This window comes from Tasmannia lanceolata, unplaced genomic scaffold, assembly GCF_043159265.1.
Source record: "Tasmannia lanceolata isolate RefF3 unplaced genomic scaffold, GAP_Taslan_0.1 ptg000007l, whole genome shotgun sequence".
NCBI classification, from domain to species: Eukaryota; Viridiplantae; Streptophyta; class Magnoliopsida; order Canellales; family Winteraceae; genus Tasmannia; species Tasmannia lanceolata.
The window spans coordinates 6,138,046-6,190,994 of NW_027518684.1; the positions used below are offsets into that span (position 1 = coordinate 6,138,046).

At 38.1% G+C, this 52,949-nt stretch overlaps 3 protein-coding genes across 5 annotated transcripts; 2 read left to right on the plus strand and 1 right to left on the minus strand.

Moving 5' to 3' along the window:
- The first annotated feature begins 19,878 nt into the window (after nucleotides 1-19,878).
- On the plus strand, nucleotides 19,879-21,510 carry LOC143880862 (hydroxyproline-rich glycoprotein family protein). The gene is made up of 2 exons (XM_077383837.1): nucleotides 19,879-21,123; nucleotides 21,318-21,510. The coding sequence occupies exons 1-2, from the start codon at nucleotides 20,057-20,059 to the stop codon at nucleotides 21,364-21,366; spliced, it is 1,116 nt and encodes a 371-aa protein (XP_077239952.1). The 5' UTR covers nucleotides 19,879-20,056; the 3' UTR covers nucleotides 21,367-21,510.
- A 2,027-nt stretch (nucleotides 21,511-23,537) lies between these two features.
- LOC143881610 (isocitrate dehydrogenase [NAD] regulatory subunit 1, mitochondrial-like) lies at nucleotides 23,538-30,603 on the minus strand. Of its 2 annotated transcripts, none has more exons than XM_077384795.1 (4): nucleotides 29,813-30,603; nucleotides 28,292-28,519; nucleotides 24,534-24,612; nucleotides 23,538-24,087 (listed from the first exon to the last, which is right to left on the minus strand). In XM_077384795.1, the coding sequence occupies exons 1-4, from the start codon at nucleotides 30,365-30,367 to the stop codon at nucleotides 23,813-23,815; spliced, it is 1,137 nt and encodes a 378-aa protein (XP_077240910.1). In that variant the 5' UTR covers nucleotides 30,368-30,603; the 3' UTR covers nucleotides 23,538-23,812. The 2 variants fall into 2 exon arrangements, with proteins under 2 accessions (XP_077240910.1, XP_077240909.1); XM_077384794.1 differs by having other exon boundaries at nucleotides 28,292-28,531; nucleotides 29,813-30,600.
- Nucleotides 30,604-32,669: 2,066 nt separating this feature from the next.
- Nucleotides 32,670-50,803, plus strand: LOC143881611 (UDP-sugar pyrophospharylase-like). Of its 2 annotated transcripts, none has more exons than XM_077384796.1 (18): nucleotides 32,670-32,807; nucleotides 32,925-33,061; nucleotides 34,632-34,736; nucleotides 35,278-35,394; nucleotides 37,548-37,688; nucleotides 37,772-37,871; nucleotides 39,660-39,787; nucleotides 39,889-39,960; nucleotides 40,104-40,168; nucleotides 40,457-40,517; nucleotides 40,657-40,774; nucleotides 42,250-42,374; nucleotides 44,083-44,159; nucleotides 46,738-46,843; nucleotides 48,495-48,554; nucleotides 49,091-49,171; nucleotides 49,718-49,957; nucleotides 50,393-50,803. In XM_077384796.1, the coding sequence occupies exons 2-18, from the start codon at nucleotides 32,933-32,935 to the stop codon at nucleotides 50,558-50,560; spliced, it is 1,893 nt and encodes a 630-aa protein (XP_077240911.1). In that variant the 5' UTR covers nucleotides 32,670-32,807; nucleotides 32,925-32,932; the 3' UTR covers nucleotides 50,561-50,803. The 2 variants fall into 2 exon arrangements, with proteins under 2 accessions (XP_077240911.1, XP_077240912.1); XM_077384797.1 differs by having other exon boundaries at nucleotides 32,686-32,839.
- The last annotated feature ends 2,146 nt before the right edge of the window (nucleotides 50,804-52,949 follow it).

Sequence of the window (52,949 nt, forward strand, 5' to 3'; positions counted from 1 at the left end):
GATAATTTCTAAAAAAAAACTTAACCAAAAACATCATTATGGACTGAAAACTTTAAACGGGCATAACTCTCTCGTCTTTTGGCCAAATTTGGGCCGCCATATGTCGAACTGACCGGCTCGACGAGATCTACAAGATTGAGAAGTTTGTTTTTGGTGATTTCAAGCTTTAGAAATCCAAAAATAGAAAACAAAGGGCTGGAATGCAAGCATGTACAGTTTTTTTTTTTTTTTTTAAACCTATCATCCAAGGCTTCCATGAGCTACTGATTCCATAAAACGAAATAGTAAACATATATTTGAGTGGAAAATATTGATCAAATTGTATTTAAAACATAATGATGAGAAACAACATCAAGGTGTGCAAGAGCTTCCATTAGTTGAAACTCAAACATCTCTATCATTCTCACATGTCAATCAAAAGAATGGAAGGGAAAGAGGAGAGTATGAATCATCAAAATGAAATGTGGTTATACAGATATTCCAAAGTAGGGGCTAAAACGGGGGCTGAACCTATGTAAAACAGGGCTGAAATGAGGGCTAAACTTATTACAACAAGGCGAAGGCTGCACATGTTAAAGCAAGGTGGGGCTGCGCATGCCAAAACAAGGTGGGGGCTGCACATGCTAAACAAGGTGGGGCTGCCATTGTAAAGGGCCATAGGCTGTTAGCACCAAGAGTGTAAGTGCTGTCATTACCAAAATGAAGAAGTGGCTGCTATGGATATCATCATGCTCAGCCAACAAAATGAGGGCTGAATTGGTGGACAGAATTGTGCCAAACAGAAGACAGATTTGGTGGACAGAATTTGCGTTGACAGAGGACAGATTTGGTGGACAGATTTTATGCATCAATTGTGCTGAAATGTGGACATAATGTGCACCAAAATAAGGGTGGAATGCATGGACAAAACTAGGCCAAAACAGGGGTTGATTATGGACAGATTCGCTGAAACAAGAGCTGAATCTGTGGACAGATTTGTGCCGAAACAAGGCAGATTTATGGGCAGAAATCTGTACAGAAAATTAGCCAAACCCAAAACATGGCAGATTTATGGGCAGATTCATGAGCAGAATTTATGCCCAAACAGGGGCTGAAGTGGGGCTAAAAACTGGGCTCAAACAGGGGTTACAGTGAGTAAAATCTGTGTGAGTCTGTGTTGAAACAGGGGCAGCAGTGGGCTGAATTGTGAGCAGAAATGTATTGGATAAAAAAAACTGAAATACAAAATACATTGGTCTGAGGTAAGCTACGAACCATACATATAAAAACACAACCATATCTACAGACACACACACACACACACACACACACACACACACACACACACGTTCAAACGCATACGGCATATGCACAACTCAGATTCTAACAAAATGAAAAAAAAGAATAAGCATTAGAACTTGTTCTAGTACAAAACAAAAATACAAGGCAAACATATGCCTTGAGTACTAAACTAGCAAACAGTACCCTCATACTTGAAACCATTCTACCTCTTATTTGAACATTCTAGTAATGGTAATTATAAAAAATAAAAAAATGAATGCTTTATCTTGCATTATTCTGAACTTAGTGAACTTTGAAAACCATGTCAAACAAACATAATAGCCCCAGTTGGTTCGAACATGCTGAGCATGTCAAAAACCCTCTTCTTCTTTTTTTTCTTTTTTTCTTTTTTTTTTTAAATCAGTACTACTACCGATAAAACACCATGTATTTATTACTATCCATACTATAAAAAAAAATCTTGAGTTCATATGCCCTGTAACATTGTTCAAAATATCCAACACCTCAAGATGTAGCAGCAACATATAAATATGGGCATCTAAACAATAAAACATGTCAATTCGATATGCCTTCCAAAAACAAAGTGAAGCTCATATTATCAATAGGGAGAATATGTACAACTGTCAAAACCAAGAAACCTCGACATTCAGAGCCTAAACGAAGAACACCGATAAGATGACTACTAATTAGAAATCTGGATCATGTTTTATTTACATTAAGATCACAACTTCTTATATGTACACATTTTACACTAGCCAATATCTATGCAACATTAAAAGGTCAATAATGAGGTACTACAGATTTTCCACAAGTCTTCAAACAAGATCAGAGCCACATATCATCGAGCACATATTCAGAGAGAATTAATATGAATTATGAAAAATCTACCATTGATTCTCAACAACACACAATCACATATATTTAGGCTTAATTGCAACAGGTGTAAAAGCTTCACTGGATCTTGGATACTTTTTTTTTTACTTTTTTTTTTAGAACACAAATGAACCAACCAAAAAAATGAAGATAACTATATAAACACTAAAGCAGCAAAACTGAAAATTAGAAGAAATCGAGAAAGGGCGATAAAAAAAAAAAAAAAAAAAAAAAAAAAAAAAAAAAAAACTACTTGCACATCGAAATTTATAACAAATTGACGACTATCAAGAGACTATTACGGAATACAAATATACAAACTAGCTCTAATCCCACACATAGAGAGGAATAGTAAAAAATAAAAAATAAAAATAAGTAAAAAATTGTATAATTGAGCTACCTGATCGAAATTGTAGCTACAGCTATTAGCAAAAACTTCTGATCCACAGATTCTTAGATCTTCATTTACCCCTCTTTCTTTACAACACACTTTAAATCTCCAAATTTCAGAGGATCTTTACCTTTTCGCCTTTCTTCAACTGCTATTCTTTAAAACTCCTCAAAAAATTTCTTAATATTTCACAATCGAAGAGTTTAGTACGAACTTTGTAAAATTGTAGAGATTTCAAGAGAATTCAAATGACAAGAAAGAATGAAGCTTAGATCTATAGCTTTGAAACAAAAACAAAAATTCGAACTTAATAGAAAGCTAGGGTTTCAAAGCGAAATTAAAAGATTTGAGGTTAATGAATGTAAGGATCTGAGATTTAACAAGTGAAACAACAGAAATTGAAATAGATCTATAACTTCTAGCTGCAAGACGAAACCTTGGGGTTTGATTAAGATCAAAACAAATTTTGCTATACTAAAACAGATCTATTGCTAGGAACATAGCGTTTGAACCAGAGAGCAGCCAGCCGGAACTCCGGTGAAATGCTCAGAGAAGAAGATCGGAGAATGGAATTAGGGTTTCAAGGAAGAAGAAAAGGGAAATGGGTTTCTCTTTTATGAGCTCTGCTAGGGTTTGTGAAAGAAACCTAGATCCTTTACAAATGAGAGCCTAAGCTCTCTTTTATAGAAAATCTAAAAATTTTTACCCCCCCCATTATGTTATGGGACAACCCCCATTAGTAGATTTAGCTTTGGTTTTGGCTGTATAGGGTGGCCCACAGAAAAAATGTTAAATGAAAAATTAATGAATAAATTCGTGCTTCTCTGGTTACCCAGGGACACCCTCCTGCAGCAAATTACCCACGCTTTATTCCCACCAGGTCACCTCCTGGTCAGGATAATGCACACCCCTTCTGCGACACTAAATTTATACAACACTATTTACCCTTCTCGTTTGCTATATAAATCGCGACGGATTTTTCTGAAATTTTAGAGGGACCTAAATGGGACTTTGACCTACGCTAGGACTGATTTTGGAACATCAAATTCACCTATTTAGAGGATTTTTTAACAAAAACAACGGTTTAGGGTTCGGTCAAAATGGGGTGTCTACAATTGATAATCGAATTTGGAGAGAATATCTGCAGCTTTGTTTGCCTCTCTCCATGAGTGAGATATATCCCAAGAGTCAAAATGCTGAAGGATCGAGGTGAGTGAATCCATAGTCCCTAAGCTCCTTCACGGACATTTTTGGATGCCTTTAGCAACACGCACAGCATGAACGGAATCAGATTCAATCCATATATGTCTAGTGTTGAGCACCGTGGCCAGTTTTACTCCATGAAGAACGTCCTCAATTTCTAGCTCGTGAATGGCAGCAGGTGGGATACAAAGAGAGTAGCATTCCAGGGGATCCACTGAACTGTTTCGTATAATGCCCCCCACGGATCCTCCATCGGAGCTTAGAGACGCATCACAATTCAGCTTCTGATGGAGCCCATTCGGCGGAATCCATCTGCAGAATTTGGTGGGCTTTTGTTTATGAAAAAGAGGGAGGTTAAAATGTGATGCAATCTTGATCGCAAGGTCACTCGAACTATCTTGAAGCTTCAGGTGCAGCACTTTGATACGCGTGGACAGAAGAATGCTACTGAGAATATCTTGCTTGTGGGAGGCCTTACCTTCAAACACTCTTTGGTTTCTTTCAAGCCAAATAAAGTAGATGGTAGCAGAGAATGCAATTTTTGTAATGGTAGCAGCTTGAGTGTTTCCTTTAAATTTCTTCCGTATCCACTCCTCTTGTGCAATGAGGGAGGTGAATTGCTTTTTTCTATTAGAAATCCCCCGAAGGAGGGAACGCCATACCCATGCCGAGAAAGAACAAGAGAAAAAAAGGTGATCCCTCGTTTCCCGGTCAGATTTACAGAGAAGGACAGCAGGAATCAGCAGAGGAAGAAAGAAAATGAAGTCTATCTTTTGTTGACAGCTTGTTCTGGATCGCTTGCCATGAAATGAATATGTGCCTAGGAATGTTGCCTGGAAACCAGATTGAAGAGAACCATTCAACCTTTGGGAGATGAGGGCGAAGAGAATTCCAGGCACTTTTTACTGTAAAGATCCCATCATTTGTTTCTTTCCAAATCAGCTTATCTGAACTATTTGGGGTGAGAATTGCAGATGAGAGTTTGTCCTTCATCTCTTTTAAATGTGGTTTGTTTTGGATATCTACCCAGTAACCTCTTTGAATCACCTCCATAACAGTAGCGTTGTTTGGGATACGGTTTCTGATGGTCCCAATGGACGAGGATGGGCATATAATTCTCGATGGGAGCCATGGTTGGTGCCATAAGTTAACATTTGCTCCATCCCCAATGGCATAGCAAATGAAATTTTTAAGGGATTCTCGGGCTTTAAACATGCTTCTCACTGCCCACGAAGGTTTGCTTGGCATTTTTATTAACCAGAAGTTTCTGTTTCTTACGTTTTTGGCGAGAAACCAGTGGTTCTAGGGAGTGTCTCTGTTTTGAAGAAGGTTCCACACATGCTTCATTTGGAAGGCACGATTGACATCCGCGAGTTTACGAATACCAATACCCCCTCAATCTTTGGGTGACAAAGAGAGTGCCAAGCAATAGGATGGTATCTGCACTTAAGACTGCAACCTGACCATATAAAATCTCTTAAAATTCTCTCTACATCATTCAAGGTCTCAGCAGGGATGTGGAAGGCCGATGACCAGTACAGCTGGAAGGAGTTTAGCACTGAGTTCACCAATTCAACTCTTCCGATCCGAGATAAGTATTTGGTGGACCAGTCGCTAATCTTTTTTCTGACTCTCTCAGTAAGGGGCTTGCAGTCTGCTGAAGTGAGCCTCGTTGTAACAAGAGGAAAACCCAAATATCTGATTGGAAAAGACCCCTCCTCAATATTTAGGTTGCTGATAATCTCCCTTTTTTGCTCATCAGAAGTTCCAGTAAAGAATATCTCTGATTTTGAGAGGTTTACATCTAGGCCCGAGCAAGATTTGAAAGTTTTGATGCAAGAGAGTAAACATCCGGCAGCGACCATTGAAGCATCGACAAAGAACATTACATCATCTGCAAAAAACAAGTGAGTAATAGAAATATTTGCTCTTTTAAAAGGGGTAGGAAGGTTTCCCTTAGCAATTTCGGAATTTATGATGCATGAGAGCATCTCCATAACGAAACAGAAAAGCAGGGGAGATAGTGGATCTCCCTGTCTGAGCCCATTAGAGGAGTTGAAGAAGCCTCTAGGGGAACTGTTTAAGAGAATGGAGAAAGAAGGAGTAGATATACATTGGTATACCCATCGACACCAAATATCGTTGAACCCCATTCTTGCCATGAATTCAATGAGGGAGTCCCATTTTACACTGTCAAAAGCCTTTCTAAGATCCATCTTAATACACATGGCTTTGAGATTTGAATTTTTGTGAAAATTGTGACAGAGATCATGGGAAAGAAGGATGTTGTCCTGAATGAGTCTTCCTTTGATGAAAGCAGATTGGGTTGGGCTAATGATTTTGTCCATTAGAGGTTTTAAACGGTTAGCCAACAGTTTCGTGATTGTTTTGTAGAGGAAATTACATAAAGAAATGGGGCGAAACTTATCAGGGGAACAGGCATCAGGGCTTTTGGGGATCAAGGCAATGAAGGTAGTGTTTACCTCAGGGAGAAGTTTGCCTAACTTGAAGAAATGCTGAATGGCTTTTTCAGTATCTTTGCCTATAAGATACCAATTTTTTTTTAAAAACTCTCCATTGAATCTGTCGGGGCCAGGAGCTTTGTTACCATTCTAAGCGAAGACCGCAGTCTTAATTTCATCAGAGGTAAAGGGTCTTGAAAGGTGGGAAGAGTCCTCTAAACTTATCTTATATCTTGGGCTAGGAATTTGATCATTTGATGTAACAATATTGGCATGGGAGTTCAGCAGGGACTGGAAGAACTCCACCAGAATGGCAGAAATTCTGTTTTGGTCAGTAGAGATCTCCCCATCCACATCTTGCAGCCCTTGAATGGTATTCTGGTTACGCCTGGAGTTGAGAGCAGAGTGAAAGAATTTAGTGTTAGAGTCACCCAGATTCAGCCACTGGATTCTCGATTTTTGTTTGTACAGAGCCTCCTCCTTTAGAGCCATAGAAGCGTAGGCAAACGACGCTACGACGCTATTACGCTACACTGCGATGCTATTACGCCATGCTACACTACGACGCTATTACCCTATGCTACACTACGACGCTATTACGCTCGTTTGCTAGGGAAACGCTCATGGATTCAGACGAAAATTCAGAGGGACCTAAATGAGACCCTAACCTATTCTAAAAACAAATTTGGGACTCTAAGACACTAGTCTAATAAGGTTTCTAATCGAACCAAGCTATTTGAGGTTCGGTCAAAATGAGGTGTCTACACACCCCTAGTTAAAAAGAGCAACAACTTCAAGGAGGATGTGTTAAAAGAAGAAAATAACATCGTATCTTTCTAAATTGGCTGGGCTTGGGTTGATATCCTTTCTCAATCATTGAAAAACTAAGCTATGAAGTTGGAGCAGCCCTAATGACTTTCATAAATTCTAATCCTGTCAAACTACCGAGCCACATTGACCTAGATCATCCATATTGAAGCCCACTCCAGTCCCTCTCTATGTATCTAAGCCCATACTTAAGGGCTACAAACAGGTGATCTAACTTGGTTAGGGCCGAATTTTGGCCAATCTTGTGTAGCCCGCCCAGCCCAGCCAAACCCATTTCTAGGTACATAGTTGAAACAGGCCAATATTAAGGGCAGGCTAGCCCATATCAAAGGAACCAAGTTCTTTAGGCCCATCATAGATTAAGATATAAAGCGTAGGCTAGCCCATATGATCACCAGAACCAAGGTCTCTTGGCCCACCATGTTGGGCCTACTTTACAAACTTTCAACAAATGGGTCAGCCTTGAATAATATACCAGCAAAACTTTCTACTCTTTGTGCTACTATAGATGGTGTGTATTTATAGTCCAACCATGCTTAACGCCCCCACAATCTTCATCAAGTGGTGAAACACTTGCAATGTATTCAGTGGAGACACCAAGCCGCACACATCTATGCGGTAATGGGACACTTTAAAAGGGCCCTGACCCAAAATTTGTCATAATCGGGCTATCTTAGCCACTCATGCGCCATGATTGAGCAATCTTAGCAACTCAATCAATGGACCCCATTCCAAGTACAAAAATACACAGATTTGATGGTTAAGATCTCCCGTTCATATCCTCTCTCTTGAAGCTACAACAAAGCCTTGAGACTGTCTCCTCCTATTTTTTGTTCCTTTTTTCGTTGATTTTATTTTTCTATCAATTTTACCGAGGTTCAATTCAATCTCCTTATTACTTGTTTCTCTTCCGCAAGAGGATGACTTTTCCTATTCAACTTTTTATATGGAGATATATGATTAATTTGTTACCCTATTTAGCTCAAGTGGGAATTGCAGACTGGCATGTGTGCACTTGTTGGGTCATGGGTTCATGTCCAATAATGCTGCATAATGTTCATAGATTATTGGTTGATGGAGTGCAAAGTTACTTACAAATTATTGAATAATCTTTTAGGAGAGATATTATTGATTAATAAGATAAACTTTTCATCCAAAAGGCCTGGTTGGTGGAAGCCACGAAACCCCTTTCATTGTGGGGTTGGTGACTTGCATATAATATGTCATCGCAGGGTAGAGACACCTACGAGGAATGCTAAATTGAAGGGTGCCCTTGCAAAACCCAGCTATAAGGCCGGCCACATTGGACCATCTCCCCAAAATGCATTTATAATGACACATAGAAATATAAAATTAAATGAGTGATAGATGCAATTTGGTGAGATGGTCGAAAGGGCCGGGCGTCCTTGAAGCTGGTTTTTCCAGTGTTTCAAAGGCGTATGCAGGTCAAAATATGGCCAAAGCAAATCCTAGTCGACTCAGCCAGACAAGGTTGAGAAATCAGTTAATGCGACTTTACATGGTGGAGTACTCCACCGAGGTAAAGGAGTTTTGATTGACTTTATAGGCCAAAATGCAGACTCAGACCAGAACACAAAGATGACCGAAAGAGTTTTGAAACTATGGATTTTTTGCAAGGGCGCCCTTCAGTCTAGCATTCATCATGTCATTCTCACAACCTTTTTGTAGAATAAAGATTTTACACCAATAAGGGTGGAACCAAGTCCACACGTTGCAGTTCAATGTCCAACAAAAAGGCCACTTGAGCATTTAGACTCACATTGATACAATGATACAGTTAGGGTTTTGATGAACATTTGTGCACAAATTCAACTTTGAAATCACAATTAAGGTACAAATAATTGTGAAAAATATGAAATCTATGGACTCACAACACTTGATATCATCTAAGGGCTCCTCTAATATTCTGACCGCCCACCAGAAGAACCCGATCCATTCTGTCATTGCTTGTCCCCAATAGATCATAAATCATTACTAAGGTGTTCCTAGTGGAGAATCCCTACAAAACCGAGTAAATGGAGAATGGTTGTTGCATGAGAGAGCAGCCACATGGGCTCACTTTTCAACAGATTGTCTTATTCATTTAATTCGTCTGAGGTGGCTGCTCTTTCATGCAACAGCCAATCCGCAAAATGCTTTCTGCGATGGGCCCTAGCTATTCCCACTGATGGTTGGTTTAGAGTTTCAAAGAAGGGTTTGAATTTGTCATAGGAGTGAAGTGAGAAGATTGAGAAACAGATAGAGCAAACATGTGTGACTCACACATGTGCAAGCTGCCAAGCTAGGGCAACAAAATGACCAAAATGCCCTTTGACACAAAATTATAATTTTGTCATCACTACATCTCTCAAAAATAAAAAGTAAAATAAAGTAAACTAAACAAATAAGTTTCCAAAAATACTCTTTAAATTTAACTCCGTAATTTAAAGACGATTACGGTGAAGGGCCGTCAGGTGAAGGGCCTTAGCTTGGCTTAGTCTAAGTGGGGGGAAAGTCTAGAAAAGTTTTTCTTTTCCAAACTTTTCAAAAAATTCGTGCAATCCAAAGAGAGCCTTGGAGCAATCTTTCACCAACTCTAGTGGGCATCTACTTTTGCTCTTCCTAAAGGCATCCTTCATCTGCTGGATCGAATATTCAGAGACTTTATTTGGGGTGGATCTGAAGGAGCCAGAAGGTTTCACTCTGTCAGTTGGTCCGAATTTTGCAAGCCGAAAGCAGAGGGGGGAGTTGGGATCAGAAAATTTGAAGATATAAACAAAGCTCTTCAGATTAAACTTCTTTGGAATATCCTTCTGAAGAGAAATTCTCTCTGGATAGATTGGATTTATCAGAAATATGTAAAAAATAACAACATCTGGACCATCCAAATGCCTTCCAGACCATCATGGGGCCTGAGATATATTTTAAAAGCTAGCGAATTTGCAAAACCCTTCACTTGCTACAAAATTGGTTGCGAAGAGGAAATAGACTTATGGAATCAACCTTGGCTACCCGCCGGTCCTTTTCACTCCATGTTCTCCAGTGTTGCACACTGACTATTCCCTCAGTTCATTATCAAGACTCTCTGATGTTCATAAGAATGGGAGTTGGCATACTATTCTGGATAATCCATCTTTGAGGGAGGAAAAATCAGCTCTTTTAGAGGAAATTCTGAGTCCTGGGGAAAAGAACCTTCCCATTTGGAAGCCATCCACAAATGGGACCTACTCAACCAAGATAGGTTGGAATACTTTCCGGGAAAAATTTGAAAAGGTACCTTGGGCCAAATCTATCTGGTTTCCTGGCCATCTCCCCAGACATGCACTTACTGCCTGGAAAGCTATGAAAAATAAGTTGCCCACCAAAGACAGAATTAATGCTATTCTCCCTGAGGTTGATCCCATTTGTGTTTTGTGCAAAGCCAACTTGGAAACAAGAGATCATTTATTCTCCCGTTGCTGCTATTCCTCCTGGCTATGGAGACAGCTGCTGTGGAGGGCGGGTTTCCGCAGAAGAGTTTTTCCTTCTTTGATAGCTGAAGAAGAATGGTTAAGGTCTCACACCACGCGTGGAGGCCAGGCAGCTACAGTTCTTAAGCTCTGTTTCATCTCCCTGATTCATTGCATCTGGCATGAACAAAATCAAAGAATTTTTTATAACTCACGGAAGCACAAGAGGCTGATTCTGAATTTTATCCTTTCGGAGATTAGCGTAAAGATGAATGGCCTTAAGATCAGGGACAAGATTACTAATGGCAATATTTTCTCAGCTGAAAAGTTCAGATACAAATTGATGCTTGCCCCTATCACTACCAAGTTTTGTTACTGGATACATCCTCAAGGTAATGAACTCAAACTCAATACGGATGCATCTCTCGACTCTGATGGAGGAGGTCTAGAGGGTATAGTTCGAGATTCAGATGGAATGATGATATCCATGTTCTCAGAAAATGTCAGAATCGAAGAAATTTACGAACTGGAATTGTTGGCCATTAACAATGGAATCATCCTATCCATGTCTTTGGGCATACAAGGCTTCTCCCCTACTCCTTGGAAGAAGACCCCCCTGTTAATTCAAATAAGACAGAACTTGGCCACTTTTAGTGCGTGGAGGATCTCTCACATTTGGAGAGAGGGAAATGCGCCTACTGACCTTTTATCCAAAAGAAGTTATCCCTGGAAAGGATATCCCATCCCTGGAAAGGATATCTCATCCCTATTCCCCTTGCCCACCCATCCTTGCTCCAGGCTATCAAGGATGATAGAGATGGCATCTCATTTCAAAGGCAGTAACCTGTCCCCTTCTGCTCTTTCTTTTATTTATCTCCTGTAGTTCCTTTTTCCTGTTTTTCAGTTTAATCCACTGGGAAGCCTGTTCCCCCTTGGCCGGCGCTCATGCCCCCTTCTTCTATTCAATTGCTTTTTTCTTTAATGAAATTTGGTAGGGGTCTACTAACCCTAGCTTACCCATCAAAAAAAAAAAAAAAACCCCCAAACCCATGTTGTTTTACCTGTTAGCTCGGTTAAAGTTCCCCATATGAAAAGTAGACTTTGCAAGCAAGAAAATTGTCATGACCATTTGAAATTTTGCCAACATATGACACATCATTCTCTCCTCGTTCATTTCATCACAAAAAAGTAAAGAAGAAAGCGAAGGGAAACATCCAACCTAATGATGACAAATATTATTTTCAAGTTTGAAAATGAAATGGTAAGCATCTTTGAGTGCACATGCCTTGTGCACCTAAGGTAATGCAATGCTTACCCCACCAAAGGATTACTCTTCTATGTTTTTCATTGGTTGCAACTTGTTCCTCACAACCAAGCAAAGTTAAGGACCTTATGGCTCATCTCTCTCTCTCTCTCTCTCTCTCTCTCTCTCTCTCTCTCTCTCTCTCTCTCTCTCTCTCTCTCTCTCTCTCTCTCTCCTAGGCATTTATTTGTCTTTGGAAAAATGGTATTTACACTCCCTTGCTTGATAACGGCATCCTCACCGTATAGACAATTGATCTGTTGTTATACATAATTAACATTAGTTGAAATGTGTAAAGTAAATATTGAATTATCACTATTGTCACCTCTTCTGTTTGTCCTTTTCCTAAAAGTGACTGCATTTCCACTTCCTTATGCTTGTCTTTCCTCCGAAAAATGAAGTCAATTGCAGAAAAAAGCAAACAACAGGAGGTGAAATGCTGGCAAAGGAAGTATATCCTTCTAAAACTTTCCTCACTTCTTTTTAAATAACAATGATCACAGCGAAAAACTCTATAAGACTAATTTCTTATGTTATATGCTAGTTCTTGATTATGATTTTCACTTTAAGGAGAAGTACCGAGTGTCACATCTTTTTTCATCTCAGAATTATGCACTCTATTATGTTATGCTTGGAACATGTTTAAGTGTAAAACGAACTGTTCTTTAGTTGGACTCCATTTGGATTGCTAAGATTGCTATCCAATGTGAATTGTGAGCTATATATGTTAGCTTCAAAACTCTCCCGCATCATCGTCGAGTCATCTGGGTCAACTCCTTTTACCTTAACTGTGTCCTATGAGTCAACTCTTTTTTACTTACCTGTGTTCTTGACTGAGTCCACGTTTCTTCCTATCAGGTCAATCAAAACTCATTAACCGAGTATAAGATTGCACGAGTTTTTATATGGTGGCCGACCGTCACAAGTACCGTCAAAATGGTACCCCCCTTGATATTTGATCCAACAACTACTCCCTTTTTAAGAGGTTGCTGTTGGATCAAATATCAAGAGTGGTACTTTTGAAGTACTACCATCACGTGACTTGACGGACCGGCATCATATAATTTCTCAAGATTGCACTACCCTTAGTTGACTAGGATTTTTTTAGCTCTGTTTTGACCGGCATCCCATTTTGAATTAGGCTAGCGATATTGGCACCACCATGTTTTAATAATTGAGCAAACTCAGCTTATCCTTTGTTTTTAAATTGGCTTGAGAGCTTTTTGGGAACTGGAATGACACTTGAAACATTTAAAAAAGAAAGAAAAGGCAAGCTGGGTTTGTGCAATTATTAAAACATGGTAGTGCCCAAATCAAAGGAGGAAAGGGGTGAGAATACTGCCATTATATTCTTGCTACCATGATTGAATTCATGTTAAAGACGTAGCTGTGACATTAAAACCCTGATGGCCCACCACCACCATCGACCGTTATAACGAAAGAGACCACACACAATTTCATAGAGTAGGTGAGAAGAAGGCCTGCACGGCTGCACGTCTGAAAAATAAAAAACACTTCAATTAATGAGGAATAAATACCTAAGTTATTTAAAATTGTAAGTAGTAATTTCCTTAATTGCCCCCGTATAACCTCTTCATTGTTCCTTTCTCCCGGTTCCCACGTGGCAGGTGAGTTTTGATTGGTGCCCGTAATAGTGGCCACGTGGCATTCAGTGCTTGAGTTGAGGGTTACAGTAAAAACAACTATTGATTGTGACTAGTCATCTCAACTCCGTCAGGACATGCGGTCCTACCCTTCAGTAAAAAATAAATTATTTAATACTGTTTTATTGACTTGGATTTAGAATGACATAAACACCCTTACTCGAGTTGAGAAATTACTCACGGACGACTGAAATACCCTTCTCTTTGTATGGTGTATGCCCAGTATTTTCAGAAAGTGCAGTACCTATTTGACGGGCCGACGTCAATGAGTTGTGTCCAAAAACTCATTTCGGCATAGGATGATCCTAGCCCTACAATCTATTGAAGAAATGCATATAGTGGAAACCTCTATAGATCTAAGTGTTGGGATCATCCTATGGAAATGATTTTTGGGGCACAACCTATTTGCACTGTCATGATTAGATTTAGCCAATTTGAACCGGGTAGATTCTTTCACCTTCTTCCTGATTTTTTTTTTTGAAGGATTCATTAGCCGACCCCAACTAGTTTGGGACAAAGGCTTAGTTGAGTTGAGAGCCTATTTGCATTTTGCCCCATCAAATGGACGGTTTGGATCATCCTACGGTGTAAGCCGTACATTACGTTTTGCATATTCTTTTACCTTCTTTATGAAAATTTTCTAAATGATTCATTAGCCGACCCCAACTAGTTTGGGACAAAGGCTTAGTTGAGTTGAGTTGAGAACCTATTTGCATTTTGCCCCACCAAATGGACTGTTAGGATCATCCTACGGTGTAAGCCGTACAATACTTTTTTGTAAAATACTGGACTATACGGGCTTACACCATATAAAAACTCTAAATAAAGATGTGAAGCCAAGTGGGCAATGAGTTACAATTCCTCTAATTCTGCACCCTCTTGATTTGATAACGGCACTCAGTTATTTATTTTACACTACTGAGGAACGCAGATGCTCAATTAAATAGCACAAAATAAATTGGAGCATCATTGTCAAAACAAAGAACTGGAAACAAAACGCCCTGGTAAGAATTCCTATAATTACATCATCCTCAAGGGGTTGATCAATGGGTTCTCTGAAACAACCAGTTACTCCAAAAGCTTAAGCTGTTAGAGCTTGTGTTATATATAAGCACACTCATCTTCGTTCCTGGCCTTTTTTCCTTACAAATGGCATAGGTAGCCATTGTTTTGAATTGGCTATACACGCAAATTTTTAATATCAAGGAGTTATTCGATTTTGAACCTAGAACCTGCCTCCTGCTGTGAGGCACTAGCTAAGATACAATCTGAAACAACCCATAGATCTGATACCATGTGAAACAACCAACTACTCTAAAAGCTTAAGCTGTTAAAGTTGGTGTTATTTAATCACAGGATCATGTGACCACAATGCAATAAGGGGCAATGAGTTGAACCAGGAATGACCCAGATCAGCCGAACCGGTGAGTTGAAACAGACTAAAGCAGTATCATGTTATTTCAAGAAATCTTTAGGAGAATTTTGTCATTGTACAACATTCAGAATAGCATTATCCAGATTATTAAATGAGTACCGTTATATTATCACATTTAATGACGTTATAAATAAGAAAGGGCAGTGTAACTATTCATGCCTGATTTACGACGTGCCCTGCCCAGAAAAATGTATTGAACCACAATTAAACTGCCCAATAAAATATAAAAAAGTGGTCGCAGAAATAAAGGGTAGGATGTTACAGAAGAGAGCGAAAGAGAGAGAGAGAGAGAGAGAGAGAGAGAAAACGGTAGCAGACTTCAGATTGCAGGCCTGTATGCTCAGAGACTGAAACAGACAGCTCGAATCTATTTCACACCACACTCCTCTCTCCCTCTCTTTATATTTCTTTTTTGCGAAAGATAAAAAAGACCAAGACATTTGTTAGGAGAGATGAGAATTCAAGGGAGAGAGAAAGGGAGGATTTTTTACGGTTTTGGTGGGCGAATGCCATTCGTCAAAGCCTTCTTTTTCGCAGGCTTCTGTTCGTGAAGGGATTGGTGGAATCAGTTTCTTTCAGAAGGGAGCCATGCAAACCCCCCATTTGTTATTATCCTTTTAGATTGGATTTTCTTTTTCTTTTTCATTTTTTCTTAACTTGGAATGACCATTATTTTATTTTATCTTATTTCATTTACCAGATGTAGTTCTGACGAAAATGGTAATGTCTCTACGTAAGATTGGATGGGTTTTCTTCATTTATTTTACGGTAGTTTTGTAAACTTATCAAATGCATGCAAATCCTTTGAAGTGTTTATTATATGTATGTACATATAGCTATGAGATAGGATGGTGGCAAAACTAAAAATATGGGTAATGTAATTTGCATTATGTTTTTTCAAAATATTAGTGTTGAAATTGTTTGAGTGGCCAAGCCATGAAACTCGATCGGAGATCTGTAATGACCTGATCACGACCATTCGTGAAGATCATCTCACGATCTCCAGACACATGCACACACCCACATGCATGGATTTTCAAATTATATCTATATTTATTGTTTTGCATAAGAATCATCTCCAACTGGATGTCTTCATAAAACTAATTATCATTAGGGACTTAGGGAGAGGATGGGTTTACAGCATCGGTTTATGAATCAGCATGGGTCATGTTTGAGATGAAAAGCCTCTTCAATTTGGAGATGAAAAGTCTTTCCATGAAATTATCTTGGCCCTTTATCCGATAATGAATGATCCTAAAAGATGGGCATGTTGAAAGTGAAAAGTTTCTCCTGGCTGGAATGGAAAAATCTCTCCATTCATAACCAATGCCGGAGTATGCTTTAGAAATTCGAATAAGGATATATGAACAATGTCCAAAAATAGGGCCCACATGCTTCAGAAATTCATCTTGTGTACCCCACCATGGAGATGCCACTAGGAATCTAGGATCATATAATGACTTCATCTGCAAAGTTGGGTCCCACACGATGAACAGTTCACATCATGCAGCGACCACATGGGTCAATGTCAGGTGCGTCGGATTCACACCTCTACGTTAGTTTTTACAAAGTTTTTATTATATTTTAGATTCAGATTAGACTTTTTAAATGAGAGAGTAAATATTAGTCAGTTTTTTTCTATCACTATATGAGATGGATTTCATTGTATTTGATTTTCTTCTCTCTGTTTTGGATCTAGTGATAAATTTGCTCCCCATTTATACTGCATTTGTCAGATAGCATCTATGAATAGAGAAATTTAAAGGGGCATTTATATTTGCAGGCTCCTTATAATTGCACTGCCATGCTTTTATAATTGTACTAATTCATCTTGTCTTCTATTATTTAAATAGCTCTCAAAGGTTATTACAGTTCCCAAAGCTCTCAGAAGCCAATTAAAAAAGAAAAGACAAGCAGGGTTTGTGCAATTATTAAGACATGGTAGTACCAATATCAGTACCTTAATTGTAATTTATGAATTTGTTGCAGAAAGAAATAGTAGTTACCAACACTGCAGCAGTAACTTCCGCAACTCTAGGCTTTATTACACTGTTGCTCCCTGTAAACTCTGTCAAAAACCACAAGGCCATGCCTCTGCCACTTCCAATTAGAGTGAAAAAGAGGAGAGGGTGGAAAATGGTAAAAATGAAAGCAGAAGAAAAGGAAAAGAAAGTGAAGGTATGGAGCATTTCTGGCTTTTAACATGTTGTGGAATGCCTTTATAAAAGGTCCAACTTCTCTGTTTACAAACAGTGGAACAGACCCAAATCATGTTGGCTGTATTTTATTTATTTAAAAGAAGAAAAAAGGGAAGAAAATAGAAAAGGAAGGTCATAACTCATGACAGTAATGGAGATTCTTCTGTCAGTCTAGAGCCTTTGCTGAAGTTTTAGAGAGTCTGGTCCATAGTACAACCTTGCAGAACAGGTAACGGGAAGGGTTAATTATCAGTACTCGTTAAGTTACAAAAATACCCACCTTTTGCTGAGAAACACACTATATAACTAAATGTCTCCGTGGTCCTTTTAATCATGGTTTAAAATTTTGGTTTCGGTGCCGGTTTCGGACCCCTGAAATTTCGAAATTTCGGTGGTAATAATTTAAAAAGCTTATTTAATTCATTTCGGCGAACTTTCGGACCGAAATTCCGAAATTTCGGCCAAAATTTAGTAACATTTGTTTAAAAAAAAATTCATTTTCTTGAAATTTCGGACCGAAATTCTCGAAATTCTGAAATTTGATAAAGGCCAAATTTCGGTTCCGGTCCCCACCGAACTCTTAAGAAATTTTGGATTTCGGCCGAAATTTAAAACCATGCTTGTAATCACCAAACTACCCCTGTAGGTCCATGTCTTCATTGTGGGACCTAAGTGCCCAAAAATGAGCAAATCATCCTATGAGACTCTTTAGTATTATTATCCAATGGGAAGTGATATATTCGCCCCCGTTTCTAGTTTTCTTACTTGGGGCAATCCCCTCTAGCGTATTTATGATGACTAATCTTTTACACTAGAGGGAGCTGTCCGAAGTTTAAAAAAAGGTGACTTAGACAGTCTTATATGTAGTTTGAAGAAATGTAGTTTGAAGAAATTTACTTAATGTGATTCGATGGATCAATACGGGCTCTCTTACCCCTTAAAGATGTATTGACTAGGGCTGCAACTTGGGTTGGGTTTTATCCCAACCCGCATCGACTTGACCTGAAAATAGCTTGGGTTGAGTTCATGTTTCTAGGGTTTCGGGTCGAGCCGCGTCTAAGATCCAAAAGCCCGTATGAATCTCGGGTTGAGCCGGGTTTGAAGGGGCCAGACCCGAGTTACTTAAGTTCTGTATTTTTTTTTTCTAAAACTTTGTTACTTTAAAAGTGAAAACTTAAAAGTAAAACTCACGCACGCATGCAATCACAGGGGCTCTTTCCATCTTATGTTCGTTTCCCCGATTTAGCTCTAGGGTTTCAAGTTTCAACTAAATAGTTAATGCACTAAATAGTTTGTTGTTTATCTCATATGAGTATAATCATTTACATTTGGTAATGTATCAATTTATTCTCTTTGGACTAGTTATTAGTTAATGCACTAAAGAGTTTGACATGCTTGAATTTTTCTACTTCTATGAGTTGAGTTGCCTTGCCAAACTAGAGTTTTCCTTAAAAAATTGCGTCAACGTAAAAAAAAAACCCGACCCGACCCGAGATTTATCACGGGAAGGGCCGGGTTTGGGAATCGTGGGTATCATGGGTTTTCCAGGAAAAAACCCGACCCGACTAGAGATGTTTCTCAGGTAGGGTTAGGTTCTTCAAAACCCGACCCGAGTTGCAGCCCTAGTACTGACACAAAAGAAGTGCTAGATCAGATTGAAGACTACCCGGTTACTTTCTAGTAAGTGTGAATTTGGTTGATTGTATTTTTCTTTTGCTATTTCCTTTTTTCGTGTTTGGCTTGTATGACCATCTCGGTTGCCTTTGGGCTTGCTTCTCATTTAATAAAATTAATGGCGCCATTCAGAAGATGTGAATGATTAGGTAGACAATTATCAATGCTATAAGGATCAATTCTTGGGTTCCATGTGCAATAAAGACTGTTGATCTTATAGAATATGATAAGCCAGCAGCTACATGTTCTTGATCTCATGCTGAATGGATATCCCATATGCAGGATAACGGACATGATGGAATTAGCTTTTCTTGGCTGATGGATCAAAGCCTTATGATCATCTAATCAAGGTCATCTAATTTGCATTTTAATTACCTAAATTGTGGTTGCCGATCGAATCAACAGATCCAATGACATAGGCATGGCAAAAGGAGGGTCCGAAAAGTGTCTATTTTAGAAATTTTAAACTTTAATTTATGTCACACGAAGAACATATATACATACACAGGAGAAATTATATGATGAAAGGCAGTATAATTGTATAAACACGTAAAGTTGGTTCTTACCACTCTCGATATTTGATCCAACAAAAGGCGAGCTGCTGTTGGATCAAATATCAAGGATGGGATGATGAGTACATATCTATACGGGCTTTTATCATATAGTTTCTCCTATACAGATACTTCTAGTAGGGAAAAATACGAGTCCAATTAGTACGGCACCCGTAGAATACATCAAACAACTGATGACCCAGATATACATTATGATTTATGGAGGCTAAGATGTTCATAGAGATACAATGTATGAACAAGTAAGGAGATAGGCTGTAAATTTCCTTGTACTCTTATATTTCAATGCTCATGCCCAAATGTTGTTTTGGTCTTGTGTTTCACATGCCCTTCTTCAATGTCGGTGAGCTGAGTAGGACAGGATTTAGGGGCTTTTCAGTCAATTCACAAGTGGGGGTGAATGTTGGGTTCTCAAACAAAGTGGCCTTTTCTGTAATATTCTACGAAACAAAGGGTATTTATTCTTTACACCCTTCCAAGTTCCAACTACGCAGTAAATCCGGAATTAAACACTAACATCCTCATCTTTGCCAAAACCGGTAAAAGGGGAGTCCTAGAATGTCCTGAGCTATTTATAACACCCATGAGAGAGTCCCCTCGAGCAGCCCTGCCGAGGTGTGTACTTTGAATCCTAAGAAAAGGAAAACCATGATTCTCCCCACCCACCCTCCTTCCACATTCCTTTCTATTTTCTTCTAAGAGAGATAAAAAAAACAAGAGAGAAAGATGAGGAACAGATCCTCCAAGCATTGCAAGGAAACAGAAAAACTTAAGCTCAAAGAAGAGCCTCATCTCTCTGGTGCTTATATCCGAAGCCTTGTCAAACAGCTCACCTCTTCAAGAACCAAAGAACCCATGAACCCAAAGGCCTCAGATGGTCAAGATGGAGATGGGTCTCCCCAAAACTTGGCTAATTTTAGTGAAACACAAACCCAACCCCAACCTCAACCTCCACAACCCAAGAAGCAAGTTAGGAGGAGGCTCCACACTAGTAGGCCTTACCAAGAGAGGCTACTAAATATGGCTGAGGCAAGGAGAGAGATAGTCACTGCACTGAAATTTCATAGGGCTGCAATGAAACAAGCAAATGAGCAACAACAGCAAAAACAAGCAAACCCACAACCCCCTACATCTTTAGACCCAAATGAAAGTATCAAACCTAGGAAAAACCCTAGAATATACCCATCAAATATAACCTTCTCTAACTACCACAATAACCCCCACTTCTCATCTTTCTCTCCACCCCCTCGTTCTTTCTCTTGGCCTTCCCCCCCTATTTCACCAAAACCCATTACTGAAACTCTCAATCTCACCCTCCCAAACCAACCCTTGGGCCTTAATCTCAACTTCCATGACTTCACCGACATAAACACTGACTTCTACCACAACAACAGTGAAAGCCCATCAATCCACTCAGCATCTTCTTCATCTTCTCCTACTCTTTCATTAACCGAAATTCCTTCGGCCGCAAACGGAGCCTTACATCAAGCGATGGACGATGTGGAAATGGCGGAGATTAGATCCTTAGGACAGCAACATGAGATGGAATGGAATGATACTTTGAATTTGGTTACATCTGCTTGGTGGTTTAAGTTCCTTAAGACTATGGAGTTTAGCCCTGAGAGAAATAAAGAGATGGGAAATGATGATGGTTTTCACCTGTTTGATGAGGTGATGGACATTCCCGCTTGGTTGAATGACGGTGTTGTGGGGAATGCTAATGAGAGCTGCTTCTTACAACAGCATTTGGATGAATCTTATTCTGAGTGGTTGCAAGATGCTAACTTGCCTTGGTAAGAAAAAAAAAGGACTAACATTTTTTGGATTCTTTGATTTGGTTTTTGTTATGTTTTATCAAATTTAAGGACTAATCATGGCAGTGATGAGGAAATTAGGTTATTATTATCATCTTAACATTAGGGTTCTGATTCACTTGATTTTTTATATATTATTGTTTTTTTTTTTTTTTTTTTTTTTTTTTTTGCAGCTTGGATATTGGAGAAATTGAAGGGATGGATGGTGAGTGGTTAGCTTAGTCAGATTGATTATTTTTGTCCTCTGATCTTTGTTTTTCATGTAGCTAATAAAGCTTGCTGCGAAATGGCAAGTGAATCAAGGAAATAATGTAGTGATTGAGGAGTTTTGAATCTCCTATGGAATATTAAAGCCAATGACTCTCTACAGTCTGCATCTCTCTCTCTCTCTCTCTCTCTCTCAATTTCTACTCTGGATCATTTTTCTGGAAAATTATTATTGATAATAAGGAAAACAAAAACAAATACAAATACAAATACCAAAAAAAAAAAAAAAAAAAAAATTGTTAATACGGGGAATGAAGGTAGCATGAGCTTCTAATTTGGTGTGTCATCCAAATCCCCACCCAAGCTCTGCTTTCTACAATGCATGGCAACCATTCCTCTTGTGGGCTCGTCATCAATTGGGCTAACTGTTTGAATAACCTTAATCGTTCAATCAATAATTATTTGCAGATTAAATCTGAATGATTCGTCTTAACCTTCCGTTTGTGAGCCATCACGGTAGACAGTTTATCATATTACAATGGCCCAAGTGTGAAACTACCAGTTACTCCAAAAGCTTACTCCAAAAGCTGTTAGCTTAAAAGCGTTTGGAGAAAGGCGTTTTTAATCTTTTATACTTTTAACACTCCCCTCCCGTGTGGCCCCTCTTTCTTGGGTTGGCCTACACGTGGCACATGTGGTTCCTCGCTTTGGGTTTAGCTATTGCATGTGGAATTTGCTATCCGGGAGGTTTGAATTCTGCACCTTAACTCTGATACCATGTAGAACTACCAATTACTCCAAAAGCTTAGAAAAGCGTTTTTAATCTTTTATACTTTAACATTGAGGATGAACAAAAACCAATTAGAAAAGAAGATAAAATCTTTGGATGCCACTCAAATTGACCCTTGTTAGTGAATAAGATTATTTAATTTAATTTTATACTAAGGAGTTGACTATTTACCCAATGATAGAGCAGCCACGAAATGCCTTTCTGCTAAAGTCCCTAGCAAATCCCATATCTTATACATGTAATTTCTTCTATAACGATTAAAATGTCCTACAATGTAAATTTTTTTGACTATTTAATTTCCTAATAATATATCATTTACCTTTCTTATTATATATCCATTATAGATGAGTTCTTATATGGTCGTCCTGTCTTCATGCAGGGTGTAGAAAAAACCAGTAGGGTCCACATATTTGAATGATCTAAACCATTCATTTGTTGTGCCTTGACTTAGATTGATTCTGCCCTAGAAACCTTCTCCATAGGATGATTCCAACCCTCCTATCTGGTGACGTTAAAAATGGAGGGCACACTATACAAACCTCCATATGTTAAGATCATCCTATGAACAGATTTTTTAGGACACAGCCAATCTGTCAGAACTCAAAAATGAAGGGTTTTGATAAACCAACTGTGTGGGATCCACTGTTTCTTTTATTGGCTACACTCTGCATGAACTTGAGCTCACCGTATACACTCTAGCATACCATAGCAGGCATATGCGTTTGAACTCAAATATGATTCGGTGCAAATAATGGCTTAAGGCAGGTTTGGATACCCACAAGATTTAGATTTGGGTTTCTCACATTTGCAGTTGAGATTTGGAACTGGATCAGATCCTTAGATTTCCAAATCAGCTACGACAGTGAAAAAAAAATCCCATTTTCAAATCTGCTCTGCAAGACATTATTTGGAAATCAATATTTGTGGCAATTACCTTCACCCTCGCTGCTCCTCGACCTTGCTGCAGCATCAGTATCTTGTATCCAAAACTCAAATCTAAATCCAAATACAAAAACATGAGGTATCCAAACGTAGCCTAATAGTTTTAGTAATGATATGGTTAACGGCTTCCAAGGCTTTAATGGCCAATTTCAAATAAGACCCAACGATTAAATCAAAATTATCTTCTAAATGAGTGCCAATATTTCCTGGCTTCCGTCTAGGCCCTCAAAATTTCCGGTCAATCTCACTGCAACCGTAACTATATCCTGATCAATCAATCTCTTCCTCCGCTCCCATGTCTGCTGTCTTCTTCCCGGTAATGGGCAACTTAGCTAACTTCCCTCGCCAGAGAAAACGAGATCATCCAGAGTTTGGTTTTCTGAGCCCCCCACTGGCAGTGTTCTACGCAGAAAATCTAGCCAAAAAAAGGGTAAAAAAAAGGCAAAAGCAGATAAGAGGCCTAATGTTACCATCCATTCCTCCTGTAAATGAAGCCAACATCATAAGATCTCATGTAAGGAGCACAAAACATATGGACTGGCTTGACCTTATTTAGACACTTGGAACTTTTGACTTCAAGAACATTCAGTTTTTCTGAAGCAAAAAAATAATGATTTCCCATTAGGACCACAGCCTAAGAACCCAACAATAATGTAGAACAAAAAGAAGATAATCAAACCCTGAGAGCCTGATGGTTTACTGTATTATTCTTCGGACAAGAGAATGCAACTAGTCCAAAACTGCTATGATGGCGTCCACAACTTCTTGGGTCGTGCTTGTTCCTCCAAGATCTTTGGTCCGGTACTTGCCTTCTGCTATCACACGCTTGACAGCAGTTTCTAATCGATCGGCAAATGAAGGGAACTGCAAATGCCTCAACATCATTGCAGATGATAGGAGCAAGGCAACTGGGTTTGCCTTCTTCTCTTCCATTAGTTCCTCATTCCCTACATTGCCTGCCGAAGCACCTTGCTCGAATATAGCATGGTTGGCGCCGACATTGCCTGCAAATGGTGAAACCCATGAATAATTTGACGTGAGGATTGGGGATTTTTACAGATCATGTAAGAAACAATGTAGGGATGTCAATTTGCCTTTATGACCGCGTGGCGAGCCCGCGCGTCAATGAAGAGTACTGTAGTTACAGTAACGGATGGATAGATATTTATGCATTACGTGTTTACGAGTCTGTGTCTCAAAGAATAAGTCAGCATGTGGTTCATGATTTTCTTATATTCCAATCCATAGGTAAAAATTCTTTCAACACAAACTGGTGAGATGATGTTTTTCATTTAAAGTCTGATCACCCACAACCAATGACACTGCTGGTAATTAGTTAATGTAGCCTTCAAAAAAATAAAAAACTAATGATACTCTGACTTATATTAAATAAACAGATGGAAGTAGAGAAAGGAATTGAAAATGTTGGGGGTATCTTGGTGATAAGTACCTCCGGGCATGACACCGGTGCCTCCAGCGATACCAGCTGCTGTGTTTGCCACTAGGTTGCCATACAGATTTGGTGTCACCTGAAAATTTGAATAAGACGGAATTAACTCCAAAAGATGATCAAATGTAAACGGCTGGGTAGTAGAAATAGTAGTGAAGCACACCCAACATGCCAAAACATTTGCACAATTATGGGGTAAACTGTAAGACATGTTACTACATAGAAACTAGTTCTTTAAGTAAAGGATACAGAACATCTGAAAAATTGAAATGCATTCAAACCAAGATTCCAAAGCCGAATATTATTGCAGATAGTAAGGTTTTCTTTTCTTTTCCAAATTTAAGAAAAAATAAGATATACTAACATTCAGTGAAAACATAAGGAATGGCAGACTCAACTATATTCACAAAATCCACATCAACTTCTAGTGAAATTGTAGCATTCCATGGCATATATGTACTAAACTATATAGTCCATCCAGCACCCTTCAGTTCATAAGACAAACATATTATAACATCTGAATATCATGAAATCGGACATCTTTCAGGAAATCATATGACTAAGATTTGTTACACATGTTCAAGTTGCATAGCAGATCATTTTCATGGGGTTCAAATCAAATCATCGGATCTGAATCATAAATTATTCATTAAAACTACAGAGAGCAGCCGGAAGACACGCTGGTGTCAGGGAGTGTCCTTGTAATGGGGGTATATGACTTGACTGTAGCCTATACATCAAGAAAAGGGCACAGTTCTGAGAAAGGAGAATGTATTACGGGTGACGGTTCGCTGGGATTGTATCGACCAGCCCCGAACCCAATCTGATTCAGGTTTGACATTCCAACCTATCAGGCTGAAATTTCACACGCCCAAAAAAATTGGGTTGGGTTTAGCCTATAAGACCCACTCCAACCACAACCCGTTCACTCAACAAGCAACACACATACAGAGACACAAACAAACAAGCTCTCTTTTATCTGTAACTCCCTCTCCCTAAGATTCTCAAAAGACTAAAACTTCACTTCTAAAGCAGGCATTTCCCCCTCTAGTTATCCTGTTTCTTTGGCATCAGTTTTTGTTTGACCCATTTCTTTTGCAATCCCTAACATGCAAACGTAACTCTCCATTGCAGCTATCCTACTATCTAAGCCATGACATGTGAAGGGAAAACCCCAGGCAGAGGAGAAAATGATACATTCAAAAGTCTGTTGACAACAAATCAATTATATCCTTTGTCACAGGTTCAAATAGATGTTACTTCTGCTAACATGTGGGAGTCCTTCAAGGCTTTTGGGTCATTGTCAGGTTTGTTCCCTGACAAATTGTTTCAATAGAAATTCAAGAACAAATTGTGTGTGCGCTTGCATCAACGTTACTTAAAATTAGGTGTGTATTAGTACCTCTCTCCTCCAAACATACCTCTCTCCTCCAAACATCCAAGCACACGAATTTTGTCCCTAAACCTACAAATTTTTCAAAACAAAAATGCTCTTTTCTTCTCAGCTCCCCTAATTCAAACCATACAAACTTTTTCCTTTGGGTTCTTCATCAATTTATCTTTCACTTAAGCCCATTTTTTCATCTCTTTCTCCACCCATGTTCCAACCCTATATTTTCCTATTCATCTCTCATATGTCATCAACTAGGTTTGTTAAGTCTACAACATTATTCGCTCACTCCTAGCTCAATTGCCTCCATACGCCTTATTCCAACTTCACCCCCATCTTGCAATTGTCAAATCCGTGGCAGACAATCATACAGTTGTGGACTGATATATTGCTACAATCCACAGTCATTGCTATGATCTGCAGTCTTCTTATGCCTCTCTTGAATTGGCACATCATATGGGAGACCTAGCACTCACCTCACGCTCCCAACGCTTCATGGATTTTGCATACGAATGCCTTTCACCCCATTACAGATGATGATACAGGTAACATGAGTTCCTCGCACATTCTGATTCCTTTCACATTACAAAGTGTGATGACGCTCACATTAATGGGGTGTCTGTTTCATCGCCTTTTGGCTTATTTTATGGACGTGGAAGCTCCTTGCTAGAGGTACCATACGGGCAACCTATTTGATATTCTTAGATGTTTGTGGCAGATGCAGTAGTGTTAACTTACAGGGCAATCTTTGTTTCTTCCACAAAAATAATCTGCCCGGGAACCGGAAATATTTCTTCCCCTTGCTTAAAATATTAAAATCCTATTTTTTCTTCTTGTTTTACCCATCACATCTCACCCTAAACCCTGTGTCCATTAATCTTGCCAAAACCTACGTCTGCAGTTTTCCAACATACGTCTGCACCCCTCCAAACCTACCCTAAACCTAGTAAAAATATCTTTTCAATCTAATCACATATTTTAGGATCCAAAGACCTATTTTCGCCCATCCTTTTCACCCCTATTCTCTACTACAACAATCTACTCTTGCTAGTAAATTCAGATCCCTATAGGCTGCTCAGCCTATTTCCTTTACCCATACCTTAATGCTTTTCCTAGTAGACTCAGTTTGGTATCAGAGCAACATATCCATATCTAGAGCTTTCCCTCCATAGATCATCATACATCAAGATGTTAGCTATCCAAAAAAGTGAGGAGTCAGTTCATCGCATTTTTATTCATCGTCCGCTAGTATCATGTGTTTGCAGTTTTGTTTTGCAATGGTTTGGGGTTTAGTGGGACTTCCCTTGCTCATTGAAGGAACAGTTTCAGATCAGGTGGAAGTTTCACCTTAAAGAGAAGGGCGCTTTCCTTTGGGTTGTTGTTCCTTTGCAATCTTATGTTCATTGTGGAAAGCTAGAAACCGGTGCATTTCAATGCCATGGAGAGTTTTTTTTTTTTTCTGTTCTTTTCTTTTCATTTCATTTTTTTTATTTGTGGGGGGGGGGGGGGTCCCATACATTGATGTTTTTAGGAGAAGGAAGAAAATTTTAGCATGTCAGTTGGCAGGGTCCCATATATTGATGTTTTTAGGAGAAGGAAGAAAATTTTAGCATGTCAGTTGGCCAAAAGAAAAGGAATGCTGGTTGGAATCCTCTGCCCCATGGATCCATTGAACTAAATTTTGATGGATGCTTGTGGGGAGATCCCAATCCGGCACGAATAGCAATGGTCTTTAGAGACAACAATCGTGAGATAGCGTGGGCATTCTGTGGTCCTATTGGAATTGCAGACCCTAAGGAGGCTAGGGTGAAGGCGCTACTTACAGGTCTCTGCATCTTCTTCGACAATTTCTGGGGCAGTCTTATAGTGGAAGGGGACTCTTAAAGAAGAAGTGACTTGACAATCACATAAAAGTAGTGGACCTTGGAAGATAGATTATATAATGAACGATATTGGCAACCTAACTAGCGAGAGGAAAGTTCCCTTTAGCCATGTCATAAAAGAGGCTGATGATTCCACTGATTCCTTGGCCAAGGAGGTTAGTAGGATTCTTTAGTGGAGGGGCAGCCTCTGCCCCTTCTTTAATTGTAGCTACCATTATCTATTTGAGTTCTTTAATAAAGTTGTTATCCTTTTCCAAAAAAAAAAAATGATTAACTCAGATAAATATGATGCAACAAAAAGTATATAAAATAAACCTACATTATGATATCAACTCATTATAACAGAAATTAGCAATAAAGTTTCCATATTATAGTCAAATCCATATAAACAACCAGTTTGAGGCCTTCAGATACATCAAAACATATAAACCCATCAAGCAAGTGGACATATGAACTAGAAGAGTGTCAATAGTATAGTAACATACCATGACATCAAATTGCTCAGGTTTTGAAACAAGTTGCATGCAGCAGTTGTCCACAATAATCTCGTTGTACTTTATCCCAGGGTACTTTGTAGCAACCTCCCGACAAGATTCTAAGAAGAGGCCATCTGCTAGTTTCATAATGTTGGCTTTGTGTACAGCTGTCACTTTCTTTCTGTTGTTGAGGTACGCATACTCAAAAGCATACTGTGCAATACGCTCCGAACAGAACTTTGTTATCACCTAGCAAATCCGCTAAATGAGAAACAAACACATTTCTAGAAACAGCATCTCGAAAAGGATAAAAAAGAAAAGGAAAAGAAAGGATAAAAACTAATGAGAAACAAGACATTTTTGGGGGAAGCTAGAGATGACAAGAAGATGTCACGGGCTTATTGCGGTAAGCTTCATGTATTACATGGAACCCATGTCATAAAATGAATATAAGTGCACCAACATGAAATTGACAATTTGGCAACGGAAAGCAACCAATAAGCACTTATGGAACATAAATATGCATTACCAAAATGACTTAACCATCTTCTACCAAACCATTCTGTAATTTGATGAGAGTGGAGATGGGGTTCTATTTGGAAGGGAGTGTGGGTATGAACCCTAACCATAATGAAAAGGAGGAGAAGGGTCTGGGGTTGGACTTACTGTTGGAGCCGAGACAACTGTTAAGAAAGTAGACGGATTGGAAAAGGAGGACCAATTTCATTAGGCCCTGTTCGTTTAAGATTATGACAACAGATTGTGAGTCCGAAACCAATTATTGAACTCAAAATTACATTTGATATTGTGTCCGATAATTGGCTTCGGGCTCACAATAGTTTTTCATAATCTTAAACGAACATGCCAAAACAAACAGGGCCTTAGTTGATCATTGAGGGAGACTCCCTCAATGTAGTCGAGAGGCCAAGAATGGGATCGAGCTACCCGTGGAGATTCGCAAATAGTTCTGAAGAGATTTGGGATGCTCTTGAGGGGATGAACACAGAGATTAGACATGTATGGAACTCGACAAACTCAGAGGCAGACTCGTTAGCATGTGCGTGGGTTGGTAGAGATGGGCTACAGCTATTCGACTTTCCTCCACCTTGAGGGACCTTAGGGGGTTTGCTTCTGGGGTATATTTTTGGCTTTAATCCTTGTATCTTTCTATTTTTTATTTCTTGAGTGATCTTGCTAGTGACCTCCTATGTCATCCGGCTTCTTATTAATAAAATAACCATTCAAAAAATAGTAAAAGGTAGCAATCACCACAATTCTTCTCATTAATAAAATAACCATTAAAAAAAATAGTAGAAGGTAGCAATCGCCACAATACCCTCTTAGCACCGTTACTTGTTCTTCCTCAGATAGTAATTTCTCCCTAAGTTCATTTACTAAGATACCATTGCCACAGTAACACTAGGTAAAATTCTAGACCCTAACTCCCCCTCAAAACACCATCCATCTCAAATTTCAACAGGCAAACCCATAGAAAACCCAAAAAGAAAAAAGAAAATGACGAATTAATACCTTAAGGCTCTCAACTACACCAGGAACAACCTCATGTTCAAGTCCCGCATACTCCCCCTCAGTATTCTCCCTAATCACAACAATATCAACATTCTCGTGGCGAGTCGGGAGCCCTTCGAGATTAAAACAATTAACAAGCGAAGCATAGAGATCAAGCTCCTTCCTGAACTGAACATTGAGCGAGCTAACACCACCTCCGACCGGAGTCGCGAGCCCGCCCTTCAAACAAACCTTGTTCTTCTTGATCGAATCCATAACCTCCGGCGGGACCTTCGTCATATCGCCGTGAACATCATACGTCTCAAAATAGACCGGAGCGTGCATTGCCTCCATCACCTGCTCTACGGCGCCGGTCACCAGAGGCCCGATCCCGTCTCCCGGAATTAGGGTTACTGGTCTCGGAGACCCGTCTCCCGGCCGAGGCATGTAGGTCACAGATCTCCTGCTTTCGAACCCTAACCCTAACCCTAACCCTAGATGGGGAGGATCTAGGGGGGAAGAGATTGATTTTCGAAGAAGCTGATTCAAGAATGGTAGGGTTCTTCTCGTTGCCATGGGGATTTTTAGGGTTTTTTTTTTTTTTCAGATGGGAGTCGAAGAACGAATGCAGTGTTTGCTTGGAACTGAGACGGCGATTTCTCGATCGGATATTCTGGTCAAATTGATGCGAAAAGTAGTATAATTCATCTCCATGCACCAAAGCAGTACAGACGAGATTTCTCCTTACCTGGTGCACTTGCGGCAATAGAATACAGGACCCGTGAGTAACGATATACAGGCCGTTCATCTATCTACCTAGACCCGTGAAGGATTAACTCAAATGGGCTACTGATAAGTGTTTGGATAATTACGCTAAATTATCTTGTCTCTTACTGTTTAACCATCTGTCAAAGCCTCAAAGGCAACCCCAAACTCTAAATTGTCAGAGTGAACCCGACCCGAACCAACTCTACTCTCATCCAATGAAGGCTAACCAAGGTTTTAAATTTCGGAATTTCGGTGAGGACCCAAACTCCTAAACCGAAATTGCTGAAATTTACGAAATTTCCGCAATATTTAAGGTAAAATATTAATTTTTTATTCCTTTACATAATTCCGGCCCAAAAAATGACATTTCAAGCGCCTGTTACCGAATTTTGGGATTTCGGCTAAAATTTCAGTTTCGGATAGGACCAAAATTACCTCCGAAACTGAAATTTAAAACTATGAGGCTAACACGACCTAACCCGAAAATTTAATATCTCAACCGGAAACCTAAATCCGAATCCGAACCGACTTGACTCTCAACCCGATGAAGGCTAATCCGACCCAACCCGAAAATTTAATATCTCAATCCAAACCTGACCCGGCCCAATTTCCCAATTTGGGTAGGGTCGAGTCGGGTTGACCCAATTATGGCGATATCTTTCCCTTTCAAGTCCACATTTTAAAAATACAAAACAAAAATGGTAAATTTTTTTTTTCAAATGTCGGGCGGGTTGGGTCAACCCGACACCTCAACCTGACTCGGGTTCAACTTCCCCAACCCGTACACAAACACAATCTGACCCGAGTTGCACCCATTAGGGTTGGGGCTAAGGCTCAATTGGTTGAGACTTTGTACCTCAACCTATCAAGGTTGAATCCCAGCTTTCCCCGTGAGTAAGAAAAAGAAAAAGTTATCACAAACCAGCTGTGAAAAGGATAAAACAAAGTTATCACAAACCAGCTGTGAAAAGGATAAAACATGGGAAATGATTTCAGCGCTCCAATATTTTGATAAACATGCGCTCCCCATGTTTGTCGTGTAGAATTTATAAAGACTATAAGAGCTTTTTGAGAACCGTAATATTTCTCCGACAACCCTTTAAATACTACACGACAAAAAATAAAGGCATGTTTATCAAAACACTGGAGCGCAGAAATCATTTCCCAAAAAGACAAAAGCTGCCAAATTAAAAGTGAAAGACAAGGTGAGTTAGTGCAATTATCAAAACATGCTAATGAATGGCTGAGATAGTTTTTCAATGAGACTAATCTCAGCCAAGCACAGGGTTAATGAAATAGGAGATATGCATGTGATTATAGGGCTGCAACTCGGGTCGGGCGGGTCGGGTTTTGGAGAACCCAACCCTACCCGAGAAATATCTCGGGTCGGGTCGGGTTGGGTTTTTTTTCGGAAAACCCACGATTCCCAAACCCGGCCCTACCCATGATAAATCTCGGGTCGGGTTTTTTCACGTTGACGCAATTTTTTAAGGAAAACTCTTGTTTGGCAAAGCAACTCAACTCATAGAAGCAGAAATTACACTCACATTACACTTGAATCAAACAATGATGTAATTACACTCACATTACACTTGAATCAAACAATGCTGTAATCAAACAATGTTATAATTACAATCAAACAATGCTGAATCAAACACTTGAATCAGCTCAACTCATAGAAGCAGAAGTTACACTCACATACTATAACAGTGGGTGCGTGGGTTTTCACTTTTAACTTTTAACTAACAATAGAAAAAAAAGAGTACATACTATAACTTATGTAACTCGGGTCGGGTCGGGCTCCTTCAAACCTGGCTCGACCCGAGATTAATGCGGGCTTTTGGATGCTCAACCCGGCTCGACCCGAAACCCATGAAACCTGAACCCAACCCAGGTTATTTTCGGGTCGGGTCGATGCGGGTCGGGTTTTACCCGGCTCGAGTTGCAGCCGATGTGAACAAACAAATTAACTTTGCCGTTTCATTTAACGCCAAACAGTCTCAAATTTATCTTGTTCTTAAAGAAAGAACGGCAGAAGTATATTATTCAGTTATTCCCTCCCTTTTCTCTTATTACTCTCTCTCGCTCTCTCTCTCTCTCGCTCTCTCTCTCTCTCTCTCTCACCCTGCCTTTCAATTGAGATAGCTGCGTTTCTCGTTGGATCCAATCGACGGGCGATATATCTTAAATTAATTCATCATACGATCAGAGAATTTCCTTCAAGTTCTTCGTCCCATCTTCTCATCGAGTACGTGATCGCGTCTACGTTTAAAACCCTAGGTTAGAACATTTAGTATCAGATCTTTTTTTTTCTTGGTTAGATTCAACAACACATTTCATCTTTGTTTTTTGGATCTGAAATTAGGTTTTAGGATGGCGTTGGCTAGAGCAATTGCGGAGAACCTTTCGAATTTGAGCATCAACAACGAATCTCCAAAAGGTGATTGGGCTGCTTCTGCTCCCAATCTTCAGAAGAATCTCTGCATTCTTTCGGCGGAGCAGGTGAATTCTTTCCAAATAAGCATTTATTCTGTCCTCTTCAAATTCAAATCGTCTTCTGTTTTTTTTCTAAATAGATTTTATGATTTTGATGTATGAGGCAAAAGACATTGGGCAGAGTTTGTTCTTCATAATTAGAAAGAGGCTCGACTGATTTTTTTTATTTTATGATTGCTTGGATTTACATTACTTCCATGTTTTACAACTGTTGCAAGAAATCCATGTATTCTAGACTGAAACATGAGGGCACTGAAGTATCTTTTGGTTCCTCACCTATTTCACATGTATCATTTGAGTTAGGTTGTGCTTGTGGATTTGTTTCTTCTATCTCATATATTGGACATTGCTTTTCTGTCTTCAAGTTCTGTATTCAATAGAAGCTTTGCAACAATTTTAATTCCTTTTAGAACAATTTGTGGTAAAAATTCGCGACTTTTTTAGACTTCAGCAACTCTTATTATCCTCAAACCATTGGTCAAATGGATGTGGTGAACTGTACATTGGGAACTATATTGAGATCTCAAGTGGAAGTGATGGAGAATTGGGATCATGTACTTTTGAACATGGAATTTTACTTTAATTGTTCAAAAAATTGAACTATGAGTTTCTCTCCATTTTAATTTGCTTTTGGTTGTAATTCGCGAAGGCCACTTGATCTTATCCCTACTCCTAATCTTGGGAGGCGGATTTAGAAAGTGGACGAGATTATACCTGATTTGGTGCCTGTTCATGAACAAGTGTGAGCTAATATTGAAGCTAGCTATGCAAAGTATAAGGAGAATGACAATCGCCATCGTAGCAAGCTTACTTTTGGAGTTTCTAATGAAGTATGGGTGCATCTTTCAAAACAAAGGTATCCTACTAGTGAACTTTCTAGTAAGGAAACATACAAAATAGATCCACATTGCCTCAACTGTCCCACTTTGATGTGGGCCCCACCTGCATCCAAATTGCATCAAACTAGGTCCACATTGCTTCAAACTGTCCCACTTTGAAGTGGGCCCCACCTGCATCTAAATTTCCCTCACAAACAATAGAACCTTCTCTCTGCTTTGGCTCATGCTTTTGGAAAGAACTTGCCCTCGAGTTCTCACTTTCATGCTCCTCATAAAATGGAGAAACGTTCTTGACATTGAAGGTGTCACTGTGTCACTAATGTGCAAATCCAAAGGAACTTCACTTCATAAGCAATGTTGTTAATCGTCTACTGAACCTCAAATGGACCGATCTTTTTTGATTTTTTATCATTGTTAATTTGTTACTGCTATGTATTTACTCGTATATTAAAAGCTTAACTGCATTTTATTCATGAATAATGTTGCAGAAGCTGCTCACACCATTGTTAATTTGTTACTGCTACTTATTTATTCATATAATATCCACTAATCAAGAAATCTATTGTCGTCCAAATGATTTATGCATCATTTATAATGAACAGTGCTATACAGACTCATTTCTATGGTAGTGTTCTACTTTGATTTTTATTTATTTTTGAATGGTCAAAGATTTCATTAATGGGACCAAGTTCTGCGTTGATATGTTGATGATTATCATTGTGACTTTTGATTAACAGATTGAGCTTGCAAAAATGTTGTTACAAGAGGGACAAAGTCATCTTTTTGTGCATTGGCCAGAGCCAGGTGTTGAGGACCAAGAAAAAAAAAGCTTCTTCGATCAGGTTGATTTTCATGACGTTGTTCATACAAGAATCTTCTTATGCTCTTAAATAAATCAATTTAGCGGTATACATATCTCAATAACTCTATACCATGCCACACATTCACGCTACATCATGTTCCTTGTTACATGTTCCAATGTGGCTTGTTTACTTATTGATTTTTGAATGTCCATAAGAGAATGTTGCAACCAATGTTAACTCTTACCCAATCCTCTATGTGGGTTGGCTTGGTTGGTCAATATAGGGCTCAATGAATAAGTGTATGTAGAACATTAAAACAGTTTGAAGAAATCTGAAATATCAAGGATATTATGGAAATTACAAAAATAAAAAAGAAGTTAATGAGATCTGGGATTCTAGTATAGGGTCATAAGAAAGTAGAGAATTAAAGAGGGAGGAGATATGTATATGCATATATGTATGTGTGTGTGTGTGTTTCATTACTTGCTTTCAACTATTAAATTATTGTTTTCCTTGCTGAAAATTTGCTCATGCTATTTCATCTCCGTCTTGTTGATGTCAAGCATCTGTTTTCTTTCAGGTAGCTCGGCTTGATTCAAGCTATCCTGGGGGTTTGGTGTCATATGTTCGAAATGCTAGAAATCTTTTAGCAGATTCAAAAGCGGGAAAGAACCCATTTGAAGGATTTACCCCTTCTGTAAGTGAATACATTCTTGTTTTGAAGCCCTTGTTTCCATACATGTTTGCCAGTTGTTTTCTTGAAGTTACTACTACTTTTTGTTTATCTTCAAGCTTTACTTGGCATCTGAATATACATTTAGTTCATATGTGAATTACTTATGTTAAAATGTAATTGTAGAAGGGTTGCAGCATTTTATTATGAAGCTTTGCACTCTGTTTAGGTTTGAGTATTTTTGGCGAACCCATAAGGAGTTCAAACTATTAATTGTCAACTGGTGGAAAACTGACCACTTCAGTGACAAATCCGTGGCTAGGCTGTTCCATACATTGAGAGCTTTAAATGCAGTGATAAGAAAATGGAACACAGAGCACTTTACCAGTCGCCCGGCCAGAAAAAATGAGATTAAGTTGGCAATTCAAAAGTTAAATAGGAAAGAGGAGGAGTCCCCTTGTTCTATGGAAGACTAGGTCACTTGTAAAAATCTAAAAAATGAATGGATAAAAATCCATGAAGAGATTCTTTTGGCACCAAAGATGCAGGGCACTCTGACTGTTGTAGAGTGACCAAAGTACCAAACCTTTGAATTTTCCACTGAAATGCCACAATTAGAGGGGATAGGAAGTTGATTCGCAATTTAAAAGTAAATGGTGAAACCTTAGAAGCTAGGAATGGCCGAATGGTCGTGAAGAGGCCATTATCCACTACTTTTCCTCTATTTGCAAGTTTGATTCGATTAACGACCCTTTGATCTATGGGAGATGGCTACTCTTACAGTTTTACTCTCAATGAGGCAGATTATCTTGAGCTAAAATTCACTAAAGAGGAGATTAGGAAAGTTGTCTTTACCCTCGACAAAGAGAAAGCTTCTGGGCCTAATGGCTTTTCATTATGTTTCTTTCAGGACTTCTGCAAGCTCATCGAAACAAATTCGATGAAGGTGGAAGATAAATTCTATTTGTCATAATTTCAACGGGGGTTTAATTTGACTAGCAGTTTTAGAAGGTCATCTTAAATGTTGATCATTTGCATGTATTTCCAAGCATCTCTTATTTGATTTATATGCGACTGTAGTATAGAATCTATCTCAATTTTTACTTTTCTTTCTTGATCTAACATACATTTTTCATTCCTTCTTTTGATAAGACTCCAATCCATGGAATTCAATTAACTCATTCATGATTGGTTCCTTTTGTATTGTTCTGATCGCTTTTATGTTGTCTTTTCCTCGTATATGGAATCGGAACAACTCTATAGGTACCTTTAACCTTAGCTAGTTAGCTGCACACCATTTCTTCAGAGGTTTGCCAACTGGTTTTGGGTGCTTAGGTCCTATAGTCTTCCTCGGCATTTGTGCATTCAGATGGATGGCAAAACTCTTTGATTTTCTACGTTATAGTTTGAGTTGTATGCCTTTCATCTTAGCTGTGTCACTGCGTGCAATACCATTCAGACCATAGTTGTAAATTTCGTTTTGGTGGCCATTTCGTTTTGGCCACTGAAACGAAAATTCAGAAATTTTCGGACAATTTCGTTTGAAATTTTTCGGTAAATTTCAGTAAATTCTGGTCAATTTCAGTTGAATTTCGGTCAATTTCGGCCGAAATCCAGAACGCAACGAAATTTTCGTCATTTCGTTCCGGTTTTCAGCCGAAACTGAAACGTTTTGTCCATTTCGGATGAAGCGAAACGAAATTTACAACGATGATTCAGACTGACAATGTATATGACTTTTTTTTATACCATATGATGTGCTTGGATCTTACCTCATGAAGTAGTGGTGGGTGTTTCTAAGTTATTCATTACTCTATGCTTCGCATAGATGCAGCTGTAGTGTGTTGATATTTGGAATTCTTATGTTCCACCATAATTCTCATAGATATCTTGAATCCATTATTTTTAAGAAAAATGATATGAGGAAAGGCCTGAATGGCCACTCCCTCGGCACCCTGCATGTGGGCCACTCCTCGCAGGTGTCTGCCACATTCAGGATGCCCAGGGAGTGTCTGTCGCAGCGTTGGATTTCTCCTGGGTGTATTGCTAGGACTCTTCTATTTCTAAATCCAAAGGAAGGCTCACAATATATATTTTGTTTGTGTTATCGAAGGCAATGATGATGCATGGGCTTTGATTTTATTTATTTTTTTTGATGCAAAAAAATTCTTTTGCAGGTTCCTTCAGGAGAGGTTCTGACTTTTGGTGACGATAACTTTGTTATGTTTGAAGAGGTTGGGATTAGAGAGGCACGGAATGCTGCATTTGTTCTTGTTGCAGGCGGTCTTGGTGAACGTCTTGGGTACAAAGGAATTAAGGTAAACCTAACAGATAGACACCCATTTATCTGCCTGATTCCTGCATAGCTCAGATTTCTAACCATGCAAGTTTGTTATTGAAGTTGGCTCTTCCTTCAGAATCAACGACTGGCACGTGCTTCTTACAGCACTACGTGGAGGCTATTCTGGCTCTACAAGATGCTAGCTGTAGATTTGTACAAGGTTGGTTAACAGAATGGTTCATCTTTTTAACTTCTTGGAATGCCAACCCTTGTTATTCATCAGGCATTCTGCTTTTGTATTGGTTCAGCTTTATTAGACAAACCATAAATGTGCTTTAGGGGCTGTTTGGATGCGCCCTTGAAATCTATTTTATGCTGTTTGGATCACATGATTTTCTCGGAAATCGATTTATGGAGGGAATTGACTTTATCAACCCCCCCTCCCCAAAAAAAAAAAAAAGAAAAAAAATTAAATAAAAATTGGTTGCCTTTTAAAAAGTACAAAATCGATTTACAAGTTAGACTCATAAAACTCAGCCCTTATCTCCTGTCGGATCTCTCCCCTCAAGGTCATCTCTCCCCCTCTTCTCTCCTCATCGCTTTCATTGCCGGCTGGCACTTCCCACTGGGGGTAAATCAGTTTTCCCTGAGATCGATTTACGCCTGAAATTGGTTTCATTTGTAGCCAAATGACCGCTTATGGTGTTTTTTTAACGTTAAAATATTGATTACTTATTGGATTGGCACTTTTTTTGTCTATGAGTTTTGATTGTTGGTCAAATTTAAGTTTCACATTGTCAAGTCAATCATGGATTGAGTGGGAAAAGAGACTTGTTGGGTGTAGCAATGACATGGGATGAAGTCTCCTGCACATCAGTATATGATGAATGCTTCTCTGCCCTTAGACATAGCTGGCCTATCCCAATATGGGAAAATGTTAGAAGCCACTGTTTCACACCGATGGTGATACCACATCCTTATAGGTATATTTTGTGTGGTGATTTCCCATTATATCTTATTTCTTTATTTATGTTAACAAAGTTTCTCTCTCCATTTTCTTGAAAGGCAAAACAGCCATTTGCTTCTGGAAAATTGAAGTCATGGATTTCTTGAAGTGGAAGGTTCCCTTTGTTTTTATGTCTTTGTGCCATCTGAATGCTTGTTTGATTAGGAGAAGAGATGTCAATGCTTTCTTTCTTCAACCTAAATAATCCCACAACTATGCCCTTTGGAGTGATAATGGAGAAAGTCAACTCTGTAAATATTTTTTGCTAATCGATGGTTGAGTGGTTAAAGGAAATCTGTTGCCATGTTGTATTCTTTGCCTATTCCTACAATCTTCTGGCTACATCTTATCTGGATTCCATATATGTTTATTTTATGTTCATTAGCCGACCCCAACTAGTTTGGGACAAAGGTATAGTTGAGTTGAGTTGAGTTGAGATGGAGCTATTTTTGAGCTGGTCTGTGTACTATAATAAACGGAAGTCAGAGATTTCCTGAAATGGAAGGTTCCCTTTGTTTTTATGTCTTTGTGCCATCTGAATTCATGTTTGATTAGTAGAAGAGATGACAATGCTTTCTTTCTTCAACCTAAATAATCCCAAAAGTCCACAACTATGCCTAAGCACCCTTTGGGGTGATAATGGAGAAAGAGGCCTCTGTAAATATTTTTTGCTCATTGATGGTCGAGTGGATAAAGGAAATCTGTTGTCGCATTGTATTCTTTGCCTATTCCTACAGTCGTCTGGCTACATCTTATCTGGACTCCATATATGTTTATTATGTTAATATGGTGTTATTTTTCTGTGTTCTATAATGATCATTATATAAGCTGCCATTGCATTTCCTTTAAGAACCTATTTTTTTCCGAATGGTATTCCTTTAAGAACCTATTACTTTTGATTCTTGTATATAATGGACTTTTATTGTCAGACATTGACATTGGGTGGCAAAATCATTTTTTTGCTGCACTTTTGGACTGATGATAATTTTGTTGAATCTGTAGGTCAATGTCAAACTCAGATTCCTTTGGTGATAATGACATCAGATGATACACATGCACGCACTTTAGAGCTTTTAGAATCAAATGCTTATTTTGGAATGAAGCCAACACAAGTGACACTTCTTAAGCAGGTATTTATGTGATTCTAACTATGCTCCGTTCATGAAATGTTTCCTGAAATTGCAATCTCTGGAATTTTACGATTGACTTCATTTTGTTAAACCCATTTCAGGAAAAGGTAGCATGCTTAGATGATACTGATGCCAGGCTTGCAGTAGACCCACAAAATAAATATAAGATACAGGTCCAGCTTGTGCTATATTTCAAGACTTCTAGTCATATCCACAAAGTTCTGCAGTTCATTTTTAATTTTTTTTGTCAAGACCATACTAACTGGAGGATGTTCTTTTTTTCCCGTTCCCTCCCTGTGTACTTCCACATTGACAGACAAAACCTCACGGCCATGGCGATGTGCATTCACTCCTTTATTCTAGTGGTATCCTAAAGTTATGGTATGCTTTTTTTTCCCCTGCTCTGCAATATTGAGGTTTGTTTCTATCGTTTCGAGCGTAACTTTTTGGTAGTATTTTTCTGGATGCTCATAATGAGTGCTGCTCATCATTCAAAAAAAAAAAAAAAAAAAACAGAAAAAGAAAAAAAGAAGAGTGATCCTCATATGTGCTGCTTTACTTTTGTGTTATTTGAACTAATTGTGTTGTCGAGTGCTTCTTTTGTTAGATTTGAATGTGGGCTTAGACGTTCTTATGTTGCTTATTTTTACAATGTTAACCCCCTTCCAGGCATGATGCAGGTCTGAAATGGGTTATATTTTTCCAAGATACTAATGGGCTGCTCTTCAAGGTTCAACTGCATGCATGTTGTGTGGCTTCATTTATTTGTCATAGTGGAGTCTTGTTGTTTGGAGCTAAACTTATGGAGTCTTGTTCGGGGCCAAAATTCTACTGAAGTTATTTTCTTTGCTGCTTTTAATGTGTATTAGGCAATTCCAGCTTCATTGGGTGTTAGTTCTACTAAACAGTATCATGTGAATTCTCTTGCGGTTCCTCGCAAAGCAAAAGAAGCTATTGGGGGAATCACCAAGCTTACTCATACTGATGGTAAGCATTCTGCTTTCTTAATACATGTTCTTTACCCGTTTAGCATGCTGATTGGATTGTTCTTGGGTAAATAATTATCAAGGAACTCATTCTGGTTTCTGGTCAGTTATACTCCAGTTTTGTTTCTAAAAACTAGGTAATGGATGGACATATAGCAGGGTCACCAAGCTTACATACATAAATACTAGGGGCTCAATCCCTTCTTGATTATCGTTAATATTAAAAAGGTCGATTATTGCTTATTTATGTCATGCATGTGATTAACACAACAGTATTCTTTGTAGTTCTAGAAAGTGGCATATCATTTATGTTTTGCACATTCAATTTATCTGAGCTGTTTTTGGTGTTTGCTCAAAAAAGAAAGGAGCTGTTTTCGGTGTTCTCCTTGTTGAACAGGGTCTATTAATTAATTGCTATCCTTCATCTATTTCTTGTTCAGATCTGTTACTTGGAACCCCTCCTTTTTTTATGTACTCAAAGCGTATGTTTCATTATGTGGTCCTCTTAGTCCAAGGAGCATGTCTTTTGTTCTATGATATCTCTGACATTGCACTGCATCACCAAATAAATGATACCACCTTGAGTTGTGCTTTTTTGCACTATGGTCTAGGAATAGGTTTCAGTATTACTCGGTGTAATCTTTCATGCCACATTTTTAGTTATGAAGTTATTTAAGTGTTGCATATGGTTGGATAGCTCAATGCATGTATTGGGGGATATACCAGCACTTCGGAGCATTTGTTAGTAATATCAAGTTCTTTCTTTGTTGAATCTTCTGTTTTCTCCCTAATCAGACAGATTTTTTTTTCTTTCTTACATGTCACCAGTTTTGAGTTTCTTTTGAGGATATGGCAGTAATTCATTCCCAAAATGCACTCCTCCCACTTACAAGCCAGACAACACCGATATTTTTCTCTTTTATATCAACATTTTGTATTTTTTCTTCATCCGTTAAAAGGTGGGGGTGGCACCAATTGAGGAGAAGATGAGAGATCACCGCTTAAGATGGTTTGGGCATATCCAACATAGGCCTTTGGATGCTCCAGTGAGAAGAAGTGACTTGTGCCAAGTTGATGGAGTAAAAAGAGATAGGGGCAGACCAAAAACAACTTGGGTAGAAACAGTGAGGAAAGACTTGAGGGGGCTAGGAACATAACAGAGAACATGACCTTGGATAGGATAGAATGGAAGAAAATGATCCATGTAGACGAACCCAACTAGTGTCAGGATTAGACTTGGTCAATTTGAGCAGGGTAGATCCTTTCACCTTCTTCATGAAAATTTTCTAGAGGATTCATTAGCCGACCCCAACTAGTTTGGGACAAAGGCTTAGTTGAGTTGAGTAGAGATGACTCAGTGGAAGATATGGAATGTATGCTCTTATTTGCCGTAATAAACTAGGCTTATTAGTCCATTTGGCCATTTGGTACATACCTTATTTGTAATACTGAATTGAATAAAAAGTTTGGCTCCAGGGAGGACAATGGTGATTAATGTGGAGTACAATCAACTTGATCCTCTACTAAGGGCGACTGGACATCCTGAGGGAGATGTGAATTGTGAAACAGGCTTTTCTCCTTACCCCGGAAATATTAACCAGGCATGTTTCTAACCTGTATTTGTGTTTTATCCTATTTCTTTGAAATGACATTTATTGTCACTATGCATTTGGTTAATAGATCTCTGTAACAAATATTTAGTTCTTTGGTATTCATGGTTTTTAATTTCAGTTTCGGCTAAAATTTCGGACTTATCCGAAACCGAAATTTCAGCCGAAATCCCAAAATTTCTGGCGAAATTTGGTATTAACGCGTGAAATCCTGTTTTTTTTTGGACGAAATTTCGATCGAAATTACCGAAATTTAGATCAAAATTCTTTAACGGAATAAAAAATTAAAATTTTATTATAAATTTCAATTTTGAACGAAATTTGGTAAATTTCAGGAATTTCGATTTCGGTACGTTTCGGTGTCGTTCCTCACCGAAATCCGAAATTTCGGATTTCGGTCGAAATTTAAAACCTTGTTGGTATTACAATAATCGTATGAATGAGTTGGTCATTAGATTTTTGCTTCTTTTTAAAAAAAATTTCATTAACTATCATGAATCAATTTAGTTTGATCCATAATTTAAGTATTTAATAAAATACTGGTTTTGAGAACATCAAATATGCTTATTCATCATCTCATGCTTGTTAGAGAAATTATGGGAAGCTCCTAGAACTGTTCAAATGGGGTGGCAATATTCAGCATGATGTTGTGACTGCTGATTTTCCATCCTTCACATATCATTAGTATCTGGAGTCATATTTTGATAATGTGTTTAAACTATTGTCATTTCCATGTCATATGTTCTTCACGCTCTCACTGTTGAACTTACTGGTTCTAGAAGCTCACTAACCCCTTGATGTTTGGTGTTTTCAAGATTAGAAAAAACAGAAATAAGTTAAAGCAACACCAGGTATGAGTGAAGATGCTCGACCTTAACAACAGAAAAAAATAAAAATGAATAAAAAAAAAGAACAGAAGTTAAAGACAGTAAACTAAAAGCATCATGGATTTACCAACTTCATGGATATTTGATTTCTTGAAAAGATTTGATGTGGAAAAAAAAATTGAATTGCACAGTGACCTCAGATCTTCAATATGGTCCATTGGCTGTGGTGTGGGTCACAGTTTTTTTTTTTTTTTAATTATTAAGTCTCTAAATGAATTTCGCAAAAAGATGAAGCCGTAAGTTTCTATCTTGAAATGCTCAAAAACATGAAAGAGAGAGTGAAACATTACTCTCTTGAACCATATCTGAGTAAAATGCTTGAGTTGCCTGCGTGACTTGCTGTTATGTGTTTGCACAGTACGAACATGAAGTAGGATGAGAAGATAAAATAATTTATTCAAACCTTTTCTCATACTATTTGATACAAGTCCTACCTAAAATGTAAGTTTTAGGTTTTTGATCCATGGTTCTAAATTACCATAATCCTCTCTTGTTAGATAATGACCTATGAAGCCAGTTCTATCCACATTTGTAATCTAATAGTTCTATTTTTTTTTTCTTGCGTTAAGAAGTTAGCTGTCACCAATGCCATGAAACCACCTCAATAGCAATTTTATGTACTTTAAAAATGAACTAATAACATACCTTCTTCGTAAAGATTCTTTTATGATAACATTCACATGGTGTCTGAGCAAACACTTCCACAATTATTTCATCTTTGAGCTGTTTTCAACAAAAATAAAAAATAAAATAAAATTAAAGCAGCACTTTCATGGGTGTCAAATTGACATATGGTTGTACTTTTTGTGCAGTTGATTTTGGAACTAGATTCATACATCAAAGAGCTCACAAAAACACGAGGTGCCATTACGGAGTTTGTTAATCCGAAGTAATGTTCCATCCATCGTAGATCAGATCCATTTTCTTTTTCCTTTTTTTTTGGTTGTAAAGATGGTACTGTAGTGTATGGTAGCATATGCCTGTTTTATAGTCAAATATTTTAATAGTGCCTACTATTAACAAATGTTGTCTTATATCGTATCTCTTCTTTGTGAACAATACCACCTGAATAGTGAATATACAAAGCATGAAAAATTAGTCAAAATATTGCTAAAATTACTATAAACTAGAAATCACATATTAGATCAAAATGGGTTTCTAGTAGACATCTTAATCTAATTAAAAAAACTGTGATGGTAACAGCATACATATCAGAAAAATAAATATGTTTCACACTGATCAACAATGAGGAAACATTCAATTATACTTTTATCACTTGGCATACTATGGAATCAAGTCAATTATCATCGGCTTACCAATTAATCTGCATCTTCCAGTGATACGAGATTGCTCTTATATATATTTTTTATTATAGGAGGACACATGATTTCTCCCTAATGATTTCTCCTTCCTTTCTTCTTGGTCCCCTGTTTCTCTCTTTTCTCTTCTCAATCTTTATCTTCAATCCATACTCTCTCTGCTTGGTATCAGAGTAGAACAAGGAGCTCAATGATCGTCCCCTATAGAATCCATGACCCAGGGTGACCATACGACTGCCATCAATATTTTTACCATGACGTCGACAGCCATACGATCATGAGCTTTTGTGTTATAATCAAAGAACTATATAGCTTGGATCAACCAGATTGAAGAGGATTTAAATGACAGAAGCATAAATACCATGCAAAACAATTAAATGTAACCATCCCGTAACTCTGACGACTCTTTCTGCCTAAAATGTATGGACCATTCATATCCATTTGGAATGTCGGTTGAACCTAGTTTATTCATAAAATAAAAACTAGAGTGCATTTCCACAAAAAAACATCGCCATGCTTATAATTGGTGAGATTTTATATGGTGTGGGCGTAAAGTCCGGTATTTTTCAAAAAGTACAGTGGGGCCCAGTTTTAGGCTCATTTGTTGGGTTAGGATCATCATATGAAAATGATTTTGGGGTACGGCGTATTTACGTTGTGGCCTGACAAATGAACGGTCTGGATCATTCAATAAAGTGGGCCCACTGTAGTTTTCTAAAAATGAGGTTTAATGTTCGACCACTGCCAAATATCTAGTCTATTTGTCTGATCTGAATCCATGTAATGGACTCCCCAACCTTTGTCTTCCATTTTTATATGCTTAGGACGTGGGATTGATTACATGGGTTCACTGCACAAACTTTCAATGCTTGAGATGCTTAAAAATTAAAACCTGATCTCCTTACATCTTTTGAATATTTTATTATGCAACATTGGAACCTACCGAAAAAATAAAACAATGGTCATTTCAGGTAAATGTTTTTGTCAGGAATTTGAAAAATGATAACACCAGGCCAATGTTTTAGAATCGGATTGATTCTAAGACTTGGATCTGAAAATATTGTAAGACATATATTGCTTTTTTGAAGAGTAAACGTGTAGATGTTTGAAGAAGACTTGAAAAATATGATACGGGAAAACAAAAAATTATCGAATTATCTAGTCTTAGTATGTCACCTGCAATTCCTTATCTCATTTCAGTTAATCAATTCATTTGATAATGCTCACTTTAAACTTTTTACAATCCTTAAACCTATGCCGTTCCACTTACAAGTGAATTATTCAATTTGTGCACAGATTGTGTGGAACAGGATTCAGGTTGAATTGTGACTTATTGAGAATTGACTCAAATAATAAATATATAGGTTTTTAATGACAATGCTCTCGGCCATCTAAACATCGTGTGCACATGTTTGAAGTCTCTGGAGTCGGTGGGTGTAATGATAAGAGTTAGAAGCAGCAAGAATAGTTTTACGGAAACTAAAATAGAAGCATTTGAAGAATATAATGGATAGTATGGAAGGGATCATTAACTCAGAAGAAATATCCTTTATTATATTTTGAGTATGCTTTCAAACCTTTAAGTGCAAAGGACCTTTCATGCGACCACACAATACCGTTTCTATATATTTATTTGGATTTCTCATCCAGAGTAGTTTAGTTTTTGTTGCCGTGGTAAAACTAGAAGGAAAAATAATAGCAACCCACAACTCTGATATTCTCAGTCTAAAAATATGAATATTGAGCCTTATAAATGGTCTTCTCAGTTCGTGCCACATAATGATGCTTGCAGTTAAATAGTACTGCAGTGCCTCAAAGTCTAGTTTGTTCGATTGGGTGCAACATTACTGATACTATTTAGTTGGTGGCATTGCTTCTCAATGTTGCAACCTTGAGCTCTTTGCTTTCCAATAAAAGCATGTTATACTGTTCTATTCTGATTATTTTGCTACTTCTTGTTGAGTCCGCATGATAACACAATTTCTTTTATGTTTCTCTTCACTTATCTGTTTCAAGTGCATAATAAGATATGTGTAATGCATTTTCAAGAAAAGATGTGTAATGTGTATGGCCTTTGGAACTATGTTCCTTTGACTTTTATTTATGATATACAGTAGTTATTATTTTCATTTTTATTATTTGTCACAGATACAAAGATTCTAGCAAGACATCATTCAAGTCCTCAACCCGATTGGAGTGTATGATGCAAGATTATCCAAAAACGCTACCTCCATCCGCAAGAGTTGGATTTACAGTAAGTAAAGGCTACGTAAAAGCTTTTGATTTATGAGTTTTGACCCTATCTTTTGAGTGATATCAGATGAAAGAATCATTTTGATGTCCCAAGATTTCAATAATGTTTTATTTGCTAAAGATCTCTGCTTGCCAGATTTTCTAACAAATGCATGTTACATTAACCTTGAAAAGTTGTTTAGACTCATTTTTCTGATTCTTCTAGGTTGAAACCCTCATCCATTCAGTGCTAGTTTAGGTTGCTCAAATTACTAGCATTACAAAATATACTAGATTTAACTAAGTTTTACTAGGTCCAAGTTAGGAGCAGAATATGTATAGCATATGTAAAGTTGAATACTAAACCTGATAGTGTTATACCTAACACGTAAACTTGTCCTATTGGCTAATGAGATACGTACCACTACAAAGCACTTGAAAATTTGAACGATATATACTTATAAATCAACAACGCATGATATAGAAAAACAAATAAACAGCTTATTCTTCTTATAACTAGTAAATAAAACTTGGTTACCTGCGTGTGCAGCAGAAAATGATTCAAAAATATGAATTTACAATATCAAGGTTTAAATAATCAATTGTATTTTCCTTTGAGACATTTCTGGCAGTTAAAAATATTATTTAAACTAATGCCTGTGGCACATTAAAATTTTAACGTAATTTATCTATCTTCTAAATAATAAATAATAGTGGATTAGGCTAATGCAATTTTGTATTATATGTTATATATAGCCTTTAGAAAAAGATATCCATAAGTTACTTTACAACCTGTCTAACACATAATTATCAATTTACAATAATATCAAAAGATAATGCAACTGAAATAGAACCTACTTGTTAACAATAATTTGATATTTTCCTTTCTACACTAAAATAGGAGATTTGATATGGTGTTTGAGCATACCTACTTGTAATCAAGGTGTCGGCCTTGATATTTGATCCAACAGCAACAGATTTTATGAGACTGCTGTTCGATCAATTACCAAGGCTGGCACTTTTGTCGTACCCCCATTACGTACCTATATGTGCACACGCAATATAATTTCACCATAAATAGTATCTTATAAAATGTTTTGGTATACACTATGAAGCGTAAATCATAAAATGCCAAGTATTGCATCAAATAATTATAAAATGTTATGTAAGAGCTAAGACATTATAAATCTTAAATCATCAATGGCTATATTTTCCATTGTACACTGAAATAGCATCTTAAACAACGTAACCAAGTACAGACTACTAACTCCACATTAATCAGTACATTGGAATTAATCGGCTTGTGGACATAATTTTTGGTTCTATTTCCTTGGTAGTTCCTCTTGTTAGTGTTACTATAATATTATTAGGATTACAAGTGCCTTTTTTTTAAAGTTTGAGTCTACTTAAGCTGTATATGCTGATTGCTTAATGTGCAAACATGGATTGACCTTACCACTGTCTCACAATCACAAACAGAAACCTTCACTGGATGTTACCAATGTAGCAAATGATGGAGCAGGGTTAAGTTTCACCTGTGATGCTATTATTTGATTCTTTCTATATTAGAGTTGTTTGTGGATTTTGCTCCGGTTCTTTAAAGTTCTTAGCTAAAATTTTCAAACCTGCAAGTCTTAAATTCATTAATAACTAGGAGTACCTACTCCCTGTAGGTAATGGATACGTGGCTTGCTTATGCACCTGTGAAGAATAACCCTGAGGATGCTGCAAAGGTACAACTTTCTCCTTTAGAATTTACCATAAATTCCATTTAGACCTAGCTTTATGCTGTTTAACTTGCTTGGTAAGTGAATATTATCTGAAAAGGAACTCTTAACCTTTCATTTCATTAACCCTGTGTATGGAACCACATCAAGTTATTAGACCCAATGCATTTATCATAATTTGTTTGTTCACATGCATTTCCTATTTCTTTTTGTCCGTTGTTGTAATTGATATCTGTCTGAAAATAAAAATAACAAAAAAAAAATTATCTGAAGAATTTTAAATATTTGTTATGTACATATAGTCCAATGCATGAAAGATATAGGTCAGAGTTTCAATCAATTTGTATGTCTGGTTTTTGTTGTGCAACTAGAGGGTCACTTAAGTCTATTAATCATCAGTAGAATTTACATATCTCATGGTATCAGCTAATTTATCTATAAACTCCTTCCTACTTTCTCTTTTTGATATAGGTTCAAGTCTTTTGTGCTCAATGTACAATTGCGATGATAATTTAAACTCTTTGCTTGTTATTCCATTGCAGGTACCAAAGGGAAATCCATACCACAGTGCAACTAGTGGAGAAATGGCTATTTACAGGGCGAACAGCCTTATTCTTAGAAAGGTAGTTGCTTTATTATTTTGTTATAACATATTGGAATAGAAGCATTGGGTTATTTCGATATAGCTTTGAGCTAGGAAGATTTTTATTTATTTTCTTTAAAGCCACTCAATTGTTAGATGAGCCCCCCAATACATAGGAAAGAATGAAAGGCTAAAAATCATTTGATCTTGTGCTTTTGTAGTACAAAAAAAAGGGCGGTCCAGTGCATGAGGCCCCCGCCATTGGGGGTCTAGGGAGGGCTAGATGTACGCAGTCTTACCCTGCTTTGCAGAGAGGTTGTTTCCGTGCCTCGAACCCGTGACCACCAGGTCACAATGGAGCAACCTTACAGTTGTGCCAAGGCTCGCCCCCTGCCTTTTGTAGTACAAAAACACATTTATTTATTTATTTTTAAAAGAAAAGAAAGAAGTGGCTACTAACATGCTCACGTCATACAAGTTCCAACATCTCTCTCTCTCTCTCTCTCTCTCATGTCATATTTGCTTCATCTCTATATCTTCCTCTTATGCACTGCTTCCCAGTTTAAAACTGTATTTTGTTTTACAGTTTGGTGTCCAGGTAGCTGATCCGGTACTTCAGGAGTTCAATGGACAAGAAGTGGAAGTGTGGCCTCGTATCACGTGGAATCCTAAATGGGCGATGACCTTCTCAGATGTGAAAAGAAAAGTGGGTGGTAGTTGCTCTATCTCTCAGAGGTCTACCATGGTTGTCAAGGGTCCAAACGTGTTTTTTGAGGACCTTTCCTTGGATGGAGCACTTGTGATTGACTCGGTTGATGATGCAGAGGTATTCGACATGAATGAAGTTCGTAAAATAAAGCTTGACTGTACATAATTGGCTGAATTGAATCAAATTATAAAATCAGATCATAAATTCTAAAGTTCCTTTTTCTGTTAAATTAATAAAAATATAAATAGGACTGAAAATATGGATAATAGAAAAATAAGTCAGCCTTATAAAGCATTTCCTAACATTCCACCAATGAATTCTAATCAATTCTTCATAGTGATGATACTTATACCAGATCTATCACGTGCAATGAAATAAGTGAGCTGGAGTATGTTAAATACAGTTCTATTTCACACCCCCATTCAAGCCAAAATATCAAATTAACGTAAAAAACTAACAATCAAGGAACCTTGAGTTTATTTTTTAGTTAACCATACAATTCAGGTACAGTTTTTGGCGAATAACGGGATTGCCTAATATTGGATATTGCAGGTGAAAGTCAGTGGGCGTGTTCAAAACAAGGGGTGGTCAGTTGAACCTGTTGATGACAAAGATAACTCCTATCCTGAGGAAGTAAGGATAAGGGGATTCAGAATCGAGAAGGTCGACCAGTTGGAGATGAGCTATCCCGAACCAGGGAAGTTCTGCTTCAAGTCTTGAAAAACACAAGTGATCACATGAAAAAAGCAGTGGGATCTCTTGCAACATTGCGATCCATTTCTTTTAGAAAGGTGGGTTTTGATAGGCATATTATATATAAGCATGTCTCATTCTACTTAAAATACATCTGGAGTAATGTCTCTTTCCCTTTAAGTAGATTGATGAGAGAGGCTCACCATCATTCATGTTTCTCATGCCTGTCTCAGAACTTTCCCTTCATAATTGAAAATATTGATTTGTTTACCCATTTCTATGGATTCAAATGTGCTACATATTTTGTCATGAATTTTCTGGAAAAGTTTGGAAAGGAAAATATATCTGAAAATTTCCAATTTTTTACACACACACACACAAAAAAAGAGGATAAATTGAACTGACCCTATTCAATTTTTACTGAGTGGGACCCTCAATTTATGACAATATCCCTCTAAATCAACCATAATCATGATATTTCCCTCTAAATTGTGGAAATAAACAATTTTCCCAAGAAATTTTTTTTCTGTCAGAAATGTTTTTCTTGCCATCCAAACAGAGGCCCTTATTGGCTATCGTCTTCATCCTTCGAAACAGGCTGCAATGCCAGAGATTACAGAATGTTAAGGCTTCTGCTGTGTTTGGTTTGAGGGTATCGGATCGGCTTCTATCTTTTCTGTAGGAAGCTGTGTAAAGAAATGGTGCATGTTGTGCCTTGCATGTGTGTGCATGGGGGTATGTGAAATTTGTTTCTATTGCTTCCTAGAAGGTTAAGGATCGAAGGTAAGAAGGGTTGCATGTTAGCCATAAGGGTTGGGTCATTTAGGATAAACGGGAGAGAAATGATATTCACACCTGCAGTTTATCTTCTCTCAACGTGATAAGATGGTTGAAGGGAAGCCACACACATCTATGGAGGTTTGCTCATTGTATTGACGAGATCCAAGAGAGATTGGAAGTTCATCCATCTCCTTTCACCATGTGAAAAGGTCTGCAGATATTGAGGCGGACCTGTTGGCTAGAGATGGAGTAGCGAGGGTCGGGATAGAGTATTTTGATTATCGTCCCCCTTTAGGGCTCTCTTTTTTTCCGATTAGTAGCCATTTCTTTTCTTTTGCCTTCTTACTTTCTGGTGACCAGCTCGGTCTCGGGGTTTTCCCCTTTTTTTCCTTTTTAATAAAAGTTCCACAATTGAAAAAAACAGCATTTTCACCTCCTTTTGCTTGTTTTTTCTTGAAGTGTGGTCATTTTAAGGAAAAGACAAACAATATTGGTGGAAATACTAGGAAAAAGGGTGGAAACACAAGTATTGAATATTTAGATCTCTTAGGCTTAGTTTTCGATGCTCATATGTGCTCAGCCTTAGCTCTCCCTCTCTCACATGTAGACCCGGCAAACGGGTAACCCGCTCGGGTACGGGTACGACCCGCTAGGGTACGTAACCAGTGGGTATGAGTAAAAAATACCCGTGGTTCTACGAGTAGGCTTTTCATTAACCCAGACCCAACCCGCGGGTAACTTAGCAAATATCTATTTAATTTTTTTTTAAAAAAAAAACCTTTTGCGGCAACGGAGATTTCATTTTCTAAGGACCATAATCCGATAGAAAATCAACGCCGGAGATTGTACACATAATCACATTTTCTATTTTATTAAGTTTAGCACCCCTTTTTTTTTAATGGTAAGTTTAGAACCCCTATGGTCAATTGAGAAAAGGGCATTTGCTATGGACCATCGCAAAAGGCATTTCGCGGGCGGGCTGTTGCATGAGAGAGCAGCCACATAGAGGCACACATTTTGTCTTATTCATTCAATTCAAGAGAGGTGTCAAAACCTATAGAGATAAACTTGCATAAAATTACACAGATTAGTATACTGCAATTGCATGAGAGGTGTCAAAGCCTTACTTTAAGAAAGCTAAGAAATTTATCTATATTTCTGAACTACATCAGTGTCAAAACCTAACCCTAGTTTTGACGTGTAACCCGTGGGCACCAGGGCCCGACCCAGACCCACCCGTTGGTCGCGGGTGCAGGTCCTTTTTTTGACGGGTAACGAAATTGGTATCGCAAATTTTGCTACGGGCCGGGTGAACCCGGAGGTACGGGTGCCATTTTGCCAGGTCTACTGACATGTTCTGACTTGGGGTGGCTTATGTGCCTTTTATTTTATCATCTTTCTCTTTATCAAATAAACCGGTAGGGGTCCCCACCAAACCCCAGCTTACCCATATAAAAAAATGCTAGGAAAAGGGGTGGAAACACGGGGAGCATAATTATATGCTTGGATTTTGGATTCGCCAGCAGCCGGTGAAGCAAGGGTGTTGCTGCATTTGTTTGAAAGTTTGACCCTCAGATAATGTTACACGTGTTGTTTTTGGCATGTATTTTACTTTACCAATATTCTCATGTTCTGG

Coding starts and splice junctions, on each gene's coding strand:
- LOC143881611 (XM_077384796.1), top strand. CDS start 32,933: ATGGCGTTGGCTAGAGCAATTGCGGAGAACCTTTCGAATTTGAGCATC. Junction 40,169..40,456: donor AGTGGTATCCTAAAGTTATG/GTATGCTTTTTT, acceptor ACCCCCTTCCAG/GCATGATGCAGGTCTGAAAT. Junction 49,172..49,717: donor ACAGCCTTATTCTTAGAAAG/GTAGTTGCTTTA, acceptor TTTGTTTTACAG/TTTGGTGTCCAGGTAGCTGA.
- LOC143881610 (XM_077384794.1), bottom strand. CDS start 30,367: ATGGCAACGAGAAGAACCCTACCATTCTTGAATCAGCTTCTTCGAAAA. Junction 28,532..29,812: donor GTGTAGTTGAGAGCCTTAAG/GTATTAATTCGT, acceptor CGGATTTGCTAG/GTGATAACAAAGTTCTGTTC. Junction 24,613..28,291: donor CTGAGCAATTTGATGTCATG/GTATGTTACTAT, acceptor TCAAATTTTCAG/GTGACACCAAATCTGTATGG.
- LOC143880862 (XM_077383837.1), top strand. CDS start 20,057: ATGAGGAACAGATCCTCCAAGCATTGCAAGGAAACAGAAAAACTTAAG. Junction 21,124..21,317: donor CAAGATGCTAACTTGCCTTG/GTAAGAAAAAAA, acceptor TTTTTTTTGCAG/CTTGGATATTGGAGAAATTG.